This window comes from Megascapheus bottae, chromosome 2 (genome assembly GCF_031878675.1).
Source record: "Megascapheus bottae isolate mThoBot1 chromosome 2, mThoBot2.hap1, whole genome shotgun sequence".
In the NCBI taxonomy this organism is placed as follows: Eukaryota; Metazoa; Chordata; class Mammalia; order Rodentia; family Geomyidae; genus Megascapheus; species Megascapheus bottae.
Window position 1 is genome coordinate 45,746,454 of NC_143510.1, and position 70,121 is coordinate 45,816,574.

Sequence of the window (70,121 nt, forward strand, 5' to 3'; positions counted from 1 at the left end):
CTTTACTAGGAAGCAGAGAATTATTAGCCAAAGGTATGCCTAATATGTCAGGCATGGAGGAACACATGTTCTGGTGTAGTCTGAATTCAGTACAGGAATACCAATTGCTAAATTGTCTTTCACAAAGTCTTAGAAGGAGAGTCACAACGTTTAGAGTTGGTAAGAACCTCAGAAAACACTGAATTTAAAACTTTGCTTTAGAAGCAAGGAAACAGTAACCCGCACCGTAAAATAAAGAGGTGGTAAAAATCCCAGATTTCTCAGCTGCTTTGGCAGCACTGGTAGATTTTGCACAATTTGTAGTAATCTTTATAGATTCTCTTTTTCACTTTCTTTTGTGTGTGTGTGTGTGTGTGTGTGTGTGTGTGTGCTCGTGCGCGCACACGTGCAGTACTAGGTGGCACTCTATCACTTGTGCCACACCTTCCATTCCAGGACTTAGCAAATTCATTGTAGATAAGAATCTTTACATTTATCTGCCCAGGCTGTGTTTGAACTATGATCATCATATCTCAACCTCCTGAGTAGTTAGGATTACCAATGAGAACCACCAGTGCCCATGCTCCCTTTATAAATTTACTTGATTGCTATTCTTTAGACATACAATATGAGACTAATTTGTTTTTGTTTCTGGTCCGTCCTGGGGCTTGAACTCTCCAGGCTTGGATGCTGTTCCTGAGCATTTTTGCTTAAGGCTAGGACTCTACCACTTGAACCACAGCTCCATTTCTGGATTTTTGATAGTTAATTGGAGATAAGAGTCTCATGGACTTTCTGCCCAGGGTGGGTTCCAACTGTGAACCTCAGAGCCAAGCCCAAGATGAATCTTTCTGAAACAATCACTCAGAGGTTTTCCTATAGTGGGCTGCAGTAAGGTGGGATGAAAAGTCCCGTCCACACACATGGGACTTAAAAAGGGAGCGTTTGGTTCTTTTCTAGAGCAAGTCAATGAGTTGGTGGCCTTGATCCCCCACAGTGATCAAAGACTACGTCCTCAGAGAACGTGAGTTCCCTGCCTCTTCCCATTAACACACTTCTGTTCCCACTTCCTTCTTACTTGTGCATGCCAGTTAATCCTTAGAAAATTGCATCTATCCTTGTAAAGTGCCCTATTTCTTTTATTGCCATTTACCCAAACAAATAACAATAAATGTCCTGTCTCCATCACCAAGGGGGGAAAGAAACTTGAAGCTAAAAATGTCCTAAGACCCAAATGAAGAGATGGGTACCCTGGGAGGGGAGGAAATTTCTGGGAAATGCACCGATGAGCTTCTCAGGGTGAAAACAATGTTTCCGTGGGTTTAGAAAGACTTCTGCTCCACTTTTTTGCCTTGTTTGTGGCTCCTGAGTCTTTGGACTTTGCTTGGACTCCCTGTAGTTCTGAGTTTTACATTAATCTTAACTGCTTCCAACCTTGACATCTCACTGCCCAATTGGTCACATGCTTTTGTCCTTTACTGCAGTAAGCAGTATGTCCTGCTGTCGGTCCTGCTGTGTCTCCTGGCATCTGGTCTGGTGGTCTTCTTCCTTTTCCCACATTCAGTCCTTGTGGATGATGATGGCATCAAAGTGGTGAAAGTGACATTCAACACGCAGGACTCCCTTGTGATCCTTGCCATCACGGTACAACTTCAGCTCTCTTTTCCTGGGTTGAGCACTTAACCAATCTAAGACCCGGGATGTTTCACCCTAATTTCCATCCTTGACCCAATACAGGCCACGCTGAAGATCAGGAACTCCAACTTCTACCCCGTGGCTGTGACCAGCCTGTCCAGCCAGGTTCAGTACATGAACACAGTGGTTGGCACGCACGTGTCCTCTAATGCCTCCCTCATCCCGCCTCGGAGTGAGCAGCTGGTAGGCATTGCTTTCTGGGTCCCTTCCCCTAAGCCTAGGCTAGGAGGAGGAAGAGAGGAATGCCACCGTCTGTTTCTTCCCATCTGTTTTCCTTCTGCCTCTCTTTATTAGCACTTGAGGAAGATGGGCTCTGAAACTACAAACACTTGTTTACGTGTGTGTGTGTGTGTGTGTGTGTGTGTGTGTGTGTGTGTGTGTGCCAGGGGGGGGGGGAGGAATGCTTCTAACTATCCAGGGAACAAAATCAGTTTGTAAGAGAAAACAGTCCTGCCATGATGTCCCAAAGAAGTGCTATGTTCAGTCTAAGGGTCCTTAGCCTATCGAAAGGAAAGAGATTGGAAGCATTTATTAGAGGCCCTGTAGACTGGGGTGGGGGGGGGAATCTTGGGGATATGTTTTTTAACTAACCTGGGGCCTGTGGGCTATGGTGTTACTGCTCAGGGCGAAGCCTGTTTGATTGCTGATGGAAGCCATTGCCTTTTTTCCAGGTGAATTTCACAGTGAAGGCCGAGATGGGAGGACCTTATTCTTACGTATAGTAAGAGCCATGCTTTGTGGGTAATCTTGACCAGAGGAAAAGACTGGGAGTTCTGCTCGATTGATTGAGGCCCTGCCCTGCCTAATATCCCAGCCTTGGCCTTCCCATAGGTTCCATAGCTTCATTTATGTAGACGTTCCTTAGAAAAGGTATCACCTCATAGGAGAATGAATTCTCCCAAAAGAGAATGTGAAGCCACTAGAAACATTACTGGGCCTTAAAGTTCATGTTTTGGTTTGTTTTAATCAGTCACAGCACTTGAAATTAGGGTGTGGGCGCTGTCCTTGAGCTTTTGCACTCAAGGCTAGTGCTCTACCACTTTGAGCCACAGCACTACTTCCAGCTTTCTGGTAATGAATTAGAGATAAGAGAGTCTGGCTTTCCTGCCTGGGTTGGCTTTCACCTGAGATCCTCAGATCTCAGCCTCCTAAGTAGCTAGGATTATATGTGTGAGCCACCAGCACCTGGCTGTTCATGAGAAGAGAGAGAGAGAGAGAGAGAGAGAGAGAGAGAGAGAGAGAGAGAGAGAGAGAGAGAGAGAGAGAGAGAGAGAGAGAGAGAGAGAATGAAAAAAGAAAGAAAGAAGAAAGAGGGCCGGGAGTTTGGCCTAGTGGTTAAAGTGCTTGCCTAGCATGCATGAAGACCCGGGTTTGATTCCTTGGTACCACATATAGAAAAAAGCCGGAAGTGGTGCTGAGGCTCAAGTGGTAGAGCTCTAGCCTTGAGAAAGTCCAAGGACAGTGCTCAGGCCCTGAGCTCAAGCCCAGGACTGGCAAAAAAAAAAAAAAAGAAAGAAAGAAAGAAAGAGAGAAAGAAAAAGAAAGAAAAGAAAAGAAAGCCAAGCCAGGTACCCGTAGCTCATGCCTATAATTCTAGCTGCTCAGGAGCCTGAGATCTGAAGATCACAGTTTGAAGCCAGCCAGGGCAAGGAAGTCTACGAGACTCTTATCTCCAATAAACTACCAGAAAAGCCAGAGGTGGAGTGTGGCTCAAGTGGTAGAGTGCTAGACGCTCAGGGACAGTACCCAACCCCTGAATTCAAGCCCCAGGACTGGCCAAGAAAAAAAAAAAAGAATCATCATGATGGAAAAAGATGAAAATGACGTTTGTGGCTGGAAGCTAGCAGCCCACCCAGCCAGCACTTGAGTCAGAGAGTGGGTTCCAGGGAGGAGAGGCGCCATAAAGAAGGTGTCAGGGCAACTCCACACTCTTTCCACTGATTCTCCTGATTCAAAGTGACCCTGTCCATATCCACTGTTTGGCAGCTTCTTCTGCACAGTTCCAGAGATCCTGGTCCACAACATAGTGATCTTCATGCGGTATGTCTCTCCTTTCTCTCTTCTGGTGACCTTGAACTTGACCTGTACCTCCAGGTCCGGGGAGCCTAAGCCCTTACCCCAGTGCCTCACAGTACACCTCCAGAAGAGCCTCAGAAGTCCACGTTCTCAAGGCACTCGCTTCATAGTTGAACATGCAGATTTCTCCTTGAAAAAGAGTCTAAATATGTACAACCCCTTCAGGGTCCTGGTGACACAGCTGAAGAATTTCCTCAGGGTGTGCATAGAAGACATGCGGCCTGTTGTACACACACTGCCATGCCATAGACCTCTTAGGACTGTTATTCTTAGGACTGCTAGCTTTGCAAATGACATGCTCTGCTACAGACATTTGAAATAATAGGGATTCTCAGAAGTATTGATAGTTATTTGCTGAAGAATACATTTCTGTACATTGTAGGATGTTTAACAACATTCTAGTTTTTTCCTACTAACTGGTTGGACTCCCCACCCTCAGCCTGCCTCAACTGTAAGAACTCAGAATGTTTCTAGATATTTCCTGAAGTCCCCTGTGGGTAACATGATCCCTGGTTAGAAACCATTTATTTAGAAAGTCACCTATGACACAACATCTTTAGCTATGGAAACAGCCTGTGGCCCCCAGATTATGTAATATACACAAAAGTACATACCTGGAGCCCACATGGGTGTTGGTGCCTGGCCTTACAGGAAACTATTTGGGTGATTTTTCTTTATTTTTTTTCTCTTGGTTTTCTCTTCCCTAGGACTTCAGTGAAGATTTTGTATATTGGCCTCACGACCCAGAGTTCCCTGGAGACACATCACTACGTGGACTGTGGAGCAAATTCCACAGTTGTGTAGGACATACTCTTGGCCAAAGTACCTGTGGTAAGGGTCAGCCGGTGCCTGTTCCCAGGCCCCACCCTGTGCCAGCCACACATCTCGAGAGTGGAGGAGGAATCGGTTCTCCTAAGTCCCAGCAAAGCTGCCACCCAACACCAAGTACATTTCTCACAACCAGCAGTAACACGACCCAGTGCCTAGTTTATGCCCAGGAAATAGCACTCAATAAAGGTTTGAAGACTTTAATTCAAGTCTTGTTCAGCTGTTCTTAAGGCACTGTAAGCCAAAATCACATCAGGGTTCTAGGACGTGCAAGGAGGACTGTAGGTGTAGCTGAGGGTTTGGAGATGCCAGGTCTGTGAGGAGAGCACAACCTCATTCACTATGACTGCTTGTTTTGCCTGTTTCCTAATAGCGTTTTTTTTTTTTTCCTGTGTGTGTGTGTGTACACACACTTACACATGGGGTTGCATGCAAGTGCGTGCGTGTGTGTGTGTGTGTGTGTGTGTGTGTGTGTGTGAATGCTTGTACTGGGACTTGAACTCTCCTTGGCTTCTTCACTCACAGCTGGTACTCTACCACTTGAGCCACAGCTCCACTTCTGGCTTTTTGGTTGTTACGAAATCTCAGTGATTAGTCTGCCTGGTCTGGCTTTGAGTCAGTACTCTCAAATCTCAGGCTCCTGAGTAGCTAGGATTGCAGGCATGAGCCACAACTGCCCAACTCCCAGAAGTTGTTTTTTGTTTGTTTTTTTAATTGTCAGTCCTGGAGCTTGAACTCAGAGCCTGGGCGCTATCCTTGGACACTTTTCCTCAAGACTAGTGCTCTACCACTTGAGCCACAGCACCACTTGTGACTTTTTCTGTGTATGTGGTACGAGGAATCAAACCCAAGGCTTTGTGCATGCTAGATGATTACTAAGCTACGCTCCTTGTCCTCCCAGAAGTTGTTTCATTTTGCTTTAAGAAAGTTGTGCCAGGAAAGGTGATACCTACCTACTGGATCAGTGGCAGGGGAATTACAAGTTTGAGTCCAGCCTAGCCAAAAGGTAGCAATACTGTCTAAAAAAACTAAAACAAAGCTGGGCGCAGTAGCTCATGCCTGTAATCCTACCTCCTCAGGAGGCTGAGATCTGAGGATTGAGGTTCAAAGCCAGCCCAGGCACTAAACTCCGTAAGACTCTTTTTTTTTTTTTGGCCCCTTTCTCTTTCTGGCCCCGCTCGCTCCGGCCCGGCTAGGCCCCCTTTCTAGCTCAGGCCCCGCTCGCTCCCGCCCGGCTCGCTCCGGCCCTGGCTTGCTCCGGCCCCGCTCGCTCCGGCCCGGCCAGCTCTCAGCTTGCTCCTGGCTCTGCTCGCTCTGGCCACCACTCGGTTGGGCTCTGTTCACTTCAGCTCAGCTCGCTTCTTTTGCTCTCTGTCGCCGTAGCTGTCTTGTCTCTGCCACTTTTCCGGTTTGGTTGTGTCTCGTCTCTGCCACTTCCGGCTTGGTTGTGTATGTGGGATACCGAGGAATCGAACCCGGGTCTTTGTGCATGCTAGTCAAGCACTTTAACCGCTAGGCCAAACTCCCGGGCCCTCCGTAAGACTCTTATCTACTGTTAACCACTAGAAAACAAGAAGTGGCACTGTGGCTCCAGGGTTAGGGTGGTAGCCTCCAGCTGAAAAGCTCAGGAATAGTGCCCAGGCCCAGAGTTTAAGCCCCAAGACCCACCAAAAAAAAAAAAAAAAAAAAAAAAACCCTAAAATGTAAAATCTAAAAGGGCTGGAGGCATAATAACTCAGGTGGTAGTGTCCTTATATCACACCTAGGGCTATGTCCTCAGTACTGAAAAATACACACACACACAAAAAGTAAAGACTTTTTTTTCCCAGTAGAAAGATATTATAATACTTAAGTAGAAAGATATTATAATACTTCTACTAAGACTTTATATAAGGCTTTTTTTTTTTCCTTCACTCATCAGCTGGAACTTGGGTTGGAGATTTGATAGAAAAATAAACTCTGCTTTTGATCCATCTTTGTCTCCTATGCCCTGCTGTCTTCATAGTTCCTCTGGGGAATCAGGGAGTAGCTGCCTCAGCAGATCAGCACAGGACGCACTATGGGGAGAAGAGAAGAAAAGAGTTAGTGAACTCACATGGCATCTGCCTGCCTGAGCATCTGTTAGTGCAACACCTGGTGCTCTTCCTGATATGAGCATGTAGCACCCCCTAGACATCTAAAAAGGTAGGGCAAAGGTGCCCCGTGTGAGAAGCTACTTCCCTGAAGAGGAATTCTTCCCCAGTCCCATCCCTCATCTGGCTTTACTCCTGAGTTAAAAAACCTGGTTTGAGGGCCGGGAGTTTGGCCTAGTGGTAGAGTGCTTGCCTAGCATGCACGAAGACCCAGGTTCGATTCCTTGGTACCACATACTTAGAAAAAGCTGGAAGTGGTGCTGAGGCTCAAGTGGTAGAGCTCTAACCTTGAGAAAAATCCAAGGACAGTGCCCAGGCCCTGAGTTTAAGCTAAGGACTGACAAAAAAAAAAAAAAAAAAAAAAAACAAAAACCTGGTTTGAGGGGGTTTTTGTTTCTTTTTATAGGAAGGTTTCTTGATGAAGACACTAGAACTCATAGGCACAGGCAAAAACTTCTTGAACAGAGTCCCAGGGTCACGACAGATTGGAGAGAGGCTCAACAAATGGGACTACATAAAAATAAAAGGTTTCTGCACAAAGATATAGCTACTAAAGTAGACAGTCAACCAACTGAGAAAAGATATTTACTGATAATACATCAGACAAAAGCTTAATATCCAATATCTACAAGAAACTAATCCTCCGCCAATACCCAACAAACCAATCACTAAATGGGCAAGGGAACTAAAAAGAGACTTACCAAAAGAAGAGGTTAAAATGACAGAAAAGCATGAGAAAATCTCATCCATGCGCATCATGTCATAAAGGAAATGCACATAAAAACAACCCTAAGATACCACCTTACCCCAATTAGAAAGGCCAAGATTCTGAACTCAGACAATGACAAATGCTGGAGGGGATGTGGAGAAAGAGGAACCCTACTTCACTGCTAGTGGAAATGTAAACTAGTGTAACCACTCTGGAAAGCAGTTTGGAGGCTCCTCATAAAAACTAAAAATAGCTGGACGAGGTGGCTCATGCCTGTAATCCTACCTACTCAGGAGGCTGAGATCTGAAGAGCAAGCCAGCCCCAGCACAAAAGGACTTGAGACTCTTATTGCCAATTAACTACTAGAAAATGGGGGAAGTGGCGCTTGGCTCAAGGGTAAGGCAATAGCCTTGAGCTAAAGAGCTCAGGGACAATGCCCAGGCTGAGTTCAAGTCCCATGACTCCCCCACAAAAAAACAAAAAAAAACCTAAAAATAGACCTTCCCTACAATCCTGCCATACCACTCCTAAGTATCTACCCTGAGCATCATAACCCAGGATATGATAAGGACACCTGCTCAGCCATGTTCATCTCTGCACTATTCACAATAGCCAAGAGATGGAAACAACTCAGATGCCCCATTACTGATGAATGGATACAAAAAATGTGGTACATATATACAATGGAATATAGCCACCAGACAAGATAAAATAATGGCATTAACTGGGAAGTGCATGGAACTAGAGCAAATCATGTTGAGTAAGATAAGTCAAGACCAAAGGAACAAAAGGCCCATGATCTCCTTGATCTGTGGGTATTAAATCCAAATAGTACAAGAGTGATGACTCAGTTCCCAGGTACTCAAGGTCACTGACATGAACTTAGAGATACAACTATATAGACATATAAATTTATGATGGGATATATATTCTATAGACATATTAATATCTGTGACATACAAAGTCTCAGCTTAATTTTAATTATGCTCTTAAATTTATGTGCCAATGATTACATATACTTGAATACTTTTTGTTAAACTTGACATTTGAAATATGATATAAAAAATCAGTGTTAATAAATTTTTTTTGACAGTCCTGGGCTTGAGCTCAGGGCCTGAGCACTGTCCTTGGGTTTTCTAAAGGCTAGAGTTCTACCACTTGAACCACAGCACCACTTCTGGCTTTTTTCTATGTATGTGGTATCAAGGAATTGAACCTGGGTCTTCATGAAAGCTAGGCAAGCACTCTACCACTAGGCCAAATTCCCAGCCCCTAATGAAATCTTTTATAAAAAATAAAATATATAGTAATAAAAAATGAATGTTGAGGTATGTTGTGATGTCTAAGCTTGCTCTAAAAGCTCAGAAAATAAAAACCTGTTTATAAAAAAATTCCAACATTGAGATTCTACTTTACCCTAGTTAGAATGGCCATTATCAAGAAAACTAATAATATCAGATGTAGCAGGGATGGGCAAAGGGAATTCTACACTCTTGGTGAGAATGTAAACTTGTTTATCCACTCTGAAAAGTAAAATGTTTAGTCAAAAGACTAAACATAGAGCTTTCTTTTGACCCAACAATCCCACTCTTCAGCATTTTTGCCAATGATCACAACCCAGCCCACATTAAAGCCATTTGTTTTTATATTTTAAACAAATAAAGTTAAGGAGATAGACATCTGGGAAATATAACATTGTTTTTCACTATACTGAAGCCAATATTTTGCCTTGAAAAAGAAATGAACTGCAACCATGATTTCTCAGATTCTAATTTGTAGAGAGGTTCTGGCATCATAGAGAAACTGAGAGAAAGACAAAGAGATTTATCATGTATCGTACAATATACTATAAATTGACACTGAGGAAGTTTATAAAATGCAAAGTTCTAACATTCTTAGGTATTATCAAAATATAATACTTCAACATAATTTTCCTAAAGTCAGTTGATAAGGCAAAATTTAGAATTAACAGGTAATATGTGAAATTATTTAGGGAAATAATTCACCTGCTAAACTTTGCATTGTAATTTGTTATACAAATGATATTCCTAAATTAAAAAAAATCAAAATGAAAATTCTAAAGATTAAAAAAAAAAGGTTTCCTTGATGAGGCACTGTTGGGTCACACTTGTAATCCTAGCTACTTAGGAGTCTGAGATCTGAGAATTGTAGTTCAATGCCTGGGCAGGAAAGCCTGTGAGACTCTTATCTCCAATTAACTACCAAAAGGCCAGAAGTAGAACTGTGAATCAAGTGGTAGCTTTAAGCAAGAGGAATTCGGGGATAGCACCCAGGGCCTGAGTTCAAACTCCAGGACTAGTATACACACACACACACACACACACACACACACACACACACACACATACACAGATGTTTCTTCCACTGCATCCAGTGTCTGAGACCCCAGAGGGTGTGTTGCAGTCATAAGAAGGCAGGGAACACAGAGAAGCAGGAAACACAGAGAAGCTTGCATGTAAGATGGGCTCTAGCTTTCCACGGAGGCAGTAAAGCAGCCTGGGATGGCAGAGCCTGTCCATTAGACAACGTCTTCATTCTCTTAGCTTGGCTTTTTGCTACTTGATGAATGATGTTTGCAAACAAGCCAGGTTTTATGACAGGCTGACAGAAGCCATGATGGAATTGTTCCATCGCAGGAGGTTGAATGCTGGAGTCCCGGGGTCAGAGGGGCTGTGTGACGTGTGCACAGCAGTGGTGACAGAAGTAGGTGAGGAAGCAGCAGCAGCAGCAGCAGCAGCAGCAGCAGCCCTTTCCAAGGACGTTGCTCTTGGCTTTTATTATGGGGGCTGTCAATTCTTGAACAACAACAAAAAATATCTTTGCATTTTCTGTTAGCGGTCCCCCAGATTTGGAAGAGAAGTAGTGGGTTCAGGAGTGACTGCTTCACCCTTGGGTTTCCAGCAGATTGAAACTGGTGAGGAATGTGCCTAGGAGATGAAGCTTTGCCTGAGATTGTGTCTCTCTACAGGAAAGGAATATTGCAGCTGGGTTCCAACAGCTTACACCTATAATCCTGGCTAGTAATGAAGCTGAGATCTGAGGGTCACAATTAGAAGCCAGCCCAAGTGCCGTACCTTCAGTTAACCATCGAAAAGCTGACGTGGCTCAAGTGATAGAGTGCCAGCCTTGAGTGGAAAAAGACAAGTGAGAACAAACAGCCCTGAGTTCAAGTCCCACTGCCAGCACTCACATGAAAAAAATGGAACAACTATTGAGAGCCAAAGATTGCCATTTCTGTTGTGTTTTGTCCGGAGTTGAAGCTAGAAGTTTATAACTCCCTCATAGGCCTTTCTTGCTTATCAGACCCCATATAGACTTGCCTCCACAAGCTGTTCTGCAGTTCTACCTCATGGTAGGACCACCAGGATCCCTGGGTCACCTGTACAACAACTTATGCAAACTATTTGCTAAAAGCTCTACATCCATCAATAGGATGGATTTATCATTTCCCATTATAAATGTAATTCTTGCCCAGGCACTAGTGGTTTCCACATATAATCCTAGCTATACAGCAAGCTCAGATCTGAGGATCTAGATTCTAAAGCCAGCTAGAGTCCTCTCAGACTGGGAGAGTCTTATCTCACAACCAGCAAAAATCTAGAAGTGGAACTGTGACTTAAGTGGTAGAGTACCAGCCTTGAACAAGAGAGCTAAGGGACAGTGCCCAGGCCCTGAGTTCAGGCCCCGTACTGGCATGAAAAATAAATCATTCATTCTTCATTACCTCATTGGCACTCCTTTACAATTCTGTTCTTCCCATTGTTTAGTGGGTGACATTGTTTCAGAAATTGTCCTGTCACTTACTGTGAATCCAGGAGACTGCAGAGGACTGGAAAGTTCAGGCAGCTGGCTCTTGGTCTACAGCCTTTTGATGCCAGATACTTTGATGAAGAAGAGGAAGTGTTAAGACCCGAAAAGTAACCTGATAGAACCCTTATGATCGGCCACCCATTCACTCATCCTGCTGCCTCAGGAATTTATTTGATGGGTTGTTCTGACCAGAGAGACACTGCCTCTCCTGGGGCTTAAGCAATCTGGGAAATTAGCCTCCATCCTGGCAGAAGAGCTGTAGCTAATACAGCACTGTCAAGCAGAATGTACATTCTAACTTCACCTTAGGTGCAAGGCTTCCCCACCCTGAGTTCTTCCTTCTGGATCCAGATGTGTCCTTTAGAGATCCTTGTGTTAAGAGCTTGGTCCTCAAGCTGATACTTTTAGAAGGTGCTGGAACCTTAGAGAGATTGGGCCTAGAGGGAGATCTCTCCATCCATTCCCTGAGATCACTTATTATTTGCAGGTTTCACTGGGCATTCAGGAAGTAGGTGGGCTTCAAGGAGTCACCATGTGTGCCATGACTTCCCTTGCAGGGGTCTAAGTGGTCACAATCCCCTGAATTTGTTTATTTCAAGTAGGAAGCTCTGACCTTTTACAAGGAAGCAGAATTGCCTGGTTGGAAACACTCCTCTCTTTGGCACCACCTATTGATTAAGGCAGGTTTCACAATCATTTCCCCTTCTCACCCTTCTCAGTGGGTAGAAGGGTTGCTTATTTTTTAATTATGAAGTACCTAGTCTTGTGTGTGTGTGTGTGTGTGTGTGTGTGTGTGTGTGTGTGTGTGTGTGCTTGGCACATGCGCATGCGTGTCAATCCTGGGACTTGAACTCTGGTCCTGGGCACTGTTTCTGAGCTTTTATGTTCCAGATTAGCACTCTACAATTTGCACCAAAGCTCTATTTTCAGTTTCTTTTGGTAGTTAATTGGAGATGAGAGTCTTACAGACTTTTCTTCCCCAGGCTGGCTTTGAACTGTGATCCTCAGATCTCAGCCTCCTGAGCAGCTAGGATTGCAGGTGTGAGCCACTGTCACCCTGCTGAACTACCTGCTCTTAGCTGTATGTCGTTTATTGACCATGTCTTTATTGTATTCCTTTATTTGACCTTTATTTTAAGTTAACATTGGCAACTGGGCATTGATACAAACAATTTTAATTAAAAAAGCTGTTATTTTATTGTTTCTTTAAAAGAAACAATAACCTTAATCTTGAAGGAATGGGAGAAAGATGAGAGAAAGGAGCAGAGAAAACCATGGCTCTCTGTCTGGAAGTTTGTTTTACAAAATATCACTGCTGTGGCTTCTAACTGGTTTCCTGTCTCCTCTCCACAATACATCACAGTCCACCATGGCTCTTTGGTGGAGAAGCAAACAGCTGGCTTATTTCTTACACAAATACCCAAGGTATTGGAAATCTAGGGATACCAGGTAGCAGAGAAAATGAGAACGCTGTTGTATTTGTTTGTTCACTTCTTTTATGGGAGCTAGAACTCAAGGCCTAGGAACTATCTCTAAGCTGGTTTGCTCAAGGCGAGCGCTCTACCACACGAGCCACACATCCACTTCTGGTTTTGTTTTTATTTTATTTTTTGCTGGTTAATTGGAGATAAGAGTCTCATGGCCTTTCCTGCCTGGACTGGCTTCAAACCTCAGTCCTCTGATCTTAGCCTTCTGAGAAGCTAGGATTACAGATGAATTCCTACCGGACTGCTCATTCTTAAGCCTGGTTCATTCAGAGAAAGTGTGCAGAAGCTGTCAGAGCAGTCCCAGGAAGCAAGGATGGAGCCAAGAAGGATAAGAGAAGACAAGAGGGGTGAAATTGGCACACACACACACACACACAAAAAGAAAAAAAAGTCACCAGGAAAAAGCCAGAGGACTACATTTGTGCCTATAGAATCAAGGACTCACGCAAGACAAACAAGAACAAAGCACCATCAAAGTGTACTTTCCAATAATTTTTTAATTTTTAATATCAATTGTTGTTTTACAAAATACAGAGGTGTTTGACACAGAATAGCACCATAGTTTAGGACACACAGTTCCTGTGCCCGGCATCCGCAGGGGGATTCTTCTGGCCTGGGCTGTGGGCAGTCACTCAGGGGGACGGTTGACTCACACCAGTTAATTTCCTGCCTCTGTTTGGACCCAAAGGTCTTACAGGAAGACAATAAATAAATAGAACACCGAGATTGTTTATTTTGCAGTCTGCCCAGTTCAGGTCTCTTAGAATGAGGGGGAAAATAGTTGGAATTATGAGGTTGAGATGAATGGACATCAGGTCAGGTCAGCCATTCAGTGCAGAATCCTAAGGGTGACTGAGATTGGAAAGTATTTGGGTCCTTTGGGTTTGCAATAGATTGTGTTTGTTTGTTTGTTTTCTTGATTTGGGTTTTACAAGAAGCAGACAGGTCCTATGTCCACACCAAATTCCTGCTCGGGCCCTCCAATGTCCATGGGTGCAATGTCAATGATGGGGAGACGTGAGGTCTTCTGTGACCGGTACTCGATGACAGTCTTGCCCCACTTACCGGTGTGTTTCTAGGAACAAAGAGAGCACGCATTGCTCAGTAGATGCCTTGCAACCCAGTGCCGGCTGCTTAGGATACCCCAAAAGGAGCAACCACAATGTGTGAACCATAGTGGGGTGCTCCTCAGACACTTCCGGGGCTTGCCAACAGCTCCAATGCCTATCCCTCCCCTACCTGCGCCCCTCTTTTCCTGCCCATAGTAAGCTCCCACTGGTGATCCTCCAGTCTCTCTTTCTTTTCCTCCCTCCCTTCCTTCCCTCCTCCTTTATCTTCCCTCGCTCCCACTTCCCCTTCACATCCTATACCATTACACAAGCACTGCCACAGGAGTTGCCCTGGGCCAGGATACCAACACTATGTACCACTCCCTCACCTGTCACTCAGCTCAGCTTGGCATGCCCCTCCTAGTCAAGCCTCTGACCATGCCAGCACTCTAGGAGCAGGACTAGTCCAGACACCCTCACTCACCGTGCAGCCGTCCTTCAGGGCAGTGTATGTGAACCTGCTGTTACCCTCAGCCCTCATCTCTACATCATTGGAACCCTGGATGAGCAAGGCCTTCTTGAGGTTGCCAGCGGCTTCATCCAGGTAGGCGATGCTGTTCTTGCAGTGGTAGGTGATGTTCTGAGAGCCCTCAGTGGACAACAGGCGTAGGAAGGTCATCTGGACGTTGGCAGTGTTGGGAGCCAGGTTGTCATCTCCATAGCTGAACTGTGGGGACAGAGCCAGGATGTGAGACCTGGGGAGCCAGAACTGGCTGAGATCAGAGACTGCAGGTGTGCTTGGTGTTCAGGGCTCCGGAGAGCCTGGAGTTGGTGCAGGGGTAGCAGAGAGCTGGAAAGATGTTTTGTTGCCAGGGATAGGAGCAGAAAATTAAATGGACTTCTTTTTTTTTAAACTCTAAATGGAGTGGGGGAAATACTTTTCCTTCTCTTCCCTTCCTCTCAAGCCCAAAAGAAAATGGGTGGAGAATGTGAAGATGAAAGCTAAAAACATCCAAGGGGAAAGAAGAGAAAGTTCAAGGACTCAGTTCAGCCAGAAAGCACCCAGATACTCACATGGAAGCCACCATTGATGGTTTCTCCAAACCAGATGTGCTTCTTCTCCTTGCTCTTGCTGCTCCACCAGTTCTTTTTGGGCACACTTGCTGGGTTGGGGTAGACGCAGGTCTCGCCTGTCTCCATGTTGCAGAAAACCTTCATGGCATCCAAGGTACAGCCTTGGTTGGGGTCAATCCAGTAGTCTCCTGCAGGGAAGATGCAGGACTCCATCAGTCTCAGAGTCAAAGGACAAGGAAGGCTGAACTGGGCTGGCCAGGAGGGTTGAAGGGCTACAGGAAAACCAGGGAGTAGGGAGGGCTGGTGGTGTGGCCTGAAGGGAGGAGAGATGAAAAGGCACAGAAAAGAAGAAGGAGGAGGGGGAGGAGGAAGAAGAGGAGGAGGAGGAGGGGAAGGAAGAGGAGGAGGAGAAAGAGATCTAGATGGGCAATTTAAGGCTAAAAGCTAAAATTGGCCCAAGGCCAACGTTGTAAGGACAATGCCCCCTGCTGGTTGGAATCCAGCCACAAGTCTCTTCCTGCCATGGGTTAAGTGCCAGGGCTGCAGCTATTTTGTTGTGGGATGGTGAGACAACCATCTATTACAACCTTCCAGGTGTGTTTCTGCCTTGTTGTAAGGACAGCTCTGCCGGGCTGTTGATGGTGGTTGGGCTGGATAGACTGACTTTCTACTCTCTGGGTTGGGGACTCTGTCCTCTGGGCTCACCGCTCTTCCACTCTGGATGGCAGAGTTTCAGGTCCCGGCAGGTGCGAGCAGGATTCTTGCGAGATCCCTCAGGGCTGCGGATGCTCTCGATCTGGTTGTTGAGTGACTTTAGTGTGGCATCTACCTCAACATCGTGCTGTCTCAGGGTACCAGCTGCCTGGTCAGCTCGCATGTACTGCAGGGGGTCAGGGCCTTTCTCTCTCTGGCCTAAGCCAGCAAAGGCGGACATGTCGATACCAGGGCCAGGAGGACCTGGAGGACCAGGGGGTCCAGGATTTCCAGGAGGACCCTGCAGCAAAAAACCAAGAGGTGAGCCAGCAGTGGTGGAGAGGAGCCCCATCTGGGCCCATCCCCATCCTCTAGAGTGTATTAGCAGATCCTCTTTCCAGCCTATGGTCAGGCCAGGACCAAAAAACAAAACAACAACAAAACCCTTAGTGGTTTCTTCTTTTCTTCCTAGCCCCTCTTCCCTATCTCTCAGCACCCATTGTGGATTCTCTGACCCTCTGAGGGGACCTCAGAAAAAAGGGATGTGTACTGATACCCCCAAAGAGGAATCCCTGAGCTGGGTGCAAGTGGCTCATCCCTGTAATCCTAGCTGCTCAAGAGGCTGAGATCAAAGGACTGCAGCCAGACAGCTGCCCAGGCAGGAATGTCTATGAGATTCTCATCTCCAGTTAAACACCCAAAAGCCAACAGTGGCCGAAGTGGTAGAGCAGTAGTCCTGAGCACAAAGGCCCAGGGACAGCCTGAATTCAAGTCCCTAGACCGACACACACACACACACACACACACATACACACACACACACACACACTGTCCCTGAGCACCAGAAAGAGGCTGGGGATACCCCAGATAGCGTGGAGGGAATAAGGATACTCACAGCAGGGCCAGTTTCGCCTGAGCGTCCACGAGGACCGGGAGGCCCAATGGGGCCAGGGATTCCATTCGCACCATCTTTGCCAGAGGGACCCACAGGACCAGGTGGACCCTACAGGCCATGAGAGAGAAGGGATGGAGATTAAAGAATGGCCTCCAGGCTGGGGGGAGGGCACTGGGCTGGATAGGTGGCTAGTACGGTGGCATCAGCTACTCTGTCCTCAATTCTCCACATTACTCAGCCATAGCCTCCCAAATTGTATGCTTGCTCAAGGACAGCCAGTTGGCACCGTGGCTCCTTGGCTCCTCCCCTCCTGAATTCCTATTTGTTCCTCCAACTCAGCATCTGATGCTTTTGCTCATTGGCTGGAGCACTACCACCTGAGCCACACCTCCAGCCCCCTTAAAGCTCCCATGTGTGCAATCTGTTACCAGGTTTTTCACAGTGAAACTGCCTTTCTTTTCATCACCTGTGACCCCACCACCCCACTCCCTCTGCCCATCTCCATGCCACTTACCCTAGGGCCAGAAGGACCAGCAGGACCAGAAGCACCTTGGTCTCCAGAAGGACCCTATGCAGAAGGAAGTGACAGGTGTCAGCTCAGGCAGACATATGGATACATCCACTTTGGGAGTGAGGCGCAGAGACATGTCCTCAGCCTGCCTTCTCTTCTCTCCCCTCTACCTCCCTAAGAGTTTCGAAGGATGACCCTAAAATATCTTAGCCGGAGCATCAACTCAGGAGGGGCAAACAGCATGAAGACTTGGCACAGCGACCCTGCCCCACCCCCAGCGACACTTACAGGAGGGCCAGGAAGACCCTGAAGGCCAGTGAAGCCACGATGTCCCTTCACGCCCCTTTCACCAGGCTCTCCAGATTCTCCTTTGTCACCTCGGGGGCCTTGAGGACCCTGGGAACAAGACAAATGTCAGTTGAGTTAGTTCAGGGCCAGAAGAAATTCTGTGTATCCCACCTGAGCCATGGAGTTGCAAGAAGAGGGACGGGGTCGTTGGAGCCCCCCATCCCTGCCCTGGATGGGGGAGGGGGCCCAGCACAGGAAGCAAGGGTACTCACTTGGATTCCACGAGCTCCAGCTGGGCCTGCAGGTCCCATGGGACCTTGTGCACCCTAGGAAGACAGAGGAAGCATAGTGTCAGAGAACAGTCAGGGCGGCCCTCCTCTCCCTCCATCTCTGGTGGGTGCCAGGACCACTGCCTCTCAGGACTGCCATCTCATCCCTGCATTGAGTAACTGCCTTTGGTTCTCAGTGGGGAAATCAGTGTCACTCTGCCACCCTCCTCACCCCTGACTTTACTGAACCAGGGATACTCACAGCTTCTCCTCTGTCTCCTTGCTTTCCAGTTGGGCCAGCGGGTCCTGGAGAACCAGGGGGGCCAGGGGCTCCGGGAGCCCCTAGGGCTCCAGTCTCACCACGATCACCCTATCAGGAGAGAGGTGTCAGGCTCAGAGAACATTCCAGATGGTGCAAAGACAGAAGATCCTTCAAGAATGTGACGAGGCGGACGCCAGCTGTTAGGTCTCCTTCGTCCCAGCACACAGACATCAGATATTTACCTTGACTCCAGCTGCGCCATCTCTGCCAGGGGGGCCATCAGCACCAGGACTGCCCTGAACAGAGGGAAATAAGACTGTAGTTAGAGCCACTCCCTGCACTGAGTCCCTGTCCCAAATCAGAGCTGCCCCAGACTGGGTTCCCGCTTACCTCTCGTCCAGGTTCACCTGCAGGGCCTGTCAGGCCAGGAGGCCCCACGGGACCAGGAGGACCTCGGTCTCCAGAAGCGCCAGGGGCACCCTGCTTGCCAGGTTCACCCTGGAAGGACAGAGGCAAGGCTCTTTAGCATCCTCGCCCAGTGCTCTACTGCCCCCTTCAGGGCACAGGGCTGACAAACGGGGCAATTTCCAAGAGCATTGTTTGAGTGGAAACTCCAGGACACATTTTTTTTTCCCCCATCTCAGAGGCCAGGCCACTGAGCTAAAAAGCCTCCTGAGCCTAGATGTGTACAGCTGGCCTGGAGGGGGGTATATCTCTCACTCACCGATGGACCAGGTAGGCCAGGGAATCCTCTCTCTCCACGCTGCCCAGGCAGACCAACGATGCCCCTCTGACCAGCCAGACCCTGGGGGCCTGGAGGACCATCAGCACCCTGGTAGAAAAACAACAGGTGATGAGAAGTGACAGAACACTGGCTAGACTGTTCCTACACACACACACACACACACACACACACACACCCTAAGATAGCAGTAGGACAATTCTCTGCACAGCTTTCTCCCATCCTTCCTCAAGTCCCACTCCCTGCCCACCCTGTGATGAGCCCAGGAGGCTGACAAAGGACTTACAGAAGCACCATCATCTCCAGGCTCTCCCTTCTCTCCAGGGGGTCCTGCAGGACCTTGGAGGCCGGGGTCACCAGCTCTGCCAGCGGGACCAGTGTCTCCTCGTACACCTTTGGGGCCATCTTTTCCAGAAGGACCAGGAGGACCAGGGGGTCCAGGGTTACCCTAGAAGGAGAAAAGAAATTAGCCTCTTTCCATCCAGGCTGCTAAAACCACTGTGGCTTTGGGGACTTCCGATCCCCCCACGGGGATATGCTGATCTCTCCACATTGATCTAAGCTCTGGGCAATCAACCATGCTGTGCCAGAACCTGTAGGTTTTGCCTTTCCTATCCATGGCTCACTTTTGTCCTTAATTCTCCCTTCCTCAAGAAATAGCTCTACCACTGCTGCTGCAACCTTGAGCCTTCTGCTCATCCCAGCCCCTCTCCCATTGCACCTGGTACTATTGAGTTCAGTGTCTTTTCCCCACCTCTCTTCCTCCCTCAGTGCAACCCTGAGTCAGGTCTGGGGCTCAAGAGCTTCCTTACAGAGATGGGTCTAGGTGCTAGGTGCAAAGAACAGGATCAAGAATGCATATCACACACACACACACACACACACACACACACAAAGAAGGGCTGGATATATCACTTGTATTATATAATGAAACACAATGCACCCAAATTTTGCCAGCTACTGCTGGCTCATGCCAATAATCCTAGCTAATCTTGAGGCTGAGATCTGAGGATCACAGTTTGAAGCCAGCCTGGGCAGTGGTGCCAGAAATGGAGTGTGGAGCATGGAGCAAAACAAAGCTCAGGGACAGTGCCCAGGTCCTGAGTTCACACGCTAGAACTGGCACCAAACTTTTTTTAAAGTCAATAATTTCAAAAAGCACATGTTCCAGATGAAAGCAATCATGCCAGCCCTCCTTATCCACTGAAGAAGAGGAACCTGAAGTCAGAGAGTTGAGCTCAGACGGGCAAGGAAGATTGCATGTTCCCACCTTTGGACACAAAGGCTATCTGCAGGGATACAAGACCAGTGGCCAATTCCTTACTCCTCCCAGGGGTAGGTACAGGCAGAGAGGAAAGGGGCCTTAACCTACAGTGCTCTAGATTCCTATTGGGGGGCAAGCATCAGATGAGTTCACTCCTGTCTTGGCTTTCTAGGCCAAGCAATCCTACTTACATTAGAGCCTGGTGGTCCAACTCGGCCAGCTGCTCCAGGGAATCCAGTGGCTCCCTACAGAAGGAAAAGAGAACCCTTATATACCCTAGACCCTCAGAATGCACTTGGTATACCTCACCCACTACGTATCCCAGGAACGCAGAACACTAGACATTATCCACTGTGTACCCTCATTACATCATTGTATGTTTAATAGGTAGCCATCTAGATTCCACCATGTTCCTGAGTGAGTGAGTTTTTATCATCTGGAAGGGTCGCCAGGTGAGCAGTGGTGGAGTGAGCAAAGGGACTGCATAGCAGCGAGAGCGAGCTACAGAGGAAGGCTGTGGAATCAGCTACCTGGGCCTCTGCTTGTAGGGGCTGCTCAGGGTGCTTCAGTGAATTGAGAGTTCAGGCCTAGGGTTGGGGGACTCCCAGGATGACTGGGTACCCAGTGGAGAGAGGAGACCTCTCTTTCTTCTTGGCTGAGGAATGGCCTCAGGCTAGGGCATGCACGGAACTAAGAAGGGAGGGGGTGAGAGAGTCCTGAGTGTGGGACTGAGCATGGGGAGAGCCTAGCAGGAGGACTCCTTGGTGAGGAGGGTTAGTAGGGAGGGACTCCACTTACTGGGGGGCCTTGAGCACCTCGGGCTCCTTTGGGACCAGTCACTCCAGTAGGACCCTAGGAAGAAAAAAAAGAGACCGTGAGAGCAGGTGGCCTTAGGGATCCCTGTAGGTTTCTGGCTAAGTGCCATCACTGGACCCCTGAAGCTCCCTGTAGACAGTGCCATGGGTAAAACTATCCATCTCACCAATGGCATCCACAGAGCCAGTGCCAAGATGGGGCCCCCTACTGGCTTCTCACCTCCCCCAGCTGGCTTGTCCCAGTCACCTACAGTGAGTAGAGATGCCGCCTGCCCTCTGTCAAGCCCCCTAACCTCCACCCATGTACCCCACATGCCACACCCCAGTGAAAGCTCTTCTCACCACCAGCCAACCAGTGGGGCTGGGGGAATGCCTAGCCTTCTCTGCCTGCTTAAATCTGCCTGCTGTCTCCTCTTGCTCAGTCAATCCTGCCTCAGTTCCACCCACCTGAGGTCCAGGAGCTCCAGATGGACCTTGAGGGCCAGGGGCACCAGCATCACCTTTCTGTCCAGCCTCTCCTTGCTCACCCTTGGCACCAGGTTGGCCATCAGCACCCTGTAACAGGAAGAAGGGTCAGATGAAGGAGGGACTAACCATATACCCACAGTTCTGCCTCCCAAAAAGAAAAATGGCCAGAGATTCTGTGTCTGTCTCTCTGTCTGTTTGTCTCTACCCTGGGCCTTCAAATGTGATCTGAGATAGGATTGGTATATTCATATTGGAAACATGTGAGAAGAGAGGGAGAGAGTACATTTTTTCTGCCACGTGAACTCTCCTTTCTCTGCCTTCCCTATAGGCTTAGAAGGGTGCCTTCGGGGAGGTAGAAGTAGGGTGATAGATACTCACAGGAGGTCCAGCAAATCCAGCAGGTCCAGGGGGACCAGTCTCCCCACGTTCACCCTGTGCAAAGAAGTTAAAGAGAAGTTAAGCCCTGCTGCTTGCCTGCTCCTGTGAGCCCCCAGGCATAGATCAGAGCTCTGTGTCAAACCCAGCCTGGTGTCCGGTCACCCCCATTAAGGAAGCATCTGGAAATGATCTGAGTCCAGAGTGGAAAGCCTTCCTGGGCTCCAAGGCCCTACTTCCTGACTACATCCCAGGCCCAGAGGAGTTCTTTCATGCTTTCCTATCTCTCTCCCACCCCAGGCCCAAATAAGGAAGCTGAAAGCAGAAATGGCTTCCTGGTTAGGAGCCCAGGACCAGTCGAGCTCAGAGACACAGATACTCACCGGGGCACCTCGAGCGCCAGCACTTCCAGTGGGTCCAGGAGGTCCAACTTCTCCCTAGTTGAGGGTATGAGGAGAAGATCAAGGATGAGTGGAGAAGATCAGGGATCAGAGTGGGGTCCTGGTCCCCACCCCTTCCTAGCCTGTTTTTTCCTGTTTGTTTTGGCCACCTCTACAGCCGCTGCAGCTGCGCGCACACGTGTGTGTGTGTGTGTGTGTGTGTGTGTGTGTGTGTGTGTGTGTGTGTGTGAAGAGGGGCTTGAACTCAGGGACTCTTGCTCTTGCTTGCCTTTTTTCCACCTCAAGGATATCACTTTACCACTTCAGCCATACCTCTACTTCTGGCTTTTTGGTGGTTCATCGGAGATATGAGTTTTTCACAGATTTGTCTGCTGACTGGTTTTGAACCTAGATCCTCCAATCTCAGTCTCCTTACTAGCTAGGATTATAGGCATGAGCCATCTGGCTTTCTTCACAGCTTTTTTACTCCAATCTAGCTGCCCTGCCCAACAGAACCCACAGCCAAAGGCTCCACTATTAAGAGATCCCTCCCCTCCACCCCCCCCCCCCCACAGCTGCTCAGTTGCTGTTCCAGTGGCAGGAGAGTGGTGGTGGATGAGGAACGGGCTTTCTGGGGAGGCTGAGGAGGTTAAGGCACAACTTACCTTTTCGCCATTGGCACCGGCTGGGCCAGGGGGACCGATGGGACCAGTTAAACCCTGGAGGGAGAAGGCAGAAGTGAGAGGAGCAAGGAAAGTGGAAACCGGCACACAGGGCTCTGCAGAACTCTAAGGACCCCATACCTAGTTGAACTCTTCCAAGGTACTCAGAGTTTTCATTGTCTGGGCCTCAGGTTTGCTTTTATTTGGTTTTTATTTTATTGTGCCAATCATTAGCCTTGAAACTCAGGGCCTGACTTCTGTCTCTTTTTTGCTCAAGGCTAATGAGCTACCACTTGAGCCACAGCTCCACTTCTGCCTTTTTTTTTGGTCAGTTATGGGGCTTGAACTCTGGGCCTGGGCATTGTCCCTGAACTCTTCAGCTCAAGGCTACTACTGCCCTACCCCTTGAACCACAGTACCCATTTTCTAGAGATTAATTGAAGATAAGCGTTCCTTAGTGCCTGGGCTGGTTTTGAACCGTGATCCTCAGCTCTCAGCCTCCTGAGTAGCTAGGATTACAGGTGTGAGCCATTGCACCTGGCTCACTTCTGGCTTTTTTTTTTTTTTGGTGGTTAATTGGAGATAAGAATTTCACAGACTGCTCAGACTGACTTTGAACCATAATCCTCAGATCTCCACAGTAGCTAGGATTACAGGCTGGAACCATCAGACCCCTGGCTTGGTTCCCAGTTTTGACAGTGAAGTCCTTGTGCTTTTCCAGTCCTCTCCTCTGAGCGTTAGACCCTCATGGGACTCCCTGTGTCCATCCTCACCCTAATCTCCAGGGCTGACAACTAGCAGTCACTTACTCGTCCACCGTCCTTTCCAGGGGCTCCCTCAGGGCCTTTCTCACCAATGTCACCCTGGAAGAAAAGAAACCAGATACTTCAGGGGTGCACTCCAGAGCCCTCGGCCAGCTCAGCCCCACAAATGGCTCTGGCCCAAGACCTCAGTCTCTGGCCAACAGGGGTTTACTGAGGTCTCAGGGCAACTGGCAAGGTGTGATAGGAGATATAAGAATGGGGAAGAGAGCTTTGGACAGAGAGGGTCTCCAAGTTCCCCAAGGAGGGATAACCATGACCTTCACTTCAGATGGCAGGGAGTAAGGGACAGGGAGGTGGCAAGGCTGTGGTTTGGGGAAGAGGCACACTAACCCTGGCACTTACCCTGTCTCCTTTGGGTCCAACAATACCAGCTGCTCCTCTTTCCCCGGGCATTCCTTGAAGACCTGGAGGGCCCTGAGCCCCAGGGGGACCAGCGGGGCCAGACGCACCCTAGAGTGGGAGGCAAGAGAAGTTTGTGGTGGGCAACACCTCTCCCAGTGCCATCTGTATGGGGGGTGTGTGTGTGTGTGTGTGTGTGTGTGTGTGTGTGTGTGTGTGTGTCCATCTTAGGGCTTGAACTCTATCCCTGAGCTTTTGTGTTCAGGGCTGCTACTCTTCCCATTTGAGCCACAGCTCCACTTCCAGCTTTTTGGTGGTTAATTGGAGATAAGTCTCAAACTTTCCTGCCCAGGCTAGCTTTGAACTACCAGCAGATAACAGCCTCCTGAATAGTAAGAATTGCAGGGGTGAGCTATCGGCACCCTGCTCCAGTGCCCTCTTCCACTCACCTCTGTTATTCTTCACCCCTCCTGAGCCCCCCTCCTTTGCCCTCAGGGTCTCCCAGAGTTGCCCAGAAAGACCCCTTCAGATGACTCAGCCTCACTTACTTTGGGACCATCCGTGCCAGGAGTGCCAGGAAGACCACGGGAACCTTGAAGACCCTGGGCCCCCGGAGAGCCACGTTCGCCTGGAAAACCTCGCTCACCCTGTAGCAAACGTCACCAAGGAGCCATCAGGCCAGGAAGACAGGGAGGGGAGCTCAGCCCCACCTTCCCCAGGGAGGGCTGTGGGGTTGGACATGCCCTGAGAGAGCTCAGGAACATTCCCCAGCAATGGCCAGTGAGATACTCACCCTGGGACCCACGAGGCCAGGGGCTCCAGCTTCACCAGGAATACCCTAGATGACAAAGAACGATGTGAGAGCGAAGGCTGCATGTCCCAGGTCCTAGAATAGTCCGCCCTCAGCACCCCTTCAGCAGGGGTTGAGGGTCCCTCAGGGAGGGAGGGAGGGAGAGGGAACGAGGGAAGGAGGGAGGAAGGGAGGGAAGGAAGGAGGGAGGGAGGGAGGGAGGGAGGGAGGGAGGGAAGGAGGGAGGGAGGGAGGGAGGAGCTCAGATGACCAACAGTGGAGAGCTGCAACAGGCGAGAGACATTCCCACCCACACATGGCCCCAGGAGCCCTCTTGCCCTTGTCTTCCAGACACCAGCCAAAAAAGGTTGCATGCTCAAAGAACTTTGTGCTTACCTGTTCACCTGGTTTGCCACTTTCACCTGGGGGACCAGGAGTGCCTGGAAGTCCCTGAAATCCAAAGTGATGCATGTTAGAAAGGGGTGAGTGTGTTTCCCTAGCCCTCTAGTGAAGTCCCGTGAAGATAAACCTAAAGGAGGCAGCCATGACAGCCAGGGAGAAGAAAAGCTCACCAGAGGGAGATGGCCCATGAGAGTGGAGAACCTTCAGTTCAAATGCAAGTATCAGACAGACAGACAGAGAAAGGGAGAGGGAAGGAAGGAAGGAAGGAAGGAAGGAAGGAAGGAAGGAAGGAAGGAAGGGAAGGAAGGGAAAGGAAAAGCCTACCTAGCAAGCTCAAAGCTTCAAATCCAAGTATCAAAATTAAAAGAAAAAGAAAAGTAATGGGCCCTGTGCCTGCTGCTGCTAGAGAGGTGTGGGCATGGGACAGGACTAGACAGAGAGCTCGGTCTGGCCACCTACCTGGAACCCAGATGGTCCCGGAGCACCCTGCTCCCCTCGTTCACCAGCAGGTCCCTGCAGAGGAAAAAAAAGGGGGGGGTGTGAAGAGGGGTGGGGAGTGAGCAGAGCAACTGCTCCAGAGAATCTGTGGACCACGCCTGTAGGTGTCTCAATGGTCAGCAAGACAGACAGGGCAGATGCCTGCACTGCCCCTCCGAGTGTATTCACGCCTTCTCCCGTCAACCCACCAGGGTGGCTCCCGGTCCCCACTGTTTGCAGGGACACCCTGTTTCAGCTTGGGATGACTCTCACATCCTGGATCAGCCCAAGTTCACGTCTGTAAGCTCCCTTACTGGACGGGGCTGAGGTTCCCTGCTTCTACCAACCCCTGCCCACAGGGTCAACCCTATGAGAGGCCTGGAAGGCAGTACTTACAGCGGGGCCGGGGGGTCCTGCAGCACCAGTCTCACCGTCTTTACCAGGAAGACCCTAGAGTCAGAGGAAAAGGTGCTATAATGATGCGACGCTTCTTTTTTTCAGGTCCCACAGTTCCTGGGCACTAGGCAGAAGCACTTTTGATACAGGATTTGCAGAATCCAGTGAGCTCCATTCTCACCCGTTTGCCCTGCTATCAGACATTTTCCCTCAGCTTTCCCCATAGCAGCAGAGGTTCCTTGGGTCCAGACCTAACATGGACTCAGCCACAGGAATCAACTCTTGCTAACCAAGGATCTGAAGACCCCAGTGAGAAAGGCCATTCTATGTCCCCTGTAGATGTCAAGCCCACACCAAGTCCTGGGTGATGTGTAGGGCAGGGTACTTACCCTAAGACCAGGAGCACCAGGCAGTCCCTTCTCACCAGCTTTACCAGGCTCACCCTAAAGAAAAGAGGAAATGATAATGAGATTTCGGGCAGGCAAAGGGGTACAGCAAGCTTGGGGCAGTCAATAGCAAGCAGCCTCTTTTGTGTTTAGAAGCAACCAAGCCATTAAATGCTGCCTCAAGATATAATGCTATAGCTGTGGTATCCCAAGCCTCTAGTGGGCTCTGGGTCTCCCAGATTATATGTATTCCCGCAGGCCGGAGCTACCCATGGCACAGAAATCTCATTCACCCCTACCCCCAGATTCACTGTTCCTAACTAGCCTTCTCTTCAAGGAGCAAGGAAGGAAGCAGTACCACATCAAAAGGAACCAGAAGAGAGAATAACCACTTACATTGGCACCCTTGGGGCCAGGGAAACCCATGACACCTGGCTGTCCACGAGCTCCTTGAGGACCCGGAGGTCCAGGGCGACCATCTTCACCCGGAGCTCCCTGAAAGAGAGGATGTTGTACTCAGAACAGGGACCACGTAACTACATCTCTCGGTCATCTAGGACTGACCCAGGCTCTGACTAAGCACATACTGCACACATGGGCCCATATGTTATAAGGCACTGCTCAGCCCAGAAAGCCCACTCTGAGAATGCATGCTAGGCCTGGCCTTCCTCCTGGGAGAGGCTCAAACCATCCAGGATACACCTGTCCCCAGAATCTATCATCTCAAAAGTTATACAACTCCAGGGTGCCTTTGCCCAAATTCCTGTCTCTCTTCCCATCACCTCCCCCAAAGATACCACCCACCTCCCCTTCCCAGCATCCCTGAAATGATGGACTTACAGAAGGACCAATTTTGCCTTGTGGACCAGCATCACCAGGGCGACCAGTGAGACCCTTTATGTGGGAGAGAAAAGAAGGGCGGCGTCAGGAACAGTGCAGGCTGCAGGAGGGAGGGAGGGAGCGATGGGAAAGGTCTGAGCCTCTTCTCAGAGTCTGAAGCCAAGAGGAGTAGCAGCTTCCCTACTTACCCGGGCTCCAGGAAGCCCAGGTTCTCCAGGACGGCCGGGGTCACCATTGGCTCCTTTAGGGCCAGCAAGGCCACTGGGCCCTCGCTCTCCAGGGGCTCCCTACATCACAGGAAACAGGGAGTCAGTGAGAGATCCTCTAATCAGGAGTGCAAGGAAAAGCCCATTCCCATTTTTTCCCCACTCACCTTGGGACCTGCCAGACCATCCTGACCTGGGAAACCTCGGTTTCCAGGGGCACCCTGGAGGAGAAGAAGGAAGGAGTCGGTGAGTGACCACGGCTTCTCATCAAATCAAGCTGGGAAGGAGTCCATCACATCTACCCACCGGCTACAATCTCTGTGAGATTCAGAGCCATTCATTTCTTAGGCCCTGTCTCCACCATTCTGAGAAGGCATTCACTGCTTTGCCTCATCTAGATAGACTAGGACCCTAGCTATTCTCCTGAGAGTAGGTGGAGAAGAGAAGAGAAAACTGGCTAGAAAAACCTTGGCAAGACCACCGAGCCACAAGACCATAGACTGGACTTGTGAGTTGAGTGGCTCCTTGTCTATTTACCCTTTCTCCAGGGGGACCAATTGGCCCAGCACCACCAGGCTCTCCACGGGCACCTCGTTTGCCTTCTTCACCAGCAGGACCAGGGGCTCCCTGGGGGCCAGCAGGACCCTATGGATGAACCCAAAGAAAGTCGTGAGTCTTCACCTGGCCCTGGGGCACACACTGGCCCCTGAACAAAGGACTAGGGCAATTGGGTAAAACAGAGGACCATAATAGGACCAGCCACGAAAGAAGAGACATGGCCAAAGAGAGAAATAATGCAAAATAATAGAAATGAATCAATCTGGGAGCAACTCTCTCGGGTCCTAGAGTCCCTTTATGCTTCCTCCTCCAGGTATAATGGGAAAGGGACGGAGGAGGGACTGGACTGAGGGATTCTCTGCGCCCTAAAACAGACAAAGGGGAGAGAAGGGTCTGCAGGGTAATACTCACAGGTTCTCCTTTGGGGCCCTGTTCACCCTTGAAGCCAGCAATACCAGGTTCACCCTAAATGAAAGACAGAGGCAGGGGGTCATCCTGAATTCTCTCCCCAGAGCCTCCCGCCTCCAGTAGTCTTGTTAGAGATGCCTTCAGAGCACACTGGGTGAGCTGGGGCAAGAGAGCTAAGGAGGGAGACTGGGGGTCTGACTGCCGGAAGGCGGCTGGAGCTCTAGAGTTCTCGTCGGGTTCTTACCGTCTGACCTTTGGGTCCCAGAGGGCCAGTTGCCCCTTGAGGGCCAGGAGGGCCACGGGGTCCAGGGAAACCAGGAGCACCAGCAATTCCAGGAGCACCCTGGCAGGGTGAACAGAAGGGCATATTGTCAGAAGAGGAGTTCAGGACAAGGAAGGACTGAGCTTACCTGAGGAAAAGCCCAGGGGGAGCACTTACAGCTGATCCTTTAGCTCCAGGAATGCCATCTGTTCCAGGGTTACCCTGAACAAGAAGACCGGAGAGGGGGGAGAATCATTGTAAAAGACGCAGGCATCGATGATCTTTAACCCTCTCCCAGTCCTCCAGACCCCAGATTAGGGACTGGAGACAAGTGCCATCCATTTCAGGGATATTCCTGCAGCATGCTTCCAGAAGAAGCAGAGAATAGAAGGAAACATGCCCAGAGGGTAGAGGGCAGTCGTTAAGCCAAAATAAAAATGACCAGGCACCTGCCCTCCCCTAGAGGGCTGCATGCTATCTAGAAAGGCCAAGATCACAGACCTCGGACCCCACACACCCCCAGGCCAAAGCAGAGCTTCACTTACAGAAGCACCAGCAGGTCCAGGGGACCCAGGATTGCCAGGTTCACCTCGAGGACCTTGAGCACCTTCAGGACCCCGGGCACCTGTAGGGCCAGCTTCACCCTGGAAAGAGATCAAGAGGATGAGGGGAGGGGGGAAAGGCACACATCTTAAAGGGCCAGCTGTGTGAATGGCCCCGCATGTGTTGCATAGGACACCGAGGATGGGCATGCATTGTCCTGCCTTCTCTATCTTCATCTTGTCTAGACACACAATTGTATGGTAGCCTGCTTAGTTTTAGCAATGGGCACTCTGCTGGCTCTGCCAGAACTTACCAGAAAAGACTGAGTTGGATTTGAACCAAGGAGCCATAAGATAATGAACAGATGGACTGGGCAACATGGGCACGGCAGATACCGCTATCTCTCCTGCCTCCTCCTCCTAGTTCCTTCTTCTTTCCTCCCTCCCTCCCTCCCTCGTTCCCTTCCTCCCTCTCTTCTTTCCTTCCTTCTTTCTTCCCCCTTCCTTACCCTTGCTCCCTTCTTTCTCTCCTCTCTCCCTTTCTTTCTTTCTTTCTTTCTTTCTTTCTTTCTTTCTTTCTTTCTTTCTTTCTTTCTTTCTTTCTCTTGTGCCTGTACTGGTCTTGAACTCAAGAACTGTCCTCTAGCTTTTTTTCTCAAAGCTGGAGCTCTACCACTTGAGCTGCGCTTCTATTCCCACTTTTTCTGCGGTGGTTAATTGGAGATAAGAGTCTTGTGGACCTTCCTGCCTGGCTGGCCTGAATGTGATCCTCAGATTTCAGTCCCTTGAGCAGCTAGGGTTATAGGGATAAGCCACCAGCTCCTGGCTTATTTTTCTATACAATGGGGGAACAGAGGCTGCCAAAGGTAAATGTCCAGTCACCTGGCTCTCTGCTTCCTGTCACGGCTCACAGCCTCTGCTTTGCTTCTGCCTTACCCCTGGGCCATCAGTGTGACCTCAGGCTCTGGGCTGAAGCATATTTGAAGTGCCAGAAAGTCAGGGCAGAAGCAAGCTGGGACAGATAAATTCGCTGTGTGGTTTCTGGCAGCTCCTGGCAAAAATTACTTTTGCTTTCTTATTTTTATTTTTTATCTTTCCTAAAAGTTACAGACTTGGTTTCTCTCAATGGAATCTCCCGGGGAAGAACTACTGACCTGGAGAGAGGGCAGAGCCTCCTCAGGTTTCTCCTCAACATTCTTGCTCCACTTTTGTAAATTATTATTTTCTAAAGGTCAGGTCCCCTCACCTTCCCCGTTCCTCTTCACAATGGGTCTCCTTCTCTCGGCTTGGGGGGGGGGCACTTAGGCACTGTCTGGTTACCATAGAAACCCCCAGAATGGGAAAAGCAACCTGATGCCAGTAACGCATGGAAGTTCCTTATTCATGCTCAGGGACACTGAAATCCCTCTTGGGCAAAGGGGCCTTTTGCCTGAACTGGCTGGCCTCCCACTGGCCTCTATTAATCCTTAGAAAAACTCCATTCCAAAGATTGGAAGAGCCCAGCACCCCAAGTGAAGCAGAAACATAGGGGGACAGAAGGAAACAAGGGACCATGTCCTTACCCCCGCCATACCCTCTTCCCCTACCCATTTCCAGCTCCTACTCCTCCTGGGTCTCCCTAGCTTTTAGATTCTTTGTCCTTTCCCTCCCTGTCTTCTGCTGCCTCTAAAATCTCATCTTCTGTCACCTTCCCCACCCTGACCCTATAATGGGACCTCCAGTCTCTGTCATAGCCATCTTATAGCCAGCTGGGGAATCCAGGAAAGCCAGTTTTTCTTCCTTGTCTGAACTGAGTCCCAATGAAATGAGTGGGGGGACCACAGTGGTCAGAGGATTGCCCCAGGGTGGACAGGCTCCTTCCCATCTCCCCAAGACTTCCCAACTTGTTGAGCAGGGCATTTACCTTAGCACCAGGAGCACCAGGAAAGCCAGGGCCACCAGCAGGACCGACAGGACCCTGGAGAGAAGAAGGGGTACAGAAGTGAATGCTAAATCCAGGTAGAATCTCCCCAGTCCCCCCAAATGAAACACTCCCCACCCCTCACTCCTTCCTCAGTTCACTCTGTCTCTATTATCCTAGACACAGATTGCCCCCCCAACATTGCTTGCTGCAGGAGGTCGAGAAAATGCCTTGCTCTGCCTCTCTTTACAAGACAAAGAAAGTTTCTAACTATACGCATGGTAAGAATGGATGTACTGGGACTTGACCTAAGCTTTTTTTGCTCAAGGCTGGTACTGCACCATGTGAGCCACCCCTCTACTTCCAGCTTTTTACTGATTAATTGGAAATGAATCTGACCAACTTTTCTGTCCAGGCTGGTTTTGAACTACGATCCTCAGATCTCAGCCATCTATATTAGCTAGGAAGACAGGTGTGAGTCACTGGTACCCAGCACAATGAGGTGAGAATGGACATTTCTCTGACTTCCCTTCTCAAAATGACTATTTCAAAGGGTGGCCAAAAAAAAAAAAAAGCAAAGCTCCAACGCTCATTATGGATAAGGGCAAGAAACATCCTTCCCCTTCCTCCCTTTCATTTGGGGCACTTGCTTCTGCAGCTGCCCCAAGGATGGCATAAAGCCTGTGTGGCTTGCTTAACAAGAGTGAGCGAATGACTACAGTGGATGCAATGTACTTACCGGAGGTCCAGCAGGGCCTGGCTGTCCATCATTGCCCCGAGCTCCCTGTAAGCAAAAAGGGAAAGAAGCAAATCATGTGAAAGGCACCCACAGGTTCAGATGTCTCTCTGCAGCCCACCCTAAGAAAAACAAAGATGGGGAGACTGTGCCCAGTGGCCCTGGACTAGGAGAAGGACAAAGCATAAGCTACAGGAGAGTCCATTGCACGAGCCCTTGTGACATCTGTACAGGTAGATGATCAGTGGGCTGGCTTTCCTGGTTAACAAGCTTAGGTAATTTTCCAACAATGCCAACATTTCCCAAACTTCAGCTGAGACCTCAAATAGCCCTCACTTCATGCCTGCATTATCACTGAGATTTTGAACTGGACAAAAGACAAATGAAATAATAGCTAAGAAGCAGCCCATCTCTGGCATTTAGCTGCCTGTGTACAACAAGCCTTGTTACCCTTCGTGGTTAAGGCTGGGCTGAGAGCTCTATCCATCTTTCCTCTGTGCTCTGATTCAGATAAGCTGCTCTTAAGGTAAACAAACATATTTATGTTTTCCTCCCACCGATACAGAAAGCAGTTCCATGAGGAATCACAACGCCCTAGCTATGGTCCAAGAGCTATGCCTGAGATCTTGCTCAGGCCTGGGAGATTTCACTTTCCAGAGCCAGGAAAATATTGCCAGTTTCTTCTCAATGGGGCTTATGCTTCAAGGCTTCCTTCCATCTGTGGTGAGTACACCCTAGATCCTCTTTCAGGGAACCCATATGATCTAGGAAACTATACCCCAATGCAGGAGCCATCTGTCTGAACACAGCTAGGCCTGGGACCAAATGTAGGAAACCTAGTAGTCTAGGAAGAGACCATTACCCAGCTGAGCCCTGACTACTGGTTTCTGCCCCCCCTCAGCAGGCAAAGAAGGATGCCTTGCACAAGTTCAGTCCATCACTGGATAAGGTCCCTTTGTCCTGACAGAGATTCTCCAGATTTGCAGTCACCCATAAAGCAAGACGAGACTTAACCAAAGAACTGGTAGAGAAACCATCACCCCCCACCCCCATATTCCTGCAGCCTTTCTCTGCTACTTCAGGAAACTGTGTTCTTGGGGAGGCCCTGGAGCATGTTTCTCTCCACGGATTGGCCTACAGAGAGCCAGGCTGGGCGTGTACAGAAGAGAGCTGTCTTGCCCCAGGCCAGCATCTGGCTAATCTGTAGAAGTGCCATGTTTCTTGGCAGACCCAAAGCCCTCTCATCCTCCTTTCACAGAAAGTAAACCTGAAGCAAGGCACTTTGGCAACTCTAGCTGACAAATAAGAGACAACGTCTGCTTGTTGTTTCATTAATCTGCTATAAAGGGGGAAATTTCTGCCAAAGAGATACATGGTCTAAAAGCAGTACCATGGAATGAAATTGATTTCACTTGGCCAGCCTTGAAAGGACCTAAGCTCTGAGCTTAGGAGGCTGGATATAGAAGCAAGACAAAGCATAATCTTTCTAAAAGAGGGTTTTTTATCACATTACTTACCTGACCAGTTACCTACAAGACCTCTCTGTTGTCAAAGGAACCAAGCTAACCACTTCCATGAGGCACCTGGCCCCTCTACTGCCTGCCACTTGTAATTTCCCCTATTAACTAGAAGTCTGCAGAATCAGAGTAGCGTTGGTGTTAAGTTGGTTATCTTTCTGTGCCTCAATTTCCTCTTCTGTAAAATGGGAAGGAGACGAGAACTAACCTATAATCTAGGCATCTGGTTTGTCGATGACTTACCGCAGCACCAGCAGGGCCTGTCCGTCCTCTCTCGCCAGGCAAGCCTCGGGGACCCTGGAATACACACCAGCCCAGCCCAAAGTATGAGTTGCTTCAACAGGGCTCTCTGTGATGACTTCTACCTAAGGCCCTTCCCGGATGCAGAAGGTGAGCCTGCCACACCCAGTAGGCAAAAACAAGCAACTCCTCAAGGTGCTTCCTTCCTGGCCCAGCCACTATGCTCAATGGCAAAGCATGCAGTTTTCTTCCAGGCAGAATCCATGTGTGCTTCCTTGCTACATCTGGGAAATCTGGTTACAGGTATAGCTTGTGTCTTATAATGGAGGACCTCTCCCAAATGTTGAGAATTTTTAAGAACGGAGGCATGCTTAAGTGTGTGACTATTTCTTACTACAAGGAAAAGCTGGTAAAAATCTTATGCCACCTCCCATCTCCTACATTCTTTTTTGGCTCATCATCATCAGATCAGATTGACAATATTGAATATGTACCCTGCAGAAAGGGAGCTTTAATGTTAGTGCAGCTGTCTGACAGGTGTTAGGAACGTAACATGTCTGGTGGCCTTTCTGTATGCAAGTAGCATTCATACTCACCATTGGGCCTGGAGAACCATTTTCACCAGGAGATCCACTTTCTCCCTGTAGTAGCGGGGTGGGGAGGGGGGGTGAAGGAAGCACAGGTCAATGTTCTGGGTTCTAGTCTCTAGAACATCAATTAAAGAATCCACTAAAAAATGGGGGTAATTCAGCTAATATTGACACAATACAACTTTCGTTCTGGAAAGGACAATTTTTCAAACTCTGGGGCCTGCTGTTTATCTGGATGTTCACACACAGGATGTTTTAATATCAGTCTGAAAGCACCTCCATCCTCCATTACCACCTCTTACCTTCACACCTGGGGCACCAGCTTCTCCCTTAGCTCCATCTAAGCCTGGATAACCCTAAGGAACAAGAGAGAGAGCATTCAATAACACTTTGGGGGATCCAAAGAGAAAGGAATACACATGCCTTTAAATGATTCCTCTCCCTTAGACGGCCCTTGCCCTCCCAAAACTCTCATCCATCAGACTTACTCTGTGACCTTTGACACCAGGGAGGCCTGGAGTTCCTGGGAAGCCTCGAGCACCCTGAAATACAAAGGAGAGACACTCAGGGCCACAGTAGGATGGGAGATGAGGGCTGCCTGGAGACCCTACAGAGCTGGCTCACTGGGGCCACCAGAATGGGATGTGCATTCTGGTACCTGGATCCTCATCAAGCCAAACCCAGGCCCACTGCCGGTGCATCCCATAACATGTGCTTTCACAAACACGATTCAAGCATAAAGGCATCAGGATGTGTATGTCAGAGAGAAAGGGGGGTGAGGGAGGAACAGAGAGAGAGAGAGAGAGAGAGAGAGAGAGAGAGAGAGAGAGAGAGAGAGGGAGAGAGAGAATACTTGGACTTGAACTTAGGGCCTGGGAGCTATCACGTTGCTTTTTTTTTTTTTTCTCAATACTAGCCCTCTTCATTTGAGCAACAGCTCCACTTCAGGCTCTTTGTTGGCTAATTGGCGATAAGTCTCATGACCTCTCCTGCTCAGACTGGCTTTGAAACATTATCCTCAGATCTCCAACTCCTGAGTATCTAACATTACAGACATGAGCCACCAGCTTCTGGCAGTACTTTGTTTTCAACTGAACTAATGAATAGTATGAGGTGAATCTGGGAAAGATGTGTCAGTCTAGGAAAAGTAGAGCTTTACCTGAGGGCCAGGAGAGCCTCTTTCACCAGGTTTTCCAGGTTTTCCAGGTTCCCCCTGAAAGGAGAAAGAGATACTTCATTTTCCTCAAAAGATATATTAGCCTAACTGGCCTGCCTTTCTCCACTGGCCTTTCATGGCTTTTCCTACCTGCCTACACCTCTTGGGCATTTCCTATGGATGCCTGCTGTCATGGGTCAGTTTATTCATTTGCAAGCCCTTCAGTCCTCAAAGCCTCTGACTTCCCTGGCAAGCTTTTCTGTCCTCTCCTGGGCTCTGCAGAACACGGTTAGCATGTTCTTGACCTTGAGAGACTTGAATGTCTCATGTAATTCATGCCAACGGCTTGACAAAGCCAACTCCCATCTTTCCACTTTGTTTGCATCCTCCATAGACATCCTGACTCAGGCTGGGCTCTCTTAACTCATTTACAATTGAGATAATGTTGGAGGCATTTGTAAAATGCTTTTTTTCCTCCTCCTCCTCCTCCTCCCCTTCTTCTTTTTCTTCTTCTTCTTCTTCTTCTTCTTCTTCTTCTTCTTCTTCTTCTTCTTCTTCTTCTTTCACTACATCTTTCTGCCTTTGTGGTGGTCTTTCCCCCCTCATTTCTTCATTTTTTTCCTTCCTGGAGCCAATGATATTTCCCTTATTTTTCTTCTCATTGAGGCCCAAATTAGTCCCCAGGGAACTGGCAAGATTAGTCACAAGTGGACACACCATGGCCTCCACCCTGGGGCCTCCCCATGACCCCCTAACCTCCACCTTATCAAACACCCTCTCCAGATTTCTTCTTGTTGACTACTCAGGCACACTTACATCATCACCAGATTTTCCCGCGGGGCCAGGAGGACCACGGGGACCCATAGGACCCTACAAACAAAGGAAGAGAATGTAAGAGAGAGATGGAAGAGGAGACACCTAACAGGGGACAAACCTTGGGGGGAAGGAGTAGTCATTTTAGAAGCCAATGTCCTGATATGATGAAAGATGCAGGGCTCAGGGCAAAGGTACAACTCAGGTCATTGTGGAAGACGGCAGACTGCACACGCCGGGGCAGCTCTCAGACAGGACTGCCATGTCACTTTGGGCTCTCTGCCAGACATTTTCCATAGCTAAAGGGTAACATCTGAATCTCCCTTGAGCTACCTAACTGTGGGAAAGAGCTGGCACACCCAAAGAGAGGAAAGTAGCTGAAGTGGAGGGGACAGTGGGATTGTCATCAGAGCCCCCTCCCCTCCCCAAATTGGAGTAGATTCCTGGATACTTACAGAGACGCCAGGTTCACCAGGCTCGCCGGGGTTCCCTTGAAATCCTTGAGGGCCCTTAAAAATCAAGCAGGAATATCAGGTTGACCCCATCAATGGTGCCAAGATATAGAGGATTTAACTAGTGTCTGCAATACTGAGAAGGAGAAGAGACCCAGTACTTACAGGAGCACCAGCAGGTCCCGGAGGTCCTCGAGGTCCCATAGGGCCCTGTGTTGGAACAGAAGATGAGAATTTTAACCAGACATGCTTTATCAGTAGCCTCCTGCGTACCACTGTCTTCCAACCCCAAGCCCAGACAAAGGACAAAGGAGACACTTTGTGGGAAGGGGGGGCCACTCTGGCTGCTCCCTCTCATTTCCCACTCCTCACACAACCATCTATTTTTATTTATAGGCGCTGTTTAGACCGCGAAGCTGGCCTCCCTTTCTTCTGGACTACGGCCATGTTTACTAAAGTCTGAGTTTCATTTAGCCTGTGCCAAGTCAGAGCTGCAGGACTGAGACTTCCTGCTGGAAGTCTGGTGGACGCTGGGGAACAGTAGTTGCTGTCTACATCCTTCAGTTCTCATTCCAAGAAGAACAGCAATCATCCTTCTAGCACATCAGCTCTATGCATCTCTTCATCCTCATTCTTTAAGTCACTCCAGAGCATCATTAAAACTGGCATCCATCACCATTACAACCCACATATTCTGGGTTAACTAAATGGAAGGCTTACATAACTAAGGGGAACCGCTGCTCTAAGCAATTAGCTGCAAAACAGAGATTGTCAGATTTCTCTGGCTCTGGTAAAGGTCACCTTCTGCCATGTTGGCTGCAAAGAATTGGAGTCTTTTCTTACCATTGGTCCTTGCATTACTCCCATCTGGGCGCCACCAGCCTTCTCATCAAATGCTCCAGCCATCTGGGCAGCAAAGTTCTACAAATTGACCCAACAACATGAGGAAACTGAATAGCCTAAGTCTTCTCTACTTGCTACGAATCTAGATCTGGAGAGAAAGAACTCTTCTCAATGGTCTCTTCCTGTTAGGAACTAGGCAGGCATTGATCAAATCAGCAAGGATGCCTGAAAAATTATTTTGGGTATGGCAGTGGCAGAGTCATTTCCCTGGGAGATGAAGGGTTTTTTGGAGAAGCATAGAGGTGTGTGTGTGTGTGTGTGTGTGTGTGTGTGTGTGTGTGTGTGTAGGCCTGGGCATTGTCCTTTAGCTTTTTCTGCTTATGACTAATTAGCACTCTACTGCTTAAACAATAACTCCACTTCCTTTTTTTTGTAGTTAATTTGAGGTAAGTATCTCTTGGACTTTTCTGCCTGGGCTGGCTTTGAACTTCAATCCTTATATCTCAGCCTCTTGAGTAGCTAGAATTACAGGCATGATCGACCAGCAGCCCAGCTTCTACCTAATTAATTTCATATTCTAAAATATCACCTGCCATTTAATACATAGAGAACCATAACTAAAGCCTCACTATTAAAGGTGTTCTTTGTTCTCTGAGACTTTACTGTCCAGCAAAGGACTAATGTCAACAGTCTTGAAATAATTTAGTAAGAGATGTAGTAGGTGGCTGTGAGCCTATTTAAGAATTTAAAACATAGCAAACATCAAAATGGCCAATCTGCAAGAACTGAGCAATCATATAATTTATTGACTGGTTTGATTCCAAACACGACCAGCCACACACCTTCCCTCAGTGGGACTCTTTCATGAGAATGAATAGTTACTTGGAATGTACTTGGCAAGGACCAAGAATAAATGTCTCCTGAGGACAGTGGTCACTCTTCTTTCAGAGAAATACAAGTGACCAGTCATCCTTTCCTCAAGCCCCTCCACCCATCCGTCAACCACATGGGACAGATGCCAGAAACCCAGGTAACTGAAGACTTTCTTTACAGAACCCAGTGAGTTAAAAAAAATCATCCCTTAACACAACAGCCTTAATATGTGAGTCTACCCAATTATAGGCCTGGGGGCGAAGCCCACGGACAGGCTATATACACACTGTTGGCAGTCCTGGGAGTCAGCCAGGTAAATGCAAGTAGCAATTTTGAAGCCACATTTTTGGAGGGACAGCCAGAAGAAAGGGGGAAGTAAGGACACTTACCCCACCAAGGCCAGGGGGACCAGGAGGGCCTGGAGGGCCAGGGCGCCCAGGATTTCCAGGGGTTCCAGGCTCTCCATCTCTGCCACGAGGTCCAGGTGAACCCTTTGTAGAAAGAGAGGAAGCCATCGTAAGTGTGCGGCAGTGTTTCTGGAAAACCCCTCTGTCCCTACAAGATTCTTAAGGAGGTAGCCAGGCACATGGTTGGGCCATGGAGGACCTGGGAAGTTTACTGAAGTCAAGCAGCATTGAGATCTACTCACTTTTTCTCCTTTGTCACCACGATCACCTCTAGGTCCTTGTTCACCTACAGGTCCCTGAAGGTGAACAACAATGGTGAAATGACAGCGTGTCCACGAGACACTAAATCAGAGAGTTGGGTACAGTAAAGGAGGATGGAGAAATGGATTCCTCCCTTTCTTACCTGAGGTCCAGGAGGTCCTTTAGGTCCTGCGATCTGTGAGAGAGATACAGAAGTTCCCTGTTAAAGCATGTGCACAGGAAATGACCAGTTAGGGCAGCAGGTACACATTGGGAGAGAACAATTTGTACTTACATCCTTGATGTCTCCAGGTTCTCCTTTCTGTCCCTGAAATGTGACATATTCACAGGATTAGACTGAAGAAACACATTCAGCTCCAAGTACAAAACCTTGTCCAGCAACCCTACTATGGAAGCGCCCACTGCCACGGACAGACTCTGATACCCATAAGAAAGAGCTACAGGCTGCATCAGCATCCTACTGCTTCTTTTTTTTTCCAGTCCTGGGGCTTGAACTCAGGGCATAAGCACTGTGCTTGGGCTTTCTCAAAGCTAGACCCCTACCACTTGAGCCATAGACCACTTCCGGCTTTTTCTATGTATGTGGTACTGAGGAATTGAACTGGGGTCTTCATGCATGCTAGGCAAGCACTCTACTGCTAGGCCAAACTTCTGGCCCTCCTCCCCCTACTTCTGAAGAAGAAAATAAAGGCAAAATAAAAGGTCCCCTTACCTTTGGTCCTGGTTTCCCTATAAGAGGAGAGAGGGGGGGAAATAGAAACAATCAGACACCAAAAATGGATAAAGGATGCAACCAAGGAAGGAATAAGACATTTACTATTATTCTACTGAACTCCCTTTGTTGGAGGTATAAGAGTGATGGTGATCTTGGAATTATTGAGGACCCAATGAGAAATGGAGGTGGTCCCAGATTTTGTTATCAAAAGGCAGGAAGAATACATGAGAATAGACTGAAGGCAGGATGAAGAGAAAACGAAGACCTCAAGAAGGAAATTAGCCTTGTGCATGCCCCGCCTCCCAAGAAAACATAGAAGATACAGTGTGCCTCCCTCCCCCAGAGATCAGCAGCTCTTTCCCTACCCAAAGCCCTCCCAGAAGAATAAGGGGCTTAGGAAGTCTTACATTAGAGCAGCATCTCCTTGAAGCAAGCACAAAAAACAGCAGTACACAGGAGTTACCAAAAGCATCACAGTCAGTAAGCCTCTCCCCCAGCCCAGCAGCAAACTCCCACACTGTCCACACTTCCCTGGCATGCGCCCCCCAGAAATGATCTGAGAGTCTGGACAAAGCTAGCCAGTGTTGTGGAAGTGTTTGGGAAAGGCAACTTCTCGCTTCTCTTTTAAACTAGCCTCTCCTAGTTAAATGGAAAGGGAACATTGAGTGGTATCATCTCTGCAGAGAGATGCTACGGAGGGAATCATCTGCATACAGAACCAGCACTGGTTCTCGTGGGAAGTTAACTACCCACCAAAGGGCAGGCAAGTAGGGCTCTTACCCTTCACTACTTGAACTTCTGGAGTCTATATACTTAAATAACCTCCCTTCCTCCCTCCCTCCCTCCCTTCCTTTTGTGGCATAGGTTACACTGTACATAGTAAGGACTTTCTTTGTGCAATTTCCATTCATACATATAATATACTTTGATAATTTGCTTTAATTGGCAGTTGATTCCCAGGGAGGCAAAATCAGTGAGAAAATATTACCAGTGTCCTCCCCATCCCTTCAGCAATAAACCTGGACTCCTCTGATTCTTGGCAGAACTTTTTCTCTACACTGAGGACCACAGATAAACACCTGAAGGTCTTCCATAAAGAAGACGTGGTGTGAATAACAGAGGAGAAATTCACTCATGATTTGGCCAAACAGAGCATTTGATTGCCACTGTGGCTCTAATAATTTTCAGAGGTGATCGTCTCAGAGTAGACACTCTCACAGATGGAATCTCTCTTCCCAGTGCTAGAAGCATCTTTTGGAGGGAAGGGATGGAGAAAGTCACCTCCAGTGCCCCAGACTCTGAGTTTCACCCTGCAAACGAGAAGTAGCCTTTCCTTCCTGTGCTGGCAGCTGGGATCTCATGGATAAGCAGCCCCACTGCTTTGCGGTGGTGACCGCCATCCATGTAAGGGTATTGGCTGCAGCTGCAAGTAATTTATTTATGTTGAACAATAAATAAATAAATTACAACCACTGGCAGTGGCGAGGTCAGCTGGGCAGATGGGGCAGCACTCTCCGAAGGGGATCTCAGGGTTGAGGCAGTCTTTCACATCTTCACAGATTATGTCGTCGCAGAGGACAGTCCCAGTGTCACAGACACAGATCCGGCAGGCCTCGGGCTTCCATACATCTTTATCATTATACCTCTGCCCATTCTGCAAACAGCTGCCAGCCTCCTCTGCACCCAGTGGAGCAGGGGCAGCAGAGAGTGAAGGACAAGCGAGGCAGGAGCCAGAAAGAAAGAAAAAGAGGTTGCCGTCAACTTGACATCATTCAAATGCTGGTGAATGGGGACTTGACCACATAGGAAATATGAAACATAGAAGTTATCTTTCAGAAACATCATTCATTCTTCTTTGTAATCCACAAAATTTATTATATGCCTTGCTGTTCATTCACCAGTAAAACTTTTAACCCGAGGTGAAGAGGAGTTACAGGATTTCATTCTCTATATCCATCTAGCAGGGGGAAGCACTATTGCAAGAGACAGCAAGTTGAAAGGTAAGTGGGAGGAGATGATTCTGAACAGGAACAGAAAAAAGAGAGAGAAGACATGGACTTGGGATGTACCTCAGTGATAGAGCAGTTACTTAGCAAGGCCCTGGGTTCAATCCCCAGCAGGAAGGAGGGAAGGAAGGAAGGAAGGAAGGAAGAGAAGAAGGGAGGGAGGGAGAAAGGAAGAAGGGAAGGAGAAAGAGAATGGAAGGAAGGGAGAGACAAGGAAGGAGCGGAAGAAGGAAGGAATGAAAGAAGGGAGGGACAGAAGGAAGAAAAAAGAAAGCAAGAGAGGAAAGGAGTGAAAAGGGGGGGGGGGGAACAGAGATGCAGTAGCCCAAGAGCAGAGGGTCATTTTACTTTCTTCTAGGAATTGTGAAATTTGCTAACTGCAATTGTCAGCTAACATTCAGAGGGAATGCTGAAAATTCTTCCCACAACAATTAGAATCAAGTCACAGCCAGGTTCCAGAAAAATGAAGACAGAATGGGGAAGGGCAGTGAAATGAGAAGCAATTCCAATTAGGATCTTTTCCCATTCTGTAAAATATGTTAGGACTAGGACCAACCAGGGAAGGGGCAGACCCATTCAAACAACACATGGGGAAGATGACTCCAGAGCCAAGCTGGGACCAAAGACTCAAAGCGCTGACCTCCAGTTGTAGCCCTTCCTCATAGATAGAGGCCAGGCACCCTAATCTGGAAGGCAGGAAGCCTTAATGCCTGATCAGGACTAAGACTGGCCAGTCTGGCCTCTTAGAATGCAGACTTAGAGGAAGCAGGGACCGGTCCCTCTCCACAGCGCCATGCTGTCTGGAATTCCTGCTGCAGATGAAACCTGTGCTGACAAGGGCTCTTCTCAGAGCGCCAAGGGCTGAAGAGCCCACACCACGTGCTAGGGAGCGCCCAGAGCTGTTTTTCTCATCAAAATCCCCAAAGCAATGGCAACAGTAGATGAATAATAGCAGAGCAACAGACCCACTGGGCGTGGACTGAAAATCGGGCCTGCCCATTGCTCTTTAAAGAGAGTGAAAAATCTAAAGATAAACCTTTTTAAGGTTTCTTTTCCTTTTCCTTTTCAGACTGGAAGAATCCATTTATTCTTTAAACAAAATACATCATGACGAAGGTGTGTGTGGTGGGGTGGGGTGGAATAGTGGGGTCCCAGGGAAAATATCGAAGTTACTGCGACACACCCACCGCCAAAATTGCTGGAGGTGTGGAATGCAGGCAATGGGAAGGTAAAAAAAAGGGGGGGATGCGTGAGTTAATGGTGTCCAGTGTGGACTTGAGAAGAGCTACTCTCACCCAAGAGGGCCTCCGTAGTGAGTGTGAGCTTGGCTGGCTGATTTTTAGCTACGGTTCTGGACTCAACTCATCAGCAGACACAGGAAGAGTTTTTTAAAAAAACAAGTGCGATTAAGCCGGTCACGGGTGTCTCCTGCCTGTCATCTTAGTTACTCAAGAGGCTGAGATCTGAAGATCATAGCTTCAAGCCAGCCTGGCAGGAAAAAATAATCCGTTGATACTCTTATCTCGAATTAATCATCAAAATGCCAGAAATGGAGCAGTGGCTCCAGGGCTAGCCCTAAGTGGGGGGGGGGGGAGTCAGGGGCAGCTCCCAGGCCTTGGGTTCCAGCCCCAGCTCCAAGGCCTTAAATTCAAGCCCCAGAATTGGCATGCGCGCGCGCGCGCACACACACACACACTCACACACATTCACACACACACACCCCACAGTGGAATTAAATGACTGCCCCCGAGAGGAGCCGTAACTAGATCCCCTAGGTGCGGACCGGGGAGACCACCCCCCCCCCCCGCCGCACCCCTCATGACTGGCTCAGGAGAAGGGCTGCAGATAGCATCCCGGCGCGCCCGATCCGGTTCCCCCCATTACCGCCGCGCTGCATAAGTGACTCTTTGTGGCAGGCCAATTAAAAAGCTACCTCTTTCGGGGAACTGTTTTTGCTTCGTCGCCGCTTCTCCTAGGGCTGGAGCCCGGGAGGTAGCGGCTGGCGGGCGTGGGGTGAAGGGGGGAGGGCGCATTGTGGGAGAGGGTGTCAGGGAGTCCGGGGGAACCCACTGGACCTCGCCTCTCATGAATGGGGCTTTTCTAGAGCTCATACAGAGCTCGATTCACAGGTCTCCGCTAGGAACCCGTTTAAATAAATACGGGCAGGGTTTCAACCCCATCTGGAAGCCATCGCTGCCAATCTCCCAACGCAAACAAAGGAGGATTGAGGTCTCCCCCCCCCCCTCACCAGCCGGGGCATTTTCGGAGGCGAAGGCTGCGAAATGCAGATGTGGGTCAAAGATGTGGGCCAAGAAGTTTCTCAAACTCGTGGAAAGATGGGGAGGAGGGGAGTGGTGGACTCCAGGTTTCTGACATTCCAGAGGTCCACGCAGCCTGCGCCCACCCCCTCCCCCCTTCGCGTCACCACTTTGAGTCCACCGACCCTGGGCGGGGGTTTGGGGATGGCTACGTCTATGGAATCGGATGAACCAGGGGCACAAAGTGCAGGAGGAGGAGGGGGTGCTGGGGACGGAGTGAACGGTCTGGGGTTCCAAAAGCTGTGGAATTCACTCCTTGCCAAGAAAGAAATATGTCTTAGTGAGAACTCTCTGCCACTGAAGTGAGCGCTCTGATATCAGATGGGGAATTTGGGTACATTATTTTAGTCATCCAGCTAATTCCACTACTCACTCAGAGATAGCTTTTGGGGGAGGGGCTGTATTTGAAAAAAAAAAAATTTGGTCCAAAATATAGTCAGTCAGAATCCAAAGGCCAGAAAACACAACTTTCTTAATGCGCTTCCTTGGCCGGCGCGGTCCGTCTCCGGCCCCCGAGGCCCGCCCGGCAGCTGGTGCGCCCCGAGCGGCCGCCCTGCCCCCACCGGGGTCAGCGGGGTAATGAACGGAAAGCCCGCCAGGGCCTTCCGCCTGCAGACCATCTCCACCGACAGCCTGGTGGCAGGCACGCACTTTCTAAGACAGAAAGACCTGATTCCCAGTTCCTGCGATTTCCCCCCCCCCCCGCTGCCAAAAAGAAAAAGTTTCACCTGCGATTGATTTACAATCTGTAATATACAAAGACAGGGCTGGAATCTTAGCCTTCGGAAACGTGCCCAAACACGTGGAAAAAAATGCTCTCTACCTAATACACTTTCCAGGCTTCGTTTTGTCCTGAATATAATCCCAGACGGGTGCACTTTACCAAAAGAGGAGGTGAAAAGGTGCGGTCTGAAAAGCCTTTGGACCAGACTGTGAAAGGGCCATTTCTATGTTCTATATTCCGATGAAACAGTGACAGCAAATCCACTCTTTGGGTCCCTTCTCCTGACACACACACACACACACACACACACACACACACACACACGGAGTCTGGCTCAGTGAGATCCCAAAACTTAGCATAGTAACTCACTGAAGTCCCATGGGGGATTTGAGGCAGGTCTCCTGGAGACGTTTTCACCTTTCCGAAGCTCTCTCCTATATGGGAAATCTCTACAGCCTCTCCTGGACCAGCCAGGAGAGGGAGGGAATTCAAGACGGCGATCGAGTCCTGCAGCGCCTCTTGGGAGCTTTTCTTTGTGGCCTCAGATTTCAGTCCACCAGTATCAAAAGTTAAGACAAAAGGACAAACTCCCCCCCCCCCCGCACTTTGATCCCCGCAGCCTTTGACTCCCGGGATGAGGCTGCAAGACATTTACTCTCGGATGCGTCTCCCAGGGCCAGGACCTTGTTTGGCCTGGCTCTAAATACTTGGGCCAGGCGAGCTGTGCGTTTGTGAGCCTAATTATTAAAGCTGGTGGGGGGGGGGGCAATGTGCGTTTACATCGATGCGCAAGCCTCCCGGATCCGACCCTTTGCAAGTTCAATATTCCTGCTCGGCTCCCCAGAGGACTGCAGCGGCGACCTGCCGGGAGGACGCTGGGACCCAAGCCCCGCACTCGCAGAACTCGGCTCGGTGAGCTTTGCGGACCCTGCAACTAAGCCTCTGCGCGACGACTCTGGGAGCCAGGCTAAGGGACCCACGGGCTCCGGAGCCGAGCAAGCTGGGCAGGAGAAGGAGGAAGAAGAGAAGGAAGGATGCGCTGGAGGGAAGCAGGCAGGGGTGGGGGGAGGGAGGGAGGCTACTTACGGACATCCTGGCCCTGACACCGTAGGACAGCGGCGACCAGCAGCGTCAGCAGCACCAGCGATCGGGGAGCCCCGAGGCGGATCATGGTTCACCGCGGGGCCTGGCAGAGCCGGGGCCCGGGCGAAGCGCAGCGAGGGCGGCAAGAGCACGGCGCGGGTCCGGGTCTCTACCGCGCCCTCATGCAGGAGGCCCTCGGAGCAGGAGGAGGAAGCGGGAGACCCGGCAGCCCAGCAGCGCTCTGCGTCCTCTCCCGCTAGCCGCGCTCGTTATATGCGCCCCGCTCATCCCCCGCGGCTGGCCAACTCGCCCAAACCGCGGGCCGCCCCCCAGCCCCCCGCGGGGCTGTAACCTGAGACCCCGCCCCCGAGCTGCCTGGGCCCGGCCAGTGCCCGCACCTGCCGGGACCAGACGCCCCCCCCCAGCCCGCCCCGCCCCGTCGAGAGCCATGCTGCCCGCCCCCCACCCCGAGTGTGCCTTAGTGGCCTGATCGGGCGGGGCGCAAAAACGGCCCAGGCCCCCCCCTCCGCCCCACGCACTGCCCCTTCCAACCACAGGCGGGAGGAGGGGGTCCTCTGAGCTCTGCCGGAGTCGGAGGGGCGGGAGGGAGTGTTTGCCGAGGCTCAGACCTCCAGTCCTAAACCCAGGATGGAAAACGGGGGCGGGGGGGGGCGGGAGGAGGGACAGAGGAGGGGAGTAGAAGGGAAGCAATGTGAAGGAGTAGCCAGGGGAGATGGGCACCAAATCGGACGCTTGGAGATGGTGACATGGAAGTTAGCTGGAGTCCTCCATCTCCAGGACTCTCTAGCTGGGCCAGGTTTAGGGAAGGTAGGGGGTGTCTCTACCTGTCTTCTAGCCCCTGCCTCAAGTATCTAGGCCGTGGACTCCCACCTAGGGGTTCGGAGCAACAGTCCTCACACCCCTCCGCCTCTAACTAGGCGCTGAAAGGGCCCCTTCTGGACCTGAGCCCACCGCCAGAAAGGGCTGGTGTGTCTCTGCACAGAGGGAGACCTGTGAAAAGGTGGGGGGGGGGGGGCAGGCCCTGGGAAGGGATTGAAGGAACCGCAGAGGACTTTGGAAGCCCAGACAACTGTGCAAGCTGCCCAAGGATTGGGGGGGGAGGACACACAACTGTCTCGTTCCAGTCTCAGACGCAGTGTCTGCCCTTACTGGCTGGGGTCCGGGAGTGGGGAGGGAGGTGTTGGGGGGGACTGGGTGCTGCTAGCCCTGGGTAGAACAACTAGCCAAGGATGACTGGTTTCTGGGAGGCCCTGGCTAGGGAGGTAGGAGGCTACTCCAACTGGACCAAGTTCTGTGAGCTCAGGGTGAAGGGCCAGAATTTCCTAGTTGGTCCCCAGGCCTTCTGCTTCCTCCTCCTCCACCCCTCATCTTCTCCCTCCTACACCTTACCCCAAATTGCCTTCTTCCTAGGGCTCAGACTAACTCTTCCCTGGCTTTCTTGATACCCATGAAGAAAAAATAAATAAATAAATAAATATATATATATATATATTCAACTAGACTTTCTCAGAAACAAAGTGATCCCCCCAAGAACGTTAGGCAATATGAAACTCAGAATATACAGCTTGATTTAAGCAGAATCTTCCCTCCAGTAGTTGGATTTCTGTGGGATTTTCTTCGGCATTCAGAGTGCTTAGTGAACACTAGCTATATCTCACTGGCTCCTCTGTAGAAGGGGCTCTGGGCTCACCTCCATCTCAACTCACGTTCTAAAGCTTCTCACCGTAGAAAAGAGAGTTTCACGTGTACAAATCTTAATTTCTCTGCAAATGTGCTGGGTAGAAAGAGAAAGGGGTTTCAGGAGGTATTGGAGCGTTCTGTGAAGTGTGTGTGAAAGTGGTGAAGGAATCTGCCACTGCTGGAAGCCTTCCTTGCTTTTTTTTTCATTTTCCCAGTCAAGGATATACAGTCAACTCTGAGCCTTCCCCCAATTTCACCCTCTGCAGGAGAAAGCTGGGCCCTTTTGGGGGCCTTGGGTCCTGTCTTCTCTACCTGCAAAGCTGATTGGCTAAATCTTGTCAAGATCTCTGCTAGGTTCTCCAAGAAGCTTTTCTTAATGTCTCTAGCATGCAATGTCTCTCTATCTTCTTCCATCCATGACCTACATACACGGTCGTACTCTAAAGCTATGTTCATATTTCTCTGTGTATGTGAAATTTTTCCTCTCTTTTTTTTATCAGTCACGGGACTTGAACTCTGGGCCTGGGCGCTGTCCCTGACCTCTTCAGCTCAAGGTTACCACCCTATCCCTTGAACCACAGCACCACTTCCAGTTTTTTCCCTCTTTATAGTCATTGGATTGCCTACTATGATTTTAATATAGAGGATTTACATAAGTCCTTGAGGACTAATATATTTACATGCAAGTTAAACTCATATGCTTATTTATATGATATAGGCAATGCTCAGGCATATCTAAAGCCAGTCACTCAAAAAATAGATCTTAAATATAAGAGATCATAAAAATTCAACAGAAAAAAAAGGCTTGTAAAGAAACTGCTAAAGAATATGTATTTAAAAAAATGATGCCTGTCTGAAAATGAGCTGGCTCAGTAAGCAACAAAGTAGACCCTGCTGAGTTGTTGATTTTATCCTTTAACTATGAATCTACATATAAGAGCTTTGGATTCTTTCCAGTCATCATTGCCCATTTCTGGAAAAATAAAAAATTAAGTTGACAAAGCCAAGACAAACTATGGAAATTATCTATTTAAATTCAACAGCCAACTAAGCACCAATATTAATATTTTACCCATCCATGAATCCAAACAACTATAATTTAAAAATCTCATTTACATTTCAAACTAGAATTGAAACTATTTGAAGCAAACATATTTCTCATCATTTTGGAGAAAACTTATCCAGCCATCTTGCTATTCAGAACATAACCAAGAAACTGAAAAAGGAATGGAGTAATAAACCTTTGTGTACCAGAATATAGATTATACCCTAAACCTTATGCATTTGATGTATAAAAGAATCTTTCTTCATCTATGCTTTCCTAATTATCTATTTTATTAATAGATAGTATCATCTGTCCTCACTAATTCCATGCACATATACAGAGGTAAGAAGAGGAGTCAGGCATCTGTGGCTCATGTTTGTAATTCTAGCTACTCAGGAAGCTGGTTCAAAGCCAGCCTGGGCAAAAAGGTCCATGAGCCTCTTATCTCCAATTAACCACCAGAAAACCAGAAGTGAAGCTGTGGCTCAAAGTGATACAACTGCTAGGCTTGAACAAAAGGAAAAACTCAGAGACAGTGCTAAGCCCTGATTTCAAGCCCCACAACCAAAAAAAAAGAAGAAGCTAAGGAAGAATGTGAGGCTCTGAGTTCAAACCTCAATACGAGAGAGAGAGAGACAGAGACAGAGAGAGAGAGAGAGAGAGAGAGAGAGAGACAGAGAGAGACAGAGACAGAGACAGAGACAGAGAGAGACAGACAGAGACAGAGACAGAGACAGAGAGCTTGTGTATTTGTAAGATAAAACAGTACAAGAAACATGGCTGGAGCTCAGAGATAGTAGAGCTCTTGCCTAGCATGCAAGAGACCCTGGATTCTACCTCCAGCCTCAGGAAAAAAGAATATTGCTTGAAAAAAAAACAAACAAAGAGAAGGATCCATAAGAGAAAAGGCAGAGGAGCAATAAGACATTGCCACAATAAATACAACACAGTTGCTTAGAGTAACAGAGTTCAAGGACAGCAGCTCTTTGCTCTCATTGGTTCCAGAAAAGACGCCGTTACTGATCCTGTGCAGCTCTATTGCAGCTTGTGAAGGTGAACTTTAATGACCAAGAAAATGCTCATTTAGATTTAATATGACATTTTTTGAGGAGTCAGGGAAACATGTAGGCTTGCTTATACAGAGGTCTCCACTAAACAGAATGAAAATAAGCATCCATTGAGAGACTGGAAAACTTTCTATTCTATCAGTCAGATGAGGACTTGCCACAACCTTTAGAGCTATTGAATTGGAAACAAAGAGCATCTATCTTTCCCGCTTGGTAGTAAAAGGGGGTGGAAGCTGGTCTGGTGGCTCACGCCTATAATCCTAGCTACTCAGGAGGCTAAGACCTGAGGATCTCAGTTCAAAGCCAGCTGGGGCACTCAAGTCTGTGAGACTCTTATCTCCAATTGACCACTAGAAAACTGGAAGTGGTGCTGTGGCTCAAGGGGTAGGGTGGTAGCCTTGAGCTGAAGAGCTCAGGAACAGTGCCCAGGCTCAGAGTTCATGCCCCACAACCAACCACAAAAAAGAAAGAAAAAAGGAAAGAAAGAAAGGAAGAAAGAAAGAAAGAAAGAAAGAAAGAAAGAAAGAAAGAAAGAAGTGGAGGGGTGAAACTGTGCAGCCAGGGACTTAAGCTTGTCAGCTACTCAGGAGGCTGAGAGAGGGAGGATGGAGATTTGAAACCAGGACAGAAAAACATTAATTTTTTTTTTGCTAGTCTTGGGACTTGAGCTCAGAGCCTGGGCACTGTCCTTGGACATTTTTTGCTTAAGGCTAGCACTCTGCCACTTGAGCCACAGCACCACTTCTAGCTTTTTCTGTATATGTGGTTCCGGGGAATGGAACCCAGGGCTTTATGCAAGCTAGGCGAGCTTGCTTCCACTAGGCCATGCTCCCAGCCAGGATTTGATCTTAAAAACAAAAGACAAAACAAACAAACAAAAACAGCAACCACCAGGGAGCCAGTGGCTCATGTCTATAATTCTAGCTACTCAAGAAGCTGAGATCTCAAGATCATGGTTTAAAGCCAGCCTGGGCAGAAAAGTCTGTAGGTCTCAATCTCAAATGAACTTCAAAAGAAAAAGTTGAAAATGTGGCTGTGACTCAAGTGGTAGAATGCTAGCCTTGAGGGAAAAAAAGCTGAGGGACAGCACCCATTTCCTGAGTTCAAGCCCCAGAACCAACACACATGATGTGCACACACACACACACACACACACACACACACACACACACACACACCAGCATGGGGGGAAAGGAGGGAGAGGAGGAAGAGGAAGAGGAGGAGGAGGAAGAGGAAAAGGAAGAAGAAGAAGGAGGAGGAGGAGGAGGAAGAGGAGGAGGAGAAGGAGAAGAAGAAGAAGAAGAAGAAGAAGAAGAAGAAGAAGAAGAAGAAGAAGAAGAAAAAGAAGAAGAAGAGGACATTAGAAATTTGACAGACACAATCAACATATTTACCACCCATCTACTATCAAACCAACTCATTGAAACAGATGGATTAAATCAGTAATTTTTGTGTTGTAAAGACAAAATAAACATTTCACTACTTTTCTCTTTTTTTCTGGGAATTTTAAATTTAGCCTTATGGAGACATAACCTTACTGGAAAAGATTAATAGGTAGACTGTAAAGAAAAGGTCTCTTTCTGTACCTAAAGCTCATTTTAAAAATAGTGACAAAGTAAGGAAGGATCCACATACCAACGAGGTAAACCTATCCCCTAAATGGCAGGTCAGGTCATGAATGCACACACTTTCACTCAGGCAGCCTGGGGCAGGCCCCTCCTTGACACCCAGCCTCTGTAGGTCGGGCTCAGTTCAGACAGTCTTTCAAGAGGTGTTTATGTTTTCTTTTGACATTTTTGGGGCAGAATAACAGGATCAGGACTGACCAGGCTAGGGGTTTTCAGATTTATGGTGTACATTCCATTCCATAGCAGCATAAATGTGTTACTATGTATTCTCAAATGCAAATAGCTTTCAGAATCCCACCCAGTCTCAGTCCTTGGCCTGGTATCCTACAAACTCAGTTTATCACTTGGGCTAAACAAGTACTTCTCTACCCAGTGAAGATACAGAGAGAATTCAAGTGCTACCTCCAAGTCCATAGGGGACACAAGAAATAAATTATGATAAAAATGTTGCAAGAAATATTCCTAACTGCAATGATAAAAAAGGGAAGGAGGGAGAAAAAAGACAGGAAGGAAGGTAGAGAGGGAAGAAAAGGAAGGAGGGGGGAAGAATGAAGAAAATGAATGAATAAAAAGGCCACCAAAAGCCAGGTGCCCAGTGAGAGTACCTTAATGTCCTGCCCAAGGCACCTGTCTACTAGGGCAGCCAGGGAACCCCTGCTTCTGCACCCCCACACAGGGCTCCAGCTTTCAGTCAAGCTCCTAGACTCACAGCCTGCTTACTGCCCAATACTGTCCCTCCTTGACTATGTCTTCACTCTGACTCCGGGTTCTGCTCCTCTCCCCTTCCCTTCCTAGACCAGCATTCCTCTGGCTTTTTCATGGAACACTAGTTATGCACCAGGTACTTTGTAGGTATGATGGAGACACAAAGAAAGATCTATTAGATTTAAATCTTCTCCCTCTTAAAAAAAAGGCAGATACATAAAAAAAATATATAGCTGGGTTCTAGTGGTTTACCCCTGTAATCCTAGCTACTCAGGAGGCTGAGATCTGGAGATCATGGTTCAAAGCCAGCAAGAAAGTCCATGAGATTCTTATCGACAATTAACCAGCAGAAAAAAAGTCAGAAGTAGAGATGTGATTCAAGTAGTCATAGCAGGAGCCTTGAACAACAAAGCCAAGTAAGAGCTTAAGGCCCTGAATTCAAATCCAACTACCACTTCTCTCAAAAAAGGAGGTGACTTTGATATTATGGGCTTCGTGGGCTATTTATTGTGGTTATAATATACATAGGTTACTTTTTTTTCTTGAAATAGGGTCTCACTGTGTAGCCTAGGTTGGTCTTCAACTTCTCATCTGCCTGCCTCTACCTCCCAAGTGCTGAGATTGCAAGTGCGTAATACCATGCTCAGCTTCCACCATTCTTTCCTCACAGTAAATTACGCATTAAAGATATTTTCGTGTTATTGCTGAGATTTGTATAGACAATAGTGAAGAGGAGAGTACGATTAAAACTTGAATCCAGCAGCAAGGTAGGAGTGATAAGACAGAAGAAGAACATCACTATCATCCTTCCCTGGAAACATTTCAAGAACCTCTCCATGGTATACTGTACACAACATTCTGTTGCTATTTCTTCCTTATTCCTTTGACATGTACATTCTTGCGAATTTCTTGAGTACAGAGTAATGGAAAGAAGACTGTCCCAGATTGGAAAGTTTTCCTTCCTTCTTTCCTCCCTCCCTTCCTTTCTTTCTTTCCTTCCTTTTTTATATTACCATTAAGTAATTGTACAAAAGAGTTTCAATGCAACATACCAGTTTATAAATATAATGCATCTTGGTCAATGTCACTCTTTCCATCATTCTCCCCTTGACCTCTCCCTTTCAACATGTGTCCCCCCTTCCTGGCATTCATTTTGTTCAATAATCACGAGTTGTGCAGAAGAGTTACACCACTAGAATCCTCCTCTTCCCCTGAAAATACCATACATCCAGTCAATTGATTCACACCTAACCGTAGATCTGACTGCTGTGTGGGCTTCAGCAACCTCCTCTGCAAAATAAGGTGGCTACATGTGTTCTCCAGCTCCAGTTCCTTCCCCACCCCCTTCTCTTTCATTCTACCATAATTTAGTTTCCCCATCCAAGATCCCTTGGTTGAATCCAAAAAGTCCACCACTATGAAGCTGGAACAAAAGATCACCAGGCTGGCCCTGTGACCTTTCTTCCCAGTGTGGGTTATGACAGATGGCACCTCTTTCAGCTTCTGGGACTTCGCACCCTTGCCCAGCCATGCCTACCCCTGTGTCTGTGGCACTCAGCTAAAGAGAGACAGAGAAGTTACTTGAGAACAGAAACAGACCATCTCTGGGCAAGCCCTTTCCTAAGGCCAAAGAAAAAAAAAGTGCCTGGAGAAAGAGTATGTCCGATTGTCCTCCTCTGAATGAGATTGGAAAGATGGAGCATCCCCTTAGTTGCACCTGGGCATCTTGGACCACATCCCAGGCTTTATCAAGAAGGATGAACAGATGCTGGCTTGGAGGAGACCATCTGGAGTGCTGCTTCTCCCTGGCTGAATCACGAGCCTTTGAGGTGTGAAGGGAGGCATTTCGATTGCCACCAGATCCAAAGATTTGGCCCTCTGCCACAGGAGCATATAAATTGCACTGTCCTGAGTACAACCCCATGAGAGTGCTAGTGATACATAAATAGACAAAACAATCCGCGAATGCTGTGCAACAGTAGTCTTTGGACACAACAAATCTCTAATTGGAGTTAGCATTCATTGAGCATTTACTATGGGGGTTTAATCAGTCTCAAAGGTGAGGGGTACAAATGAATCATTTCCTGGGCCCTGCCACCAACATTTCAAGAGATGGCGACTTGAATAGGAGTTCAGAGACAGGAGCTTCTCTAAGAGAGCACTGCCTAATAGCATTTCCTGTGATAGCAGGACTAGTCCCTGTGGTAGCTCCAATATGGTAGTCTTATGTCCTTCAGCACTCAAAGTGTGGTTAAGGTAATTGAAGAGATGAGTTTTCAAAGCTTACTTAGTTTTCATTTTAAAATCTATTTTATTTTTTTTCTCTATCAATCATGTGGTTTGAACTCTGAGCTTGGGTGTTGTCCCTGAGCTCTTCAGCTCTACCACTTGAGCCACAGTGCCACTTCTGGTTTTCTGGTGGTTAATTGGTGAGAAGAGTTTTGTGGACTTTCCTGCCAGGGGTAGCTTTGAACCACGATCCTCAGATCTCAGCCTCCTGAATAGCTAGGATTACAGGCGTGAACTACTGCACCCAGCTTATTTTATTTTATTTTTATTTTTTGTCATGGTACTAGGGTTTAACCTCAGGGTTTACCCACTTTTATAGGCAGGAACTCTAATGTTTGAGCCACACCTCCAGCCCTTAAATTGTTTTTAGTTTGTGCTGGTACTGAGGCTTGAACTTAAAGCCTGGGTTTTGTCCCTGAACATTTTTGCTCAAGGCTAGTACTCTAGCACAACTTCATTTCCAGGTTCTTGGTGGTTAACTGGAGATAAGAGTCTCAATGGAAAGTTCCTGCCTTGGCTAGCTCCAAATCAAGAACATCAGATTTCAGCCTCTTGAGTAGCTAAGATGACAGGTGTGAGTCACCAGTATCTATCTGGCTTCTTAATAGCTTTTAATTTTAATTAAATTCAATTAAGTAGCTTCATGTAACTAGAAGCTACCATATTGGATCATGCAACATGTCCCAGCTACTAGGACTAGCGGCATCCGATCAGTTGGAACTTTGTTCAAACATGAGTTCAAGTCCAGTTGTAGACCTTTTAAATCAGAGTCTACATCTGAACAAGGCCCTGAAGTTGTTTGTTAGAATATTCTGCAATATTAGAACCACTTGCAGAATTTTGGAAAATCTCAATTCTATGACTGTACCCCAGACCAAATAAATCAGAATTTGTAGATGGGGAAGCTCTGGCCCCACTGATTATTTTAAAGCCCCTCCCCTCTTCCAGGGGGATTTGCAACTCATGCCTAAATTTAAGAACTGCTGCTCTTGGGCCATGCAGCCAGCTAGAGTGACACTGGGATGGATGAGTGTGCCTCTAAAGTCACTTATTAGGCATCAGTAGATTCACACTTGTAACTCTAGCTACTCAGGAGGCTGAGATCTGAAGACAGATTGGGCAAGAAAAATCCATGAGACCCTTATCTCTCATTAACTATTATTTTTTTAAGTGGGATGTGGAGCTGTGGCTCAAGTAGTAGAGCACCAGTCAAGCGAAACAGCTAAGAGGCAAGCACCTAGGCCCTAAGCTTAAGCCTCTGTACCAGCACACACACAAAAAATTTAATAGTAATAAAATAAAGTCACTAGTTTGGTCTGAATGGCTGGAAAGCCAAAGAGACCTATTCATTCCTCAGAAAGTGTAAGAATTGGCTGAGGCTTATGTTTGTTTCCAAGATCTAAGTGAGATGTTCATTAATTTTTGACAAAACATGTCCAAATACCACACTACCAAAGGGTACTGAACAGGCCCGGATGACGGAAGATTGGGAAGGGCTGATTCACTTCCTCAGCCTGGGACCTGCAGACCCTGGCATCCCTGAGTAGTCCTCATGAAGGACCTCATTCTTCCCACCCAGGGTGGAGGCCGCTGCTTTTTCCAGCACCTCTTGTCTCCAGCTGCCCCTCCCGCAGCCCAGTCAGAGTTCGAGAAACACTGGGGCTGGAGGAAAGTGGTGGGTTTTCCTGAAGAGCTGGGATCTCTCATCCTGTTGATCTGAACAGGATCTTAGAAGGTCACCAGCCACTTTCTAGTGATGCATGACATTCACAGAGATGAGTCTTCATCTCCGAGTGTGTGAAGGTTCTGAAATACTTCTCAGAAACTCAGCAGCGCTGGGGCCTCAGGAGGCTGAGATCTGAGGATTAGGGTTCAAAGCCAGCCCGGGCAGGAACGTCTATGAGTTTCTTACCTTCAATGAACCACCAGAAACCTGAAAGTGGTGCTGTGGTTCAAAGTGGTAGAGCATTAGCCTTGAGCAAAAATTGTTCAGGGAGAGCATTCAAGACCTGAGTTCAAGCTCCACCACTGACCAAAAAAAAAAAGTGTCTGGCAATGGTGGCTTATACCTGTAATCCTAGCTATTCAAGAGGCTGAGATCTGAGGTTTGAGGTTCAAAGCCAATCAGAGCAGGAAAGTCTGTGAAACTCTTTTCCCTAATGAACAAACCCCCAAAGGCCAGAAATGAAGCCATGGCTCAAGTGGTAGAATACTAATTAGGCCCCAGTACCAGCACAATAAATAAATAAGTAAATATTTAAATAGAAAAAGAGGGCCGAGAACATGGACTAGTGGTACAGTGCCTGCCTAGCATGCACAAAGCCCTGGGTTCAATGCCTCAGCACCACATACACAGAAAAAGTGGTAGAGCTTTAGCCTTGAGAAAGCCCAAGGACAATGCCCAGACCCTCAGTTCAAGCCCCAAGATTAGTGAAAAAATAAAAATTAAATAAAAAACAAAAGCTGAGTGCAGTGGCTCAGGTCTCCTCGATACTCAGGAGGCGGAAATCTGAGAATCTCAGTACAAAACCAGCCCATGAGACTCTAATCTCCAATTAACCACTAAAAAAAAACAGAAGTGGTGCTGTGGCTCCAGGGGTAGGGTGGTAGCCTTGAGCTGAAGAGCTCAGGGACAGCGCCCAGGCCCAGAGTTTAAGACCCATGACCGGTAATACATACATACGCACACACAGACATACATACCAAAAGAAATGCATACCACAAAGAGGCTCTGAGGAAACTGGGTCCCATGATCAACAAATATGTCCCCAGCTGTGGACCTGAAGGTGAAGCATCAATTGGTAATCTGACTGACGAGCTATGGAGATGTCCATTTGCTTTGTAAGTGATATTCAACTGTACAATTACTAGACCTGTCTCACACAGCCACAGAATTTCTCTTTTTTATAATATTAAAAACTTTTATTTTAGCAATATTAAATATTTTATTTAATTTATATCTCCTGTATTTATTTATTATATTTTTTATTGTCAGGGTAGTGTATAGAGGGGTTACAGTTACATTCACCTGAGAGTAGGTACATTACTTCTCACACATTGATACCCCTTCTCATGCTTTTGTCCCCATTTCTCTCCCCCCACCCTTCCCAATCATCTTGTTTCCCCCCTCCCCTTTCCTATTTTTTTTTTTTTGCCAGTCTTGGGGCTTGAACTCAGGGCCTGGGCACTGTACTTGAAATTTCTCAAAGCTAGTGCTCTACCACTTGAGCTACAGCACCACTTCCAGCTTTTTTTTCCCTATATATGTGGTACCAAGGAATCAAACCCAGGTCTTCATGCATGCTAGACAACCACTCTACCACTAGGCCAAACTCCTGCCGCCCCCCTTTCCTATTTCAAATAAACAAATAAACGTATATACAATTTACCAGGTACCAAAGTCAGATACATTAACAATATGAGATTAAAAGAGAAGAGAAATAACATAGTACATTAAAAACAAAAATCACACAAGATAAACCTCTTGTTTCCATATCCTAGAGATCCTTTCATTTAGTCTCATCCTATATGGCCTTATTTACCTAGCTATTGTAATCCTCTGCTAGGAGAGCCCTAGATGTGTACTGTTATTAAAAATGAGGGAAACCATGGAGCCTATGTTCCTTTGGGTCTGGCTTACTTCACTTAATAGGATTTTTTCCAAGTCTTTCCATTTCCTTACAAATGGGGCGATGTCATTCTTTCTGATGGCCGCATAGAATTCCATCGTGTATAAATACCACATCTTGTTGATCCATTCATCTACTGAGGGGCATCTGGGTTGGTTCCATATCTTTGGTATGGTAAATAGTGTTGCAATGAACACCGTTGTGCTAGTGGCTTTAGTCCTTGTTTCTGGACATTTGGGTAAATTCCAAGGAGTGGAATTGCTGGGTCATAGGAGAGCTCTATGTTTAGTCTTTTGAGGAACTGCCATACTGCTTTTCATAGTGGTTGAACGAGTTTGCACTCCCACCAACAGTGTAGTAGTGATCCCTCCTGGCCACATCCCTGCCAGCATCTGTTGTTATTAGATTTCTTGATCCTGGCCATTCTAGCTGGAGTGTGGTGGAATCTCAAAGTTGTTTTGATTTGCATTTTTTTATGGCCAGAGATGTCAAGCATTTCTTCATGTGTCTATAGGCCATTCTTATCTCCTCTTCAGAGAAGAATCTCTTTAAGTCTTTAGCCCATCGTTTAAAGGGATGGTTGTTTCTTTGAAGATTTGTTTTGGAGAGATTCAAATTTTTTAGATGTAGATATATTTTAGGTATGAGGCCTTTGTCTGTTGTATGGTTAGTGAAGATCTTCTCCCACTCTGTGGGCTTTCTATTTAACTTGCTAGCCCTGTCCTTTGCCATACAGAAGTTCTGCAGTTTAATGCAGTCCCATTTGTCCAAACTTTCTTTAATTTGTCGTAGTTCTGGGTCGTTATTAAAGTTTCAACCTGTGCCAAGGAGGTCTAGTGTATCTCCTATTCCTTCTTGTAAAGTTTACAGGGCATCTGCTTTTACCTCAAGGTTTTTTATCCATTTGGAATTAATCCTGGTGCAGGGTGACATAGAAGGAACCAACTTTAGTTTTCTGCAGGTATTTAACCAATTCACAGCCATAGAACTTCTTAAACTCTTCTTCTTCTTCTTCCTCCTCCTCCTCCTCCTCCTCCTCTTCCTCCTCTTCCTCTTCCATTTTCATGTTTTTTCTTCTGTCAGTTGTGGGGCTTACAGAGTCTGGGCACTGTCCCGGAGCTCTTCATTTCGAGGCTAGCACTCTACTACTTTGAGCCACAGCACCATTTCCAGTTTTCTGTTGGTTAATTTGAGATAAGAATCTCACAGAGACTTTTCTGCCTGGACTAGCTCTGAAGCACAATCCTCAGCTCTCAGCCTCCTGAATAGCTAGAATTACAGGCATAAGCCACCAGTGTCCAGCTCACAGTTCTTCTCATGTATGCATTCCATGCTGACCTTAGACAATTCAAGTCAACAATGCCATCATGAAAGCTCAACAGAGCCAGCCATGATGCTCTGCCCATTTAGGGGCAAAAGAGAAGAGGCGACCAGTATTGATGATGTCCCAGGAGTCCAGAGCAGAGTAAGTTGCCTCTGCTACTGTCCATGTGCAAGAGACAAGTGCCCTGAAGGTATTGTGTGTGTGTGTGTGGCATGTGAGCACACATGCCACATGCCAATACTGGGGCTTTAGCTTTTTCACTCAAGATTGGCACTTTACCACTTGAGCCACAGCTCAACTTCCAACTTTTGCTGGCTCATTGGAGAAAAGAAGCTCATGGGCTCTTCTACATAGGCTGGCTTCAAACCTTAATCCTCAGATCTCAGCCTCCACAATAGTGAGGCTTACAGGTCTGAGTGCCCAGTCCTGCAGGTATCTTTAGGAAACTTGGCTGGCCACAAACCATACCTGAATGATGCTCTATTTGTGAGCCCAGTTCTGAAGGAGTCAGGAAAGAGGCAGTGGACCACTGACTCCTATCTCAGAGCTTCTGGTGAGCTGTGCCCCACAGAAATAGCAAAAGAAAGCTGGCCACATGTCTTATCTCCTGCAGCTGCCTCATCCCACTGCTTGTCCCTTGTTTTCATGAAGAGGCTTTGTCACACCCATGGCACAATTGTCTGGGCGGAACAATTAGCACTTTGTTAACATGCTCTTTCATCTTCAAGTGGCACTTCATTACCAAGCCATAAAGCACCAGAACCCAGCAGGATCTTGGGCAGAATGCCTTAGCCCTCTTGACTTAGTTTAGAAAAAGGAGGCCACAGTCAAATGCTATGCCCAGCCAAAACTAATTTGCACAAACAGGCCAAGGAGCTTATGATTTGGAGTTTCTTGATTATCAGTAAATTCTGGGTTTGAAAAATTCCTGTTAGGATATGCCCATTCATAAATTGTTCTTGAACGTATAGAAATATATTATCTCATAATGCTTTTCTTCAGAAGGTATAGCTGTTCTTACACTCTAGGGCAGCAGGCCCTAAGTAGTAAAGCTACCCCCGAATCTCTGTATTGGTGAGCTTTTTTGATGCCCATTGAAGTTAGTGTGCTGAAGGCTAGGGTGTAACAGGTGGTAGATTACTTTCCTAGCCTGTATAAGGCCTTGAGTTTCATCCTCAGAATGAAAAAAATAGAAGTAACAACAGTAATAACAGCAACACAAACAAAAATCCCTTTATGCCAGGTGCAGGAGCACATGCCTGTAATCACTGGAAAAGCTGAGGCTGCAGCAGGGCCAGATGTGACTTTGAAGCTAGTCTGAGCTAATAGTGAGATATTGTTGCAAATAAATGAATAAATAAATAGCAAAATAAGTCCCAGTGACAGTGGCTCATGCCTGGAATCCTAGCTACACAAGAGCATGAGATATGAGGATCACAATTCAAATCCATGTAAGTCTGTGAGATTCTTATCTCCATTAAAATTTAAAAAAAAATACAAAACAACTAAAAGTGGCACTGTGGCTCAAGTGATGAAGTGTCAACCCTGAGCAAAAACACTAATTTACAGGACCCAGACCCTGAGTTCAAGACCTAGTCCCAGCACACACACACACACACACACACACACACACACACACACACACACACACAATTAAAAGTATGCACTCTAAAATAAAAAAGAGTCCAACCCTGGCAAGGAGAGTGGTAGCTTGCCAAAAATTTCACAAGTTTTGATTAGCACAAGAACTTCATGCATGCTAGGCAAGCACTCTACCACTAGGTCAAACTCCCAGCCCCAAGAACTTAAATCTTATACCTTGTCTTTTATCTCTGCCAGCTCCAATATTCTTTTTGCTCCAAATAAGTAGAAATTGCTGCACTTGTAGAATAATAACCTTCTAATCTGGTTGGTCATTGGCCAGCCAGAGAAAAAAACTATAATTAAAAATCCAGGGGCCGGGAGTTTGGCCTAGTGGTAGAGTGCTTGCCTAGCATGCACGAAGACCTGGGTTCAATTCCTCGATACCACATACATAGAAAAAAGCCGGAAGTGGTGCTGAGGCTCAAGTAGTAGAGCTCTAGCCTTGAGAAAGTCCAAGGACAGGGCTCAGGCCCTGAACTCAAGCCCAGGAGTGGCAAAAAAAAAAAAAAAATCCAAGCAACTACAGATCTTTCCTTGAGTAAGGTATAGCTAGTAGTGATAAAGTAAAAATATTGGCATTATAGTAGGATGACAAGAGATCTAGCAATGTATGTCAAAATGTGGGCCAGGTCCTCAACCCAACACTTGCTTTGCTTTGGAGCCAAGTAGCTTTCTTTTCTGCCAACCTGGCTGAACTCTTTCCAAAGAATTTTGTTTCTTTGATCAAGCTTTACCACACTTGGGTTTCTTGTACTTACCTATTACTCATGGCCCCGGGCACAGCCCTGAGCACATAGAGATTGAAGAATGCTCAACAATTGAACAACAAAGATCACACCTTCTTTTTATTTGCTGCATAGCAGTCCATCCATGGGATGCAGGAACCCTGATTTACTATGTCCTAGTGGTAGACTTTGAACTACTTCTTGTAGTTATCTCCTTGTCTTTGGGGCTTCTTTTTATTTTCTCCAGAGTTTTCCATGACAGTGCCATGCAACACCTCAGAGTTAGAGAGAGAGGAGGAGGAAGAAGAGGAGGAGGGAGAGAGAAAGAGAGATACTCTTCAGATTTTTGTTTGTTATTTGTACAAACCCTAGGGCTTGAACTCAGAGCCTGAGCTTTGTTCCTGAGCCTTTGGCTCAGAGCCAGCACTCTACCACTTGAGACAGCTCCACTTCTAGCTTTTTAGTGGTTACTTGGAGACAAGAGTTTATGGACTTCCTTGCTTATGGACTTCTTGATTGTAGGCATGAGCCACCAGTGCCTGGCTTCATTTTTTTAGTTTTATATAGTCTACTTTATGTTATTTTATAGTTTTAGTTTCAATCACAGAGGTTTTTTTTAATTTTTCATTGTTCCTTTGAGGGTTTTTCAGTTTATTTGTTTGTTTTTAACATCTTTCCTATGACCCATATAACTGATCTTTTTTCTTTTTTTTTAAATTTTATTTTCTTTCTTTTTTTTTTTTTTGTAGGTCCTAGGGTTTGATCTAAAGTACTGGGTGCTGTCCCTGAGTTCTTTTTCTCAAGGATAATGTTCTACCACGTTAAGTCACAAAATTTATTATCCTACCCACCGCCCATGTCTGTGTAGCTGTTCTGGGACATTTACACTTAGGGCAAAGTCTGACTCCTCCCTAGCTGATCCTCATGCTGGTCAATCTGGGCTATGTTTGGACACATCACCCTGAGCAACTGCACACCATGCCACACTTGGTTATTTGTCCATCACATAGTCTTGTCACTGAGTCTGCAGATACTTGAGTTTGCCAACTCTAGGGCTAATTATGTTGTAGGGGTTGGTGGGCTGAGACTTCACATCTGAGAACAGAGTGTTCTCAAAAAGAAAAACAGAAAATGCCAGGCACTGGTGACTCACGCCTTTAATCCTAGCTACTCTGGAAGCTGAGATCTAAGAATCTCCATTTAAAGCCAGGCTGGGCAGGAAAGTCCTTGAGACTCTTTATCTCTCATAACCACCAAAAAGTGGGAAGTAATGCTGAGACTCGAAGTGGTAGAGTGCTAGCCTTGAGCAGAAGAGCTCAGGGAAGGCCCCTGAGTTCAATCACCATGACTGATAAAATTAAAAAAAAAAAAAAAAAAGAGCAAATAACAGAAAACCCAGATGTCTGTTTCATGAAGAAAAAGTCTCCTAGCCAGACTGTAATCCTAGTTACTCAGGAGGCTGAGATCAAAGGATCAAGGTTCAAAACCAGCTTGGGCACAAAAGGACTGAGACTCTTATCTCCAATTAACCTCTAGAAAACAGGAAGTGGGGCTGTGGCTTAAGAATTGGGTGGTAATGGAATTCTATGCTGCTGTCAGAAAGAATGACATTGCCTCACTTGTTAGGAAATGGAAAGACTTAGAAAAAAATCATATTAAGTGAAGTAAGCCAGACTCAAAAGAACATAAGCTCAATGATTTTCCTCATTTGTCATAATCAGTAGAAACCTTGGGCTCTCCTAGCAGAGATTTGCAATAGAGCAAAACCTAGATACATAAGGCTATATAGTATGAAGCTAATTGAAAAGACCTCCAGGATATTGAAACAAAAGCCATATAATGAATGATTGTTGTCCTTAATGTACTATGTTATCTCTCATCTCTTTTGCTGTCCCTTGGTTATCTCATATTGTCACTTTGTTACCTGATATATTGGATATATTTGTATTTGGTTATTTGAAATTGGATAGGGAAAGGGGGGAAATAAGATGAGGGGTGGGGGTGGGGGGAAGGGAAATGAGGACCAAGACATGTGAAAGGGTATCAATGTATGTGAAGTAATGCACCTTCTATCTGGTGAATATCATGTAACCCTTCTATTAATTACAATAAAAATATATGAAAAAAAAAAGAATAGGGTGGTAGCCTTGAGCTGAAGAGCTCAGGGATAGTGCCCAGTTCAAGCCCAAAGACTTGTTCAGCCCTGTGAGAACCCCTCTCCCCTCCTCCAGTAACTTGTTGGTTGCTTATTCTCTCTGAAGCTTTGTGGGATCAACTCTGAAATTCCATGAAGAATAATATCAGAGGCTTGACTCTGAAAATGTTTCCCAACAGGCTTTCTGACTCTCACTACCATCCCAGTCTTAAGATAGCCTACAAATTGAACGGTGTTCAATTTAAAGACACCACAAGCGGGACCGGGAGTTTGGCCTAGTGGTTAAAGTGCTTGCCTAGCATGCATGAAGACCCAGGTTCGATTCCTCGGTACCACATACATAGAAAAAAGCTGTAAGTGGTGCTGAGGCTCAAGTGGTAGAGCTCTAGCCTTGAGAAAGTCCAAGGACAGTGCTCAGGCCCTGAGCTCAAGCCCAGGACTGGTAAAAAAAAAAAAAAAAGACACCACAAGGATCTGAAACAAGCATTCTAACTGAGAGCTCATAAATAAGCAAGCTTGGATTGCTGAGGAAAAGAGGTGCTGCTCCTGGGTAAAGGAATGAAGGGGTAACACAGCTGAGACAGCTGACCCTCCCCTTTCTGTCAATCCCAGCATCTACCTTCAGGCTGCTTTCCTGCGCTCAACTTTGAGAGCCATGAGAACCTAGAATGAGGCATGAAACCTTGGCCTACTTTCCACGATGACCCACGACCTTTAACTCACATTCAGTAAAAGCTTACCATAAGCCAGCCACCCATGACTCATGACTGTAATCTGGGCTACTCAGGAGACTGAGATCTGAGGATCCTGATTCAAAGCAAGTTTGGGCAGAAAAGGCCTTGAGACTCTTGTTTCCAACTAACCAGAAAAAGAGCTGGAAATGCGGCCAGGAGTGTAGCCTAGTGGTAGAGTGCTTGCCTCACATGCATGAAGCCCTGGGTTCAATTCCTCAGTACCACATACTCAAGCCAGAAATGGTGCTGTGGCTCAAGTGGCAGAGCACTAGCCTTGAGCAAAAAGTGTCCAAGGACAGTGCCTAGGCTCTGAGTTAAAGCCCCAGGACTGGCAGAAAAAGAAAAAGAAAAAAGAGCTGGAAATGGAGCTGTGGCTCAAGTGGTAGAGTGTTAGCCTTGAGGGGAGGAAAAAAAAAAAAAGGCTCACGAAAGCTCACAGATGAAAGGATGATGCCCAGGCCCTGAATCCTGAATTCAAGCCCCGACACTGGCACCAAACAAACAAAAAAATGCCTAGAGTATTTGCTGGCGCATTTTTTCTCTTCATCCTCAACCCTCTATCCTCAGGGCTAGAGTATCCAAAGCCCTCTATACAGATTTAGAACCTCAGATATCTCGGATTTAGATTCTGCTAAATCTCCCACCAGGAATGACAGAGTGTGGGGAAGTGGTCACCCAAGGCTTTTGGCTTTCCACTCCAACCTCAGATGAATCCTCCACTGCCAGGGTCGGAGGGGAGGGAAGGCTTTGAAGGAAGGGGATAAACCTATGTTATTGAGTTTGGAATAGAGAATTCACAAATTCCAAACCCTGATCCCAAAGCAAAGCTTTTCTCCAGCCCAGGTGGTTACATCCATCTTCTTCCAACAGTTTCTCGGGTCCTGGGCTGCCAAGCCGGAGGCTTTGAAAACCAGCTCGTTGTTTGAGTTGTGAAAGCACCAATGTCTGCAGTGTTTGTCCTGCAAAGACGGGCCATATTTTCTCCTTTCCAAATGCAAACTCAGAAGATGCTCCATGGGTTTTTCTTCAGACTTTCCACAGGAAACATAAATAAGGAAGAAAAATGACTGGAGGTGCTGAGACTTGAAGTGGAATTTCCACCTTGAAGGAACTGCTGCTAACAAGCCCTCTCTGTCCCCAAAAAAGTCTTCGAGTGCCTGGGTTTGGTATTTCATTCCTGAGTCTCCTCAAAGGGTTCAGAGGCCTGGAATATGTTGGTTAAACTCCTGGCCAGGACTCTCTCTCCATTCAATGGATGGCCCATGCTGGGAATAGGAAATGCCTTAGCTAGTATTTTCTCTGTCTGTTATCTCTCTTATTATATTCAAGTAGAACAAACTGTATCAACCCTTATGTCAGCCAGTTGCCAAGTAGAGTGTGGAAATGCAGACACGGACCCTAGCAGAGCCTGAGGTCTGTGGTCGGCCAGTCTTCTGCCCTCATCTCCATCTAGGAAGGAGACTAATTGTCTCTGCCTTCATGGAGCTATGAGCAGGCATAAGGCGGTGTTGAGTGACACCTGTGATTCAGATTCATAGGTTATAGCTACTAATAAGCAATGGCCAATTGGAAATTTAAAAAGTATGTTTATAGATCCACTGAATTCAGACCTAAGAAATGCAGGGCTAAGGTCAACCTGGCTAGTCCTAGGTGGTAAGGATGCAACATGCTGATTGATTTGTGATGAGCTATGTATTGAGTGATTACTGGGGTCCTAAGCAGAATGCTTGAAGGCCGCTACTCCTGTCCCTGGACATCTGAGAACTTTTTCTTGAATTATTTTCCTTTTTGTGATATCTTGACTTTCTAGGTTCAACAAAACCTATCAATCTCAACAAACATCTGTATTTAAGAAACAAACAAACAAATAGCTGGGCACTAGTGGCTCATATCTACAATCCTAGCTTCTCAGGAAGCTGAGATATGAGGATCCTGGTTCAAAGCCAGTCTCGGCAGGAAAAGTCCATGAGACTCTTATCTCCAATTAACCACCAAAAAGCCAGAAATGTTGCTGTACTTATGTGGTATAGCACTAGCCTTGTACAAAAAAGCTCAATGCCCAGGCCCTGAGTTCAAGCCCCAGAACAGGCACAAAAACAACAAATAACACAAAAGCAAAACATCTATTCATGTAGCCCTTATGCTAAGGCAATTAAACAAAGCTGGTGAAGGTGAGAGTGACGTAGTAGAAGGTACCAGGGTGTAAGAAGCTCCAGGCATGGGTTCTGCCATCACACCAATCTGAGCTCAAAGGGCGAACTTGGTACTGTCATTTAATTTCTGTGCAATCTTGTATGTTACATTTTCTGACATGAGAATCACATAATACTAGTACAAATTGAATATCCTTCTTTGGAAATCCTTAGCACCATGAATTATCTTGGAGGAGGAGACCCACACTGAAACCAAAATCTCACTATGTATCTGCTGCTAGTAGTCAGTCATGTAATCCTAGCAACTCAGGAGGCTGAGATCCAAGGATCAGCGTTCAAAGCCAGCCCAGGCAGGAAAGTCCTTGTTACTCTTGTCTCCAATTAACACCAAAAGTAAAGTAGAGCTGTGGCTCAAATGATAAACCACTGACCTAGAGAGAAAAAGACTAAGGGATAATGCTTAGGACCAGAGTTCAAGCCCCAGTACTGGCGTGCGTGTGTGTGTGAGCGCGCACGCGCGCGCACGCACGTGCGCACACACACACTTCATATATATTTTATACAAACAGCCTAGAGACTTTTTTTTTGGCTGTGTTGGGAGTTGAACCCATGGCCTTAAGCCTCTGAGTGATACCAACAGCTCTCAGAGGTACTGTTCTTTGTTTTGTTTTGTTTTGTTTTTTTATTGTTGGGGTGATTGATGTACAGAGGGGTTACAGTTACACTCATCAGGTAGTGGGTACATTACTTCTTGAACATTGTTACCCCTTCCCATGTTTTTCTCCCGCTTTCCCTATTGGAAGTACTGTTATACCACATCATCATATTATCTACAAGTACATTTTGACAGAGGTCAGTCACATGAGGTCAGATGTAGCAGACTTTTTCACTTCTTGGTGTCATTTTGGTCAGAGACAAATGTTTCTAATTTGGGAGCATTTCTCATTTTGAGATTTTGGGGAGTGTAAGGGATATTAAACCTGTAGCAATTTCCCCTGCCCCTTTTTGTTTCATTTGGTTTAGTTTCTGTTCCTACCTTTTGAAGTGCTTGTGACGATTAAAACAGAATAGGAGCCGGTAGCTCACACCTGTAATCCTGGCTACTCAGGAGGCTAAGATCTGAGGATGGAGGTTCAAAGCCACTAGGCACTAAAGACTGTGAGACTCTTATCTCCAATTAACCACTAGAAAATGGGAAGTGGTGCTGTGGCTCAAGGGGAAGGGTGATAGCCTTGAATTGAAGAGCTCAAGGACAATGACCAGGCCCAGAGTTCAAGCCCCATGACCCACAAAAAAAAAAAAAAACCCACAGCATAGGAAGAACTTTCAACAGTGGGCAAGCACTCTCAATTGAAAGCTGTTCTAATTGTGGTGAAAGGACAGAGGGACAAGGAAGGGGCAGTGGGAAAGGGGGAGAGGCACTATGGGGGGAGGGGAGGAGGAGACCAGAGTGGGGAGGCTGGGAGGGCCCTGGATCGGACCTCCACACAGTTGCCTCTCACCCAACTCTACCTCTAGGTGCCTAAGACAACACAGCTCCCAGTTCAGAAAGATGGCCTGGATGTTGTTTATTAAGAAACCATCCATAAAAGTTATTGGAAACTACATTCCCAGCACGGTCTCCACACACTGCCTCAGCTCTCAACAAGGCCCCATTGACTTTCCTGGGAGGCTCACCCAAGTCTCACCCTCATTGGGGTCCTCCACGGGGTCTAGTTTACCCATCCCTACCCCACTGCCCTAGTCCTCAGCTCCTTCCTTCCCCTGGCACTGAACGATTATCTGACCTGCCTTTTCCACAAATGTGATCTTCTCTTCAATGATGTCACTTAGGCTGAGAGACCAAGGGCTACATCACAAGGCAGCCTTTCCTAAGAGAAGATTTAAAATCCCGGGTGATTTTAGTCCCATCCAGTCCCCAGGACGAGGATGTATCAGTTAATAGTCACAGTAAGAAGAGAACCAAGGAAACTACTAGGACAGTGGAGATCTAAATGATCCTCGGGTCTGACAGATAGACCCAAGCACCTGGCCTACTTCATGCTGCTTCTATATCTGATGAACCCATACAGTTTTGATCGAAAAAAAGAGGCCCTGCTTCCAGGCTGTCCAGAAAGAGGACTAACTCCTTACCCAAAAGATCCAATGATTTGTCCTGGCTCGATTGGCGATAGTTCTTCTGTTTCTTACCTGTGTGCACCAGGCAGACTCACTTTCCTAAAACACTGAGGTCTCTGCCTACAAAGAAGCTCAGCTCTCAAGGTCCTGCTTAGTCCAGCCTTCCAACTCCGCTCTGGGTGGGCCTTTCCATCAGGACTGAGGGTGACAGGGCTCCTCCCTCTGGGTCTCTGTGATACTCAGATGCTCTGCAGGGTGTCAGTTGCCCAGTGCCTTCTCACCTGTTCGCACCTCTCCACCGCCAGCCCCATGGGCTGGATAGTATAGTGCACATACAAGGTCATTTTAGAGTGGTATGCTGACTACTGCATACCAGCCCTGTCGCTGGGCACTTGTCTCCTCTGTGATGGCAGAGAACAGAACGATGCTGTAGTACCTGACCTAGAACCCAAGGCACAGCAACAGCAAGTGAAGGGTGACGTTATGTCTTTGTTGAACTTGACGTTCAGCTCTTGCTAAGAGCAGCCTTTCAGTAGTCTGAGACCCGGATCTTTTTTTTTTTTTTTTTTTTTTTGGTGCTCGTGGGCCTTGAATTCAGAGCCTTGGCACCGTCTCGGAGCTTTTTCGCTCAAGTCTAATGCTCAACCACTTTGAGTCACAGCTCTACTTCTGGTTTTCTGGTGGTTAATTGGAAATAAGAAATCTCAAGGACTTTCCAGCCCAGGTTGGCTTTGAACTGCGATCCTCAGATCTCATCCTCCTGAGGAGCTAAGATTACAGGTGTGAACCACCAGCACCCAACTTAGGCCCTTCTTGATCCTCCCCTCTCCAGCCATTGCCCAGGTAGCTATAAAGTATGGGGGTTGGGATAAATTCTCTGGCTACCAGCCTGTGGTCACCCTAGATGATGCTAGAGGAAAAGTAGGCCTGGTCCGTGGGCAATCCTTCCCCCACCCCCGCCTAGCTCTCAATTTTTTTCTGAAAGAAATCTTCCCCCCCCTTTCCCCTTGCCACATTCCCTTCCTCTCACACAGGCCTGGTCCCCCAGGCTGCAGTCCAGCAGTCTCTTTTCCTGCAGACTTCCCGTGCACATGGCTTTGTTAGGCAGCTCATTAGCAGTGACAGAAAGGCAAGAGGCAGCCTAGGGAGACATTCCAGTTGTCACTTAAAAGGGGCCACTGTAGGAAAAGGCCATTAAACCATAACTAAGGTCAAGCCCCTCTCCACCCTCCAGAGAACAACAACAACAAAAAAAATCAGATGAGACCTGGGGGTGGGTGGGAGTTAGCTGGAGAGTTAGGGAAGGGGAGAGCTGAAAAGGGAAGACACAGGGTCTGGGAGACATTGCCTACATCTCAGAGAACTCCAAAGGCAAGGTCAGACCACCTCTATTATGTGAAGTCCTAAGAAAGGGGGTGGGGCCTGGGACTCCTCAGAATCCCAGAATCTCAGCACAGGCACTCCAAGTGTAGATGTGTGGGTGAGGATTTAGCACAGGGCCTAAGGAGTGGGAGTACAGGGAGGCACCAAAAGAGGCAACAAAGACTCCGACATGCTAGGCAGTGGGCTTAGAACACTTATCTGCCATCTTTAAGTACTTCCTTGACATATGTATTCTTAGCTTCATTTCCAAGAGAAGAAAACAGATTGAGATC

At 47.6% G+C, this 70,121-nt stretch overlaps 2 protein-coding genes across 2 annotated transcripts in view; one reads left to right on the forward strand and one right to left on the reverse strand.

Annotated features, from left to right (window-relative positions):
- Positions 1–4,646, forward strand: part of Tmem106c (transmembrane protein 106C) — a 6,070-nt gene extending 1,424 nt beyond the window's left edge. Inside the window, exons 3-8 of the mRNA XM_090324778.1 lie at positions 940–1,003; positions 1,464–1,623; positions 1,717–1,857; positions 2,346–2,395; positions 3,661–3,714; positions 4,458–4,646. Of these exons, the coding sequence (XP_090180904.1) occupies positions 940–1,003; positions 1,464–1,623; positions 1,717–1,857; positions 2,346–2,395; positions 3,661–3,714; positions 4,458–4,554 (566 nt within the window). The 3' untranslated portion in view covers positions 4,555–4,646. The remainder of the gene's footprint in view (positions 1–939; positions 1,004–1,463; positions 1,624–1,716; positions 1,858–2,345; positions 2,396–3,660; positions 3,715–4,457) is intronic.
- Positions 4,647–13,232: 8,586 nt separating this feature from the next.
- On the reverse strand, positions 13,233–45,637 carry Col2a1 (collagen type II alpha 1 chain). Its single transcript, XM_090355580.1, has 54 exons — positions 45,553–45,637; positions 40,889–41,095; positions 39,416–39,432; positions 38,978–39,010; positions 38,846–38,878; positions 38,685–38,738; positions 38,425–38,526; positions 37,163–37,240; positions 36,485–36,529; positions 36,323–36,376; positions 35,871–35,924; positions 35,058–35,111; positions 34,387–34,440; positions 34,201–34,254; positions 33,905–33,949; positions 33,312–33,365; positions 31,555–31,599; positions 30,819–30,872; positions 28,919–29,017; positions 28,551–28,595; positions 28,356–28,454; positions 28,115–28,168; positions 27,683–27,790; positions 27,313–27,366; positions 27,128–27,226; positions 26,940–26,993; positions 26,496–26,594; positions 26,103–26,156; positions 25,714–25,767; positions 25,300–25,353; positions 24,835–24,888; positions 24,442–24,486; positions 24,197–24,295; positions 23,652–23,759; positions 23,295–23,348; positions 22,489–22,542; positions 21,827–21,880; positions 21,447–21,500; positions 21,048–21,155; positions 20,584–20,637; positions 19,977–20,030; positions 18,808–18,969; positions 18,504–18,611; positions 18,170–18,277; positions 18,022–18,075; positions 17,780–17,887; positions 17,521–17,574; positions 17,249–17,356; positions 16,964–17,017; positions 16,450–16,557; positions 15,567–15,855; positions 14,862–15,049; positions 14,272–14,514; positions 13,233–13,813 (listed from the first exon to the last, which is right to left on the reverse strand). Exons 1-54 carry the CDS (start codon positions 45,635–45,637, stop codon positions 13,667–13,669), a joined length of 4,464 nt encoding a protein of 1,487 aa, XP_090211706.1. The 3' UTR covers positions 13,233–13,666.
- Between the last annotated feature and the right edge of the window lie 24,484 nt (positions 45,638–70,121).

Coding starts and splice junctions, on each gene's coding strand:
- Col2a1 (XM_090355580.1), bottom strand. CDS start 45,637: ATGATCCGCCTCGGGGCTCCCCGATCGCTGGTGCTGCTGACGCTGCTG. Junction 28,596..28,918: donor CTGGACCTGCTGGTGCTTCT/GTAAGTGAAGCT, acceptor CTTCTTGTTCAG/GGTAACCCTGGAACAGATGG. Junction 27,791..28,114: donor AGGGCCCCAAAGGAGAACCT/GTGAGTATTACC, acceptor GTTCATCCATAG/GGTCCTGCTGGCCCCCAGGG.